This window comes from Dendrobates tinctorius, unplaced genomic scaffold (genome assembly GCF_039654945.1).
Source record: "Dendrobates tinctorius isolate UK_male_01 unplaced genomic scaffold, ASM3965494v1 ptg000030l, whole genome shotgun sequence".
NCBI classification, from domain to species: Eukaryota; Metazoa; Chordata; class Amphibia; order Anura; family Dendrobatidae; genus Dendrobates; species Dendrobates tinctorius.
The window spans coordinates 23,045,746-23,117,834 of NW_027361698.1; positions in this window are offsets into that span (position 1 = coordinate 23,045,746).

Consider the following 72,089-nt stretch of genomic DNA (forward strand, 5'->3'; position numbering starts at 1 on the left):
GGGCAATTTTCTAATTGTTAATTTTCCCTATAGTGATTCTGCAGGGAAATTAACCACACTGTTAGATATCAATAGACACTGATGTCTGGGGTTTCTCAGAATGGGAGTACTTTGTGATAAAATACAGTTGTGGCCAAAAGTACTGACACCCCTGCAATTCTGTCAGGTAATACTAAGTTTCTTCCTCAAAATGATTGCAAACACAAATTCTTTGGTATTATTATCTTCAATTAATTTGTCTGAAATGAAAAAACACAAAAGAGAATGAAGCAAAAGCAATACATTGATCATTTCACACAAAACTCCAAAAATGGGCCAGACAAAAGTATTGGCACCCTCAGCCTAATACTTGGTTGCACAACCTTTAGCCAAAATAACTGCAACCAACCGCTTCCGGTAACCATCAATGAGTTTCTTACAATGCTCTGCTGGAATTTTAGACGATTCTTCTTTGGCAAACTGCTCCAGGTCCCTAATATTTGAAGGGTGCCTTCTCCAAACTGCCATTTTTAGATCTCTCCACAGGTGTTCAATGGGATTCAGGTCTGGACTCATTGCTGGCCACCTTAGAAGTCTCCAGTGCTTTCTCTGAAACCATTATCTAGTGCTTTTTGAAGTGTGTTTTGGGTCATTGTCCTGCTGGAAGACCCATGACCTCTGAGGGAGACCCAGCTTTCTCACACTGGGCCCTACATTATGCTGCAAAATTTGTTGGAAGTCTTCCGACTTCATAATGCCATGCACACGGTCAAGCTGTCCAGTGCCTGAGGCAGCAAAGCAACCCCAAAACATCAGGGAACCTCCGCCATGTTTGACTGTAGTAACCGTGTTCTTTTCTTTGAATGCCTCTTTTTTCTCCTGTAAACTCTATGTTGATGCCTTTGCCCAAAAAGCTCTACTTTTGTCTCATCTGACCAGAGAACATTCTTCCAAAACATTTTAGGCTTTTTCAGGTAAGTTTTGGCAAACTCCAGCCTGGCTTTTTTATGTGTCTGGGTAAGAAGTGCGGTCTTCCTGGGTCTCCTACCATACAGTCCCTTTTCATTCAGATGCCGACGGATAGTACGGGTTAACACTGTTGTACCCTCGGACTGCAGGGCAGCTTGAACTTGTTTGGATGTTAGTCGAGGTTCTTTATCCAACATCTGCACAATCTTGCGTTGAAATCTCTTGTCAATTTTTCTTTTTCGTCCACATCTAGGGAGGTTAGCCACAGTGCCATGGGCTTTAAACTTCTTGATGATACTGCGCACAGTAGAAACAGGAACATTCAGGTCTTTGGAGATGGACTTGTAGCCTTGAGATTGCTCATGCTTCCTCACAATTTGGTTTCTCAAATCCTCAGACAGTTCTTTGGTCTTCTTTCTTTTCTTCATGCTCAATGTGGTACACACAAGGACACAGGACAGAGGTTGAGTCAACTTTAATCAATGTCAACTGGCTGCAAGTGTGATTTAGTTATTGCCAACACCTGTTAGGTGCCACAGGTAAGTTACAGGTGCTGTTAATTACACAAATTAGAGAAGCATCACATGATTTTTTGAACAGTGCCAATACTTTTGTCCACCCTCTTTTTTACGTTTGGTGTGGAATTATATCCAATTTGGCTTTAGGACAATTCTTTTTGTGTTTTTTCATTTAAGACAAATTAAATGAAGGTAATAATACTAAAGAATTTGTGTTTGCAATCATTTTCAGGAAGAAGCAGAGTATTATCTGACAGAATTGCAGGGGTGTCAATACTTTTGGCCACAACTGTAAGGATTGGGTCTCCATTGATCCAGTGGCACGTAAAAGTATGAGCACCCCTGGTCTCTAAAAGCCCCAAATTAAAGATGACACATTTCCTTTGTATTTTAGTAAAAAAAAAATGTAATTTTTTTATTTTAAAGATTAAAAAAATAAAATGGGTTGATACAAAAGTTTGGGCACCATGCATGGTTACTACCTAGTAGCACCCCTTTTGAAAGTATCACAGCTTATAAACACTTTTAGTAGCCAGACAAGAGTCTTACACTTCTAGTTGAGAGATTTTCATCAATTCTTTCATGGAAAAATCCTTCAGTTCTGTGACATTCCTGGGTCGTCTTTCATACACTGCTATTTTGAGGTTTAGCCACAGATTTTCAACAATGTCCACATCAGGGAAATGTGAGGTCTATTGTAAAAGCTTCAGCATGTGCCTTTTGACATTGTCTATGGTGGTTTTTGACTTGTGTTTAGGATCATTATGCATTTGTAAAAGCCATCCTCCTTTCAACTTCAGCTTTTTTACAGATGGTGTTATGTTTGCATCAAGAGTTTGTTGACATTTCATTGAATCCTCTCTTCCCCCTACACATGAAATGTCAAAAAGTGTTTTCTAATATCTAATCTATATCTTCTCTCTTTCAGTTTTGTTCCATTGCTGCTCGTGTTTCCATGAGCAAATGAGAATAATGATGATTCCTCTACATTGTGACATCCCTTCAGATATTTGTAGACAGCTTTTAAGTCTCCTCTTAGCCTTCTTTTTTACAATCTAAACATTCCCAGATCCTTTAATCATTCCTTGTAGGATATACTTTACAGTCCACTTACCAGCCTGGTAGCTCTTCTCTGAACTTGCTCCAGTTTTTCAATGTCTTTTTTAAAATGTGGTTCCCAGAACTGGACACAGTATTCTAGATGTAGCCTGACCAAGGAGGAGTAGAGGGGGATAATTACTTCATGTGATCTAGACTCTATGCTTCTTTTAATGCATCCTAGAACTGAGTTTGCCTTTTTTGCTGCTGCATCACACTGTTGACTCATGTGCAGCCTTTGATCTATTAGTATACCCAACTCTTTTTTCACTCATGCTGTTGCTTAGTTCTATTCCTCCCATTCTATAGATGTAATTTTAATTTTTCTTGCCCCAATGTAGAATTTTGCATTTATCCCTGTTAAATACAATTCTATTAGTTGCTGCCCATTGTTCAAGCTTATCTAGATCCTTCTAAATCCTAACTATGTTTTCTCTAGTGTTAGCTATCCATCCTAGCTTTGCATTGTCTGCAAATTTGATTAGTTTACCTTCAGTTTCCTTATCTAGATAATTTATAAAAATGTCGAACAACACTGGGGCCAGGACAGAGCCTTGTGGTACCCCACTTGAAACACTTTTCCAATTGGATGTGCAACCATTTATTAACAATCTTTGAGTACAATCACTGAGCCAGTTATGAATCCACCTAACCGTAGCCTTGTCAGTCCCATACTTTGTCATTTTTTCAATAAGGATAGTATGAAATACTTTATCAAATGCTTTGCTGAAGTTGAGATATACATCTATCACATTTCCCTGATCCACTCAGTCAGTGATTCCATCATAGAAGGAAACTACATTATGGAATGACTTGTTTGCTTTAAACTCATGCTAGCTCTGGTTAATTACTTTATTTTTATTCAAGTACTTACATGCATGCTGTTTAATAATTTGTTCAAATATTTTTCCTGGTATAGAAGTAAGGCTCACTGGCCTGTAATTTCCTGGCTCCATCTTCTTTCCTTTTTTGAATATAGTGACAACATTTGCTCTTCTCCAATCTTCTGAGACTTCTCCTGTTTTCCAGGATTTTTCAAAGATTCTGGCTAGTGGTTCTGCAATTTACTCTGCTAACTCTTTCAGTACCCTAGGGTGTAATTCATCAGGAGATTTAAATTCATTTAAACTAGCTAACTGTTCCCTCATCATCTCTTTGTTTATGGATAGAGTGGATTCTTTTATTTCTTCAATGACACTGTGAAGATCAGTTGATGTTACATTTGCTTTAGCTCTTCTAACACTTGTCCTGCATTACCTGAAGACTGCATTATATTCTTCTTTAGATATGCCCCCTCTTTCAATTTGGTATACGTTTCTTTTTTCCTTTTTAGCAAATGATTAAGCTTTGTGTTCATTGAACCTGGTCTGTGTTGACCAAGGAGGCCCAAACTTTTCCATGCCACTGTTTGTTTCTTCAGGAATGGCTTGTCCCTCCACTGATCATAAGTGATGTCAAAACAATATCAATTGTAATCAGATTTTTTTTCTTAAGTTTCTACTGCAAAACATTAAGCAGGGTCAAAAAAAGCATTATTTTCTGATCCTGGTTCTAAAAGCTCAACAATTGATGTGTCTGGCTATATGAATAATCCCCTAACAAATTAATGGATCAGTTCTACAGTATCATCAGTTTTCCTCTGGTGTGACAATGCCACATTGGAAGGAGAGAAAAGCCAGATGGTCGGATGTGCGGAAGTGAGAACTAATAAGCAGATATTGTTCCAAGCAAAGAACGCCTTTAATTATTATGTCTATGAGAGACCTGAATCCCGTCCATCTAAGTAGCAGCTGATTGGCTGTTTTTCATGAAATAAATAAAATTGTGAGCATAAAGTAATAAATAAGTCACAGAAAGGTGCATCAAAACATTGATTTCTAAATATGGTTTGACTTAGTAGTAAACTTTAAGATCAAACTGAATGGAAGTAGATAGAGAAAAAAAATAGGCTCCGAAGGCATTTAACACTTACAACTGACATATGTGTGAATATCAGCCATTATGCTTGCATTAATCAATATTTTTGATGTTTGTTTTACATTAATGAACAGCCATCAAGCTCAGAATACCATAAATGAAATTGTTGAAAAAGTCAGAGTTGTGATCTGTCAGACGTACTCTGTTTTTTTCATAATTGAAATAAGTGTTCTGTCATGGCTAGTTTGTGCAGCTGCTTATCTTACTGAGTCCTAGGGCTTAGCAGTTCTGTAGCATGAACACTATTAATAAGCAGAGAACTTGAAAAGAATACTTGTCCATACCATGAGTTCTCAAATTTGTTGAAAATCAAAGTATGATTGTTTCAATCAAAGTGCATGTCTAATTGGCAGCCACATTGTAAACCATTTGTTGTCAAAAAATCTGTAACAAATCACAAGGGAGAAGGAATGAGGGACTCCCAGATGCTGAACCAGTCAAGAAGCCGGCTTGCGTCTTATTCACAAGGAGTAATTAAAAGTGTTCATAGACATACCAACAAGTTAATTTACATTGTAGTGGCAGAAATCAAAGGACTGTCTTGAAAAAGAAGACGAGAACAGACATATGTTGTCCACACAACTTGCTCATGGCAATGAAGAGACAAAACATGGTCAGGGACACTAAGTTCAAGGGTAGCTGCTTGCTGAGTTACAGCTGGAATATGGAAATCATTTGAAAAAGACAATAAAGGTGGTATCAAATATGAGAAGCAATGCCAAATGTTACAGTTTGTACTAAATATATGACTCTCACAAGTAGAGTTGAGCGATACCAGCCGATACTTGAAAATATCGGATCGGAATGGATCGGCCGATCTTAAAAAAAAGTATCGGTATCGCCGATTCCGATACCGGGAACCAATGCAAGTCAATGGGGCCAAAATATCGGAATTAAAAAAAACCCTTTCTTTCCTTGTAGGTTAATTCTACATGAAGAAAAACAACTAAGAATAATGTAGAATGTATTGTGGGAGGTGGAGGAGACATTAAAGCCATAGAGGTTTAGCCCAATCAAATGGAATAGCAGGAATTAAACTTTTTTTTTTAAAGATGTTAGGAGTTACAAAGATATTGACTATGTTAGCCTCATTTATATTTTGCCAGACATGTATGTCTTCTTCTTCTACTTCCTTTTTTTACATTCTTCTTCTTCTTCTTCTACTTCCTTTTTTTACATTCTTCTTCTTCTTCTTCTACTTCCTTTTTTTACATTCTTCTTCTTATTCCTTTTTTTACATTCTTCTTCTTCTTCTTCTACTTCCTTTTTTTACATTCTTCTTCTTCTTCTTCTTCTTCTTCTTCTTCTTCTTCTTCTTCTTCTTCTTCTTCTTCTTCTTCCTTTTCTTACATTCTTCATATTCTTCTTATTCAACAATTATTATTCTACATATTCAGCTTCTTCATCTTCTTCCTATTCTTCTTCATCATATTCTTGTTTGTGTCAGGCATTCCTGTAGTTGTTATCTAGAAAAGTTAGAAGTTTACACCTTCCGTTCTGCCTGTCACAAAAGATTTACAACAGGATTTGTCCGCGTTCAGTTTGGCCTGCAGAAGCAGGCCTTTTCCAGGGGCACCACGAGGAGGAACGGACTCACCCCCATACACTGCTTAGTCTTCTTCTGCTTATAAATAAGATAATATCATTTGCTCAGAGTATTAGTCTTATGCTTAATGTTCTTCTGCTTTGTTTTTTTTTATGCTTCTTTGTCTTCTCTCTCTTGTTGTTCTGCATCTTGGTGGTTGTCTTCCTGTTCTTTGTCCTCTTGAACCAGCTGACGGTACTGGCACCCGGAGGGGCAGCAGAAGGAACAAGAGCCAATGGCACTACCGAGGACCAGCTGACGGTGCTGGAACCTGGTTACTAAGCAGGAGGTACCTGTGCTACAAAGCACTACCAAGGACCAGCAGACGTTGCCGGAACTCGGATACCGAGATGGAGGCACCTAGGCCAAAGGCTCTGACGAGAACCAGCTGACGGTGCTGGAACCCGGAGGGGTAGCATAAGCTGCAAGAGCAAATGGAAATAGCGAGGACCAGCTGACAGTGCTGGCACCCGGAGGGGCAGCAGAAGGAATAAGAGCCAATGGCACAACCGAGGACCAGCTGACGGTGCTGGAACCCGGTTACTAAGCAGGAGGTACCTGTGCTACAAAGCACTACCAAGGACCAGCAGACGTTGCCGGAACTCGGATACCGAGATGGAGGCACCTAGGCCAAAGGCTCTGACGAGAACCAGCTGACGGTGCTGGAACCCGGAGGGGTAGCATAAGCTGCAAGAGCAAATGGAAATAGCGAGGACCAGCTGACAGTGCTGGCACCCGGAGGGGCAGCAGAAGGAATAAGAGCCAATGGCACAACCGAGGACCAGCTGACGGTGCTGGAACCCGGTTACTAAGCAGGAGGTACCTGTGCTACAAAGCACTACCAAGGACCAGCAGACGTTGCTGGAACTCGGATACCGAGATGGAGGCACCTAGGCCAAAGGCTCTGATGAGAACCAGCTGACGGTGCTGGAACCCGGAGGGGTATCAGAAGTTACCCCTGAAAAGCAAAGTTGGCATGCCGCAAGCTGGCCGCAGTTACCGAATCACACAGTCCTACAGGGGGTGCTTGTCCTACTGGCACTATGGAACAAACCTTTCTTACCAGAACCCGCAGTCCACATAGGAAGCACCTAAACTGCTGGCACCCTAGCCTCGGCTAACCCAACCGCAACACGACATGGCAACTTGGGGTGGCAAACTGACATTGACACTTCCCGGAAACAGCAGGCAGGGCTGGAACCAAGCTGGGCAGGAGGGAGTACCCGTGCCAAAGTCAGTTATGAGCAGCAACTGGCGATGTTGGAGCCCAGGACAAGCACTTAGCAGGCTGAGGCCTGATGTGCTGTCAATTGGGAGGCAGCAGGACAGATTGCCATCAAAACAGCAGGGGAACAGCTGACGTTACTGAACCCCACAAACACAGGAGCTAGTGTTTTACTCTGTGAAGACGGCACTTCCGAGCAACAACTGGCTGTGTTGAAGCCCAGGGACAAGCACGGAGCAGGCTTAGGCTGCATTGAAGAAATTTTAAGATCGGTTGTAGACTACTAATTTGAACCAAGCTCCACTTAGGCCTGTGGATTCACTGATTTTTGTATTTCCCCTGTCCTCCAACCCCGCCAGTTACAGCTCCGAAGTGGCGTCTGCACAATCCACACTTGTTCCTGTGTTACAGGTGTTCAGTCCGGTCAGTTAATCCCCTGATGTGTGTCCGGCAATGTCGCCTGCTCTGTCCACATTCCGATAATGGGAATGTGGACAGAGCAGGCGACATTGCCGGACACACATCAGGGGATTAACTGATCGGACTGAACACCTGTAACACAGGAACAAGTGTGGATTGTGCAGACGCCACTTCGGAGCTGTAACTGGCAGGGTTGGAGGACAGGGGAAATACGAGAGACAGTGGAGCCACAGGCCTAATTGGAGCACGGTTAAAAATCAGTAGTGGTACGACTGTGTAGGCAGCAGGAGACTTTGCCATTCACACAGCAGGGGATCAGCTGACATTACTGAACCCCACTGAGACACGGGAGCAAGTATCTCTTTCCGTGTGGACGGCACTTCCGAACTACAACTGGCTGTGTTGAAGCCCAGGAAATAGGAGGGTGTAGGCAGAGGCCTACTGAATTTTGAATGAGGTGACAGCAGGAGAGACTGCCATCCACACAGCAGGGGATCAGCTGACGTTACTGAACCCCACTGAGACACGGGAGCAAGTATCTCTTTCCGTGTGGACGGCACTTCCGAACTACAACTGGCTGTGTTGAAGCCCAGGAAATAGGAGGGTGTAGGCAGAGGCCTACTGAATTTTGAATGAGGTGACAGCAGGAGAGACTGCCATCCACACAGCAGGGGATCAGCTGACGTTACTGAACCCCACTGAGACACGGGAGCAAGTGTCTCTTTCCGTGTGGACGGCACTTCCGAACTACAACTGGCTGTGTTGAAGCCCAGGAAATAGGAGGGTGTAGGCAGAGGCCTACTGTATTTTGAATGAGTTTACAGCAGGAGAGACTGCCATCCACACAGCAGGGGATCAGCTGACGTTACTGAACCCCACTGAGACACGGGAGCAAGTGTCTCTTTCCGTGTGGACGGCACTTCCGAACTACAACTGGCTGTGTTGAAGCCCAGGAAATAGGAGGGTGTAGGCAGAGGCCTACTGAATTTTGAATGAGGTGACAGCAGGAGAGACTGCCATCCACACAGCAGGGGATCAGCTGACGTTACTGAACCCCACTGAGACACGGGAGCAAGTGTCTCTTTCCGTGTGGACGGCACTTCCGAACTACAACTGGCTGTGTTGAAGCCCAGGAAATAGGAGGGTGTAGGCAGAGGCCTACTGTATTTTGAATGAGTTTACAGCAGGAGAGACTGCCATCCACACAGCAGGGGATCAGCTGACGTTACTGAACCCCACTGAGACACGGGAGCAAGTGTCTCTTTCCGTGTGGACGGCACTTCCGAACTACAACTGGCTGTGTTGAAGCCCAGGAAATAGGAGGGTGTAGGCAGAGGCCTACTGTATTTTGAATGAGTTTACAGCAGGAGAGACTGCCATCCACACAGCAGGGGATCAGCTGACGTTACTGAACCCCACTGAGACACGGGAGCAAGTGTCTCTTTCCGTGTGGACGGCACTTCCGAACTACAACTGGCTGTGTTGAAGCCCAGGAAATAGGAGGGTGTAGGCAGAGGCCTACTGTATTTTGAATGAGTTTACAGCAGGAGAGACTGCCATCCACACAGCAGGGGATCAGCTGACGTTACTGAACCCCACTGAGACACGGGAGCAAGTATCTCTTTCCGTGTGGATGGCACTTCCGAACTACAACTGGCTGTGTTGAAGCCCAGGAAATAGGAGGGTGTAGGCAGAGGCCTACTGAATTTTGAATGAGGTGACAGCAGGAGAGACTGCCATCCACACAGCAGGGGATCAGCTGACGTTACTGAACCCCACTGAGACACGGGAGCAAGTATCTCTTTCCGTGTGGACGGCACTTCCGAACTACAACTGGCTGTGTTGAAGCCCAGGAAATAGGAGGGTGTAGGCAGAGGCCTACTGAATTTTGAATGAGGTGACAGCAGGAGAGACTGCCATCCACACAGCAGGGGATCAGCTGACGTTACTGAACCCCACTGAGACACGGGAGCAAGTATCTCTTTCCGTGTGGACGGCACTTCCGAACTACAACTGGCTGTGTTGAAGCCCAGGAAATAGGAGGGTGTAGGCAGAGGCCTACTGAATTTTGAATGAGGTGACAGCAGGAGAGACTGCCATCCACACAGCAGGGGATCAGCTGACGTTACTGAACCCCACTGAGACACGGGAGCAAGTGTCTCTTTCCGTGTGGACGGCACTTCCGAACTACAACTGGCTGTGTTGAAGCCCAGGAAATAGGAGGGTGTAGGCAGAGGCCTACTGTATTTTGAATGAGTTTACAGCAGGAGAGACTGCCATCCACACAGCAGGGGATCAGCTGACGTTACTGAACCCCACTGAGACACGGGAGCAAGTATCTCTTTCCGTGTGGACGGCACTTCCGAACTACAACTGGCTGTGTTGAAGCCCAGGAAATAGGAGGGTGTAGGCAGAGGCCTACTGAATTTTGAATGAGGTGACAGCAGGAGAGACTGCCATCCACACAGCAGGGGATCAGCTGACGTTACTGAACCCCACTGAGACACGGGAGCAAGTATCTCTTTCCGTGTGGACGGCATTTCCGAACTACAACTGGCTGTGTTGAAGCCCAGGAAATAGGAGGGTGTAGGCAGAGGCCTACTGTCTTTGTAATGCGGAGACAGCAGGAGAGACTGCCATCTCCACAGCAGGGGAACAGCTGGCAGTGCTGAACCCCACTAACACTTGAACGAATGTGTTTGGCTCTGTGGAGACGACACTTCTGAACACCAACTGACGCTGTTGGAGCCCAGGATTAGGCGAGGAGCAGGCTGGGGCCTACTGGATTTTGGCAGGTGAATGCAGCAGGAGACTTGCCATCTCCACAGCAGGGGAACAGCTGGCAGTGCTGAACCCCACTAACACTTGAACGAATGTGTTTGGTTCTGTGGAGACGACACTTCTGAACACCAACTGACGCTGTTGGAGCCCAGGATTAGGCGAGGAGCAGGCTGGGGCCTACTGGATTTTGGCAGGTGAAGGCAGCAGGAGACTTGCCATCTCCACAGCAGGGGAACAGCTGGCAGTGCTGAACCCCACTAACACTTGAACGAATGTGTTTGGCTCTGTGGAGACGACACTTCTGAACACCAACTGACGCTGTTGGAGCCCAGCATTAGGCGAGGAGCAGGCTGGGGCCTACTGGATTTTGGCAGGTGAAGGCAGCAGGAGACTTGCCATCTCCACAGCAGGGGAACAGCTGGCAGTGCTGAACCCCACTAACACTTGAACGAATGTGTTTGGCTCTGTGGAGACGACACTTCTGAACACCAACTGACGCTGTTGGAGCCCAGGATTAGGCGAGGAGCAGGCTGGGGCCTACTGGATTTTGGCAGGTGAATGCAGCAGGAGACTTGCCATCTCCACAGCAGGGGAACAGCTGGCAGTGCTGAACCCCACTAACACTTGAACGAATGTGTTTGGTTCTGTGGAGACGACACTTCTGAACACCAACTGACGCTGTTGGAGCCCAGGATTAGGCGAGGAGCAGGCTGGGGCCTACTGGATTTTGGCAGGTGAAGGCAGCAGGAGACTTGCCATCTCCACAGCAGGGGAACAGCTGGCAGTGCTGAACCCCACTAACACTTGAACGAATGTGTTTGGCTCTGTGGAGACGACACTTCTGAACACCAACTGACGCTGTTGGAGCCCAGGATTAGGCGAGGAGCAGGCTGGGGCCTACTGGATTTTGGCAGGTGAAGGCAGCAGGAGACTTGCCATCTCCACAGCAGGGGAACAGCTGGCAGTGCTGAACCCCACTAACACTTGAACGAATGTGTTTGGCTCTGTGGAGACGACACTTCTGAACACCAACTGACGCTGTTGGAGCCCAGGATTAGGCGAGGAGCAGGCTGGGGCCTACTGGATTTTGGCAGGTGAAGGCAGCAGGAGACTTGCCATCTCCACAGCAGAGGAACAGCTGGCAGTGCTGAACCCCACTAACACTTGAACGAATGTGTTTGGTTCTGTGGAGACGACACTTCTGAACACCAACTGACGCTGTTGGAGCCCAGGATTAGGCGAGGAGCAGGCTGGGGCCTACTGGATTTTGGCAGGTGAAGGCAGCAGGAGACTTGCCATCTCCACAGCAGGGGAACAGCTGGCAGTGCTGAACCCCACTAACACTTGAACGAATGTGTTTGGCTCTGTGGAGACGACACTTCTGAACACCAACTGACGCTGTTGGAGCCCAGGATTAGGCGAGGAGCAGGCTGGGGCCTACTGGATTTTGGCAGGTGAAGGCAGCAGGAGACTTGCCATCTCCACAGCAGGGGAACAGCTGGCAGTGCTGAACCCCACTAACACTTGAACTAATGTGTTTGGCTCTGTGGAGACGACACTTCTGAACACCAACTGACGCTGTTGGAGCCCAGGATTAGGCGAGGAGCAGGCTGGGGCCTACTGGATTTTGGCAGGTGAAGGCAGCAGGAGACTTGCCATCTCCACAGCAGGGGAACAGCTGGCAGTGCTGAACCCCACTAACACTTGAACGAATGTGTTTGGTTCTGTGGAGACGACACTTCTGAACACCAACTGACGCTGTTGGAGCCCAGGATTAGGCGAGGAGCAGGCTGGGGCCTACTGGATTTTGGCAGGTGAAGGCAGCAGGAGACTTGCCATCTCAACAGCAGGGGAACAGCTGGCAGTGCTGAACCCCACTAACACTTGAACGAATGTGTTTGGCTCTGTGGAGACGACACTTCTGAACACCAACTGACGCTGTTGGAGCCCAGGATTAGGCGAGGAGCAGGCTGGGGCCTACTGGATTTTGGCAGGTGAAGGCAGCAGGAGACTTGCCATCTCCACAGCAGGGGAACAGCTGGCAGTGCTGAACCCCACTAACACTTGAACGAATGTGTTTGGCTCTGTGGAGACGACACTTCTGAACACCAACTGACGCTGTTGGTGCCCAGGATTACGCATGCCGCATGCAGAGGCCAATGGGCAGCGGTTTTTATGGAGGTTGTGGACTACTACTGATTCTAACCATGCTCCACTTAGGCCTCTGGCTCCACTGTCTCTACTATTTACCCTGGCCTCCAACCCCGCCAGCTACATCTCTGAAGTGGCGTCAGCACAATCTACACTTGTTCCTGTGTTACTGGTGCTCAGTCCCATCAGTTGATCCCCTGATGTTTGTCCGGCAAGTTCGCCAGCTCTGTCCTCATTCCCACTACTGGTTATGGGAATGTGGACAGAGCAGGAGACCTTGCCGGACACACATCAGGGGATAAACTGATGGGACTGAGCCACAGGAACACAGGAACAAGTGTAGATTGTGCTGACGCCACTTCAGAGATGTAGATGGCGGGGTTGGAGGTCAGGGGAAATAGTAGAGACAGTGGAGCCAGAGACCTAAGTTGGGCACGGTTAAAAATCAGTAGTGGTTTGAATGTTGATGGAGCTGGTGACTCTGCCGTCCACACAGCAGGGGATCAGCTGGCATTACTGAACCCCAGTAACACAGGAGCTAGTGTGTTTCTCTGTGCAGACGACACATCTGAGCGACAACTGGCTGTGTTGAAGCACAGGGATTATAGTTCAGGTGGTAGAAAAATGAACACACCAGCAGACCTGGATACAGTTGCCAACCACTAATTTAGTCTGTAAGAGGAATGGCAAAGTCTTTGGAGATCCAGGCCTTGTTCATTTTCAGAAAAGTCAGCCGGTCAACATTATCGGAAGATAGTCGCGTGCGACGGTCTGTTAGTACACCACCTGCGGCACTAAAGACACGTTCCGATAATACACTGGCAGCAGGGCAAGCCAGCACCTCCAATGCATACTGGCTAAGCTCTGGCCATGTATCCAGCTTAGAGACCCAAAACTTGAAGGGGGAAGAGCCATCTGGGAGTACAGCGACAGGGCAAGACATGTAGTCTGACACCATCTGACGGAAGCGTTGCCTCCTGCTGACTCGAGGCGTCGCTGATGGTGTAGACAATTGTGGTGGACACACAAAACTTTGCCACATTTGGGCCATAGTGGTCTTGCCTTGTGCTGCGGCACTGCCTCTGCTCCCTCTTTGTGCAGAGTTTCCTCCACTGCCTCGACGCACAGAGCTGCTTTGTAAAGCACTTGCAACAATGCTGTCGGGTGGAATGGAAAACATTATGGACTGCACCAGTGACTCTTCGTACTCCCGCATTTTACGCTCCCGGTTCAACGTTGGTATGAGCCTTTGTACGCTGTCCCGGTAGCGAGGATCTAGGAGGGTGTACACCCAATAATCAGCCGAGACGAGAATGTGGGCGATGCGGCGGTCGTTTCTCAGGCACTGCAGCATGAAATCAACCATGTGCTGCAGACTCCCAACTGCCAAAGAACCGCTGTCCCCTGTTTGAGGCGTGACCTCGACCTGCTCTGCATCACCCCACCCTCGCTGTACATACTGAGTAGAGGTTTGTGTACCTCCCTCCTCTGGAGAGATGTCTTCCTCCTCCATCGACTCCTCCTCATCCTCCTCACAAAGTGTCCCCTGCCTAGGCCTTTGTGAGGAAACACGTAGCGCAGACTGTCCAGAAGCAGATGGCATTTGGGACTCCTCATCCTCCACCTCTTCTGAAACCTCATCCCTTAGTGCTTGCAGTGTTTGTTGAAGCAGGCAGATAAGGGGGACAGTCATGCTGACTAGTGCATCATCTGCACTCGCCATCCGCGTGGATTCATCGAAGGCACGCAAAACGAGGCAGATGTCCTTCATAGAGGCCCACTCAATGGTGCTGAAGTGTGAACGGCGCACAGTGCGACTTGTTTGCGCCTGATGCAGCTGGTACTCCATGACTGCTGCCTGCTGCTCACACAACCGCTCCAACATATGTAACGTTGAATTCCACCGGGTGGGTAGGTCACATATGATGCGATGTTCTGGAAGGCCAAATCGTCGCTGCAGAGCAGCGAGGCGCGATCTTGCCGTGCTGGAACGTCGCAAGTGAGCGCACTCTATGCGGACCTTGTGCAACAGTGCATCAAGATCCGGATAGTCCCTCAGAAAGCTCTGCACGACCAAGTTAAGAACATGTGCCAGACATGGGATGTGTGTGAGGTTGCCTAGGCCAAGAGCTGCCACCAGATTTCGGCCATTGTCACACACTACCAAGCCCGGCTGGAGATTCGCTGGCCCAAACCACACATCGCTCTCCAGCTTGATAGCATTCCAGAGCTCCTGCGCTGTGTGGCTTCGATTCCCCAAAGAAATTAATTTGAGTACAGCCTGTTGACGTTTGGCCACGGCTGTGCTCATATCGGTCGTAACAGGCTCCTGCTCTGCTGTTTCTGAGGAACTTGAGTAGGAGGAGGAGTCTATGTGTACAGACTGGAGTCCTGCAATCCGTGGCGTTGGAAGAACACGTACAGCGCCACTCTCCAGATCCGTACCCGGCTCCACAACATTGACCCAGTGGGCAGTGAGGGAAAGGTATCGTCCCTGTCCATGGTTACTGGTCCACGCATCGGTGGTCAGGTGGACCTTGCTACTAACGGCGTTTAGTAGCGCATGTTTTATTTTGCCCTCAACATGTTTCTGCAGGGCAGGGACGGCTCGCCTGCTGAAATAAAAGCGGCTGGGCACGTTGTATTGGGGGACTGCCAATGCCATTAAGTCCCGGAAGGTGTCAGTGTCCACCAGCCTGAATGACAGCATTTCAACTGCCAGAAGTTTGGCAATGCCAGCATTCAGAGACTGTGCTCGGGGATGGTTTGCCGAGTAAGGGCGCCTTTTATCCCATGCCTGTGCTACCGATGGCTGTGATGGATGGGAACGTGCTGTTATGGGTGGAATCTGACAGGGTCTCCGGACAACAGTGGCAGAGGTTCTTCCTTGGTGATCCTGTGAGGAAGCCGAACCAGCAGTGTGTGAGCTGGAGGAAGAGGGCCCAACATGAACTGAAGAGGTGGTAGGTGGTGCTGTACGTTGGCCTACGTCTTGAGGGTGTCTATGCAACTCCAACTCGTGCTTGGTGCGCACATGTTTCCACATATTTGTGGTATTGAGGTTGCTGACATTTCTCCCTCTTTTGACTCTCTGATGACACAGCTTGCATTTGACAAAGCAAATGTCATCTGCAACTGTGTCAAAAAAGGACCACGCACTGCAACTCTTGTGAGCGCCCGGTTTGCCTTTGGAAGGAGGAATGCTCCTAACGGGTGCCGAAGTGGAGGGTACAGGCAACCAAGTCTTCCCCCTCCCTCTGCCTCCTGTTTTGGCCGGTAGGGGAATCTCTTCCTCCGAGCTGCTCCCACCACCTTCCTGTTGCTCACGCCATGATGGGTCAAGGACCTCATCATCTTCCCTCCCCTCTTCAAACAGCTGCTTCTCCGGGGTTGTCTCGCCAGCACCGTACGCACCAGAAAGTGGCAACTGAGTCTCGTCATCATCTGATGCGTACTGAGGTGTGCTGACCATAGGCACTGGCCCACTCGCCTCTTCAGATTCAGAGGGACAAAGAAGTTGCGCATCACTGCATACTCCCTCTTCTTCACATTCAGGAATGCTGCTTGGCTGGCCCCCTCTTTCCAAGCCAACAGATTCCGAGAACAGAAGTAGAGATTGTGATGGCTCCTGTCCATGTCTCTCTGACTGCCTGGGCACTTTGGCAGGTGGTGAAGAGACAGATGGTTGCTCTTCGGTGCTCTGACCCTGAGAGGATGCGGAAGTAATTGAAGTCGATGCGTTAGCTGCCATCCATCCGACAACGGCTTCAATTTGTTCCTCCCGCAGCAGTGGGGTACGTTGAGGTCCTACAAAGCTGCGCATAAAGGACTGTTGCCTGCTAAAACTGGGGGATGCTGATCCACTGGTGCCCGCAGCAGGCCCAGAATCCCCACGTCCTCTACCTGTAGAATCCCCACGTCCTCTCCCTGCAGAATCCCCACGTCCTCTCCCTGCTGAAACTCCACGCCCACGCCCACGCCCCCGCACCTTACTCCCTGCCTTCTTCATCTTGCAAGACTGCTTAAGATAGGCAAAAAAGGACAAAGGGGGGCCTTAGTGTGCTTATTCCTGAACAGCTGGTTACAGGTACAAGAAACACTAATTTTATGAAGTGTGTGTGTGTGGACTAGACTTTAATAGGAGCTGATGTGGCCTACACAAGTTCAAAATGTAGTGTTTGGTGAACTTTTTATGTGGTTTCTTTGTTTGAAACAAACTCAAAGTATGAGAACAAAGAATTGAAACTGATAGTATCACCAACTTTTTGGAGCTATTACAATGCAGGCAGGTAACCTACAATGCAAAAGATGAGGCTCCAAAAAAATTGGGTAATACTAATCTGGCTGCGCCGGCAGGGCACAAGCCAGAAAAAAAGGCTCCTCTATCTACTCCTATATAGTGTTTGCAACCAACCAATGTTGATGGATACGGATGGATGCACACTAATAGGAGAAGAAAAAATGAGCTGCACTCAGAGACAAATATGTGTGAGGCAGTGACGCACGTTGAGCGTCCTACAACCAGACGTAGCTGCAGGACACTCTACTCAGCGTGAGCTGCACTCACACACAGTCAGAGACCTCTCAGACAGCCGTCAACAGTGCAGCTAAGTGGGCACTGGCACTGACAGGCTGCAGAAAGGCTCCGCTGTGTACTCCTATATAGTGTTTGCAACCACCGTAGATGGAGACGGATGGATGCACACTAATAGAAGAAAAAATGAGCTGCACTCAAATAAAAATATGTGTGAGGCAGTGACGCACGCTGAGCGTCCTACAGCCAGACGTAGCTGCAGGACACACTACTCAGCGTGAGCTGCACTCACACACAGTCAGAGACCTCTCAGACAGCCGTGAACAGTGCAGCAAAGTGGACACTAGCACTGAAAGGCTGCAGAAAGGCTCCGCTGTCTACTACTAGTGTTTGCAACCAACGTATATGGATACGGATGGAAGCACACTAGATTGAAATTATTTAAAAAATGCAGCTCAAAAAATAAAAGATGTATGAGGCAGCAGTGATCACACTGGGTGGCCTACAGCCTGACGTGGCTGCAGGACCCACTCCACAGCGTGAGCTGCACTCACACAGCCCTTGCAGACAGCTGTGAAAACAGCGCTGCTAGGGAAAAGCAAGCTACAGTGGTGGTTTATGTAGCCTGGATAAAGCACAATATTGTTTTTAGAATCGCTATTTCTAACTGTCCCTCACAGTCTTCTACAGCAGCCTGTCCCTAACTGAATTCACAGCAGAGTGACCAGAAATGGCGGCTGCGGTGGCTTTTATAGTGCATCATGACATCATTTCGGCAGCCAATCACAGCCATGCCAATAGTTAACATGCCTACATGCCTAACAGGATGTGCCCACACTTCGGAGGATTCCCATTGGCTTAATCAAAGCAAGCAGGCTCATAGCATGATGGGAACTTCCTATTCCGATTCCGATCCCGGAATCCGATATGAAAAAAGTATCGGAATTAAGTATCGGAATTCCGATACCGCTGATATCGGCCGATACCCGATACTTGCGGTATCGGAATGCTCAACACTACTCACAAGTAAGAAATAAAATCAATAAATTATTTATATTTTGTCATAGCAAACAATAGGCAGCCTTATGGTGCAGGCAGCTAAGTAGGAAAGGAATCAGTGCACTATTGTATAGCAAGTTAAATATATGGCATTTCAAGAATATGGGTGCAAAATATAAATGCTAGAGGTGATTGAATGTTTTTAAATTCAAATTCACAAGGTTTAACAGATTTGTCCAAAGAATTGGAAGTACACTGATGAGCAAAAGGGCAACAATGTTTTGAACTATTGACTTTCAGGCTTCATATCTCATCATCCACTACTGCTTCGAACGTGAGATTACCATCATTTTATAGACTATCATCTTAGCTATCCCATACATAAATTTGACTTTCAACTATTTTGCATATAATTAGTTATGCAGATTCTTGCCATTTCACTGCATTCTTACTGTTTTTTTCTAAAAATCTAAATTTTAATATTCATTAATTTGTTAGGATTTTAAATCTACTTTTAGCATTCAACACTGCCTGAATCGTTCTCAGCATGCTCTCGATCAGATTCAAGCATGTCTCATCCAAAATCTGATACCAGGTCTTTTTTATACGTTCCCAAAGTTGGTGCGTAGTGGTCAACTCACTTTTGTTTTTATACAGCTTTTTCTTCAACTCTACCCACAACTGTTTGATTGGATTGAGGTCTGGGGGCTGTGAGAGGTAATCTAGCACCTCTACTTCATTGTCATTGAACCATTTCTTCGCCAATCTCGACATATGCATTGGTCATTTTCCTGTTGGAATGCAATATTGTCCTTTTCATACCCATAGTACTCAAGTGTACGAAGTAACTCATCTTGTAGAATACTCACAAACAGCTCAGCATTGAGACCACCATCAATATTGTTCAAGTATCCAATGCCCTTGGCTATGAAACGTTGCCACATCTTCAGTCTTCCTCCACCAAACATGACAGTTCCTTCAATATCTCAATCCTTTAGCCCCTTTTTCCCTTATTTCTTCCAGACACATTTGCACATATCAGGGGTCTAGTCTATTGACTTTCGTCTCTTTGCACGAAATCACCCGTTTCCAATCTTCTGATATCCTCTTTTCATACTTTGCTGCAAACTCGAGCCAACGGTTCTTATGACAAGTAGAGTTGAGCGAAACGGGTCGAAAAATTTCAAAAGTCCCCGACTTTTGGCAAAGTCGGGTTTCATGAAACGAAACCCGACCCTAGGATGAGGTCGGCCACGAGGTCGGCGACTTACGTGCCAAAGTCGCGTTTCAAAAGTTTGTTTTGCGCTCTTTTTCAGCCAATCAGGATCCAGGGACACTGTGGGCAACGTGATGACATAGGCAGGGGTCACCACCAACTTTCAGAAGGGCATGCAAGTGATTGGCTTGCTTTGGTGGGCATCACAGGGGGTATAAAAGGGCGTGCACGCCGACCTCCATCTTACTTCTGCCGATCTTAGCATAGGGAGAGGTTGCTGCTGATTCTGTAGGGAGAACGTTAGGCAGGGAAGAAGACAAAAAAACTGCTTCTGCTGCTAGCGATTTGGCCTGCACAACACACCAGTCACTGTGTGTGCAGTGCAAGGGGAGGCTATATAGTGGTGTATCAGTGGTGTTGGTTGTTGGGCTGCCTTCTAAGGCTTCCTGACAGGCTGGCATTCCTGTTTACCCACTGCTCCACAAACTGCTTTTTTAAAAGCAATCCAATCTCCCTTATCCTCTAGTCACTTTGGTCACAGCTGTGCCATCGAGCCTGTCACATAGCGCTCAGATATTCATTGGGCCTCAAACTGCTTTTTTAAAAGCAATCCCAATTTTTTTTTTTGTCCTGCTGAGAAGAAAAAAAAACTGCTTCTGCTGCTGATAGCAATTTGGCCTGCACAACACACCAGTCACTGTGTGTGCAGTGCAAGGGGAGGCTATATTGTGGTGTATCAGTGGTGTTGGTTGTTGGGCTGCCTTTTAAGGCTTCCTGACAGGCTGGCATTGATGTTTACCCACTGCTCCGCAAACTGCTTTTTTAAAAGCAATCCAATCTCCCTTATCCTCTAGTCACTTTGGTCACAGCTGTGCCATCGAGCCTGTCACATAGCGCTCAGATATTCATTGGGCCTCACACAATCCAAAAGTGTCCAGTGTCCAAAAGTGTGTGCAGAGATTCAAAATCTCCCTTATCCTCTAGTCACTTTTGTCACAGCTGTGCCATCGAGCATGTCACATAGCGCTCAGATATTCATTGGGCCTCACACAATCCAAAAGTGTCCAGTGTCCAAAAGTGTGTGCAGAGATTCAAAATCTCCCTTATCCTCTAGTCACTTAGGTCACAGCTGTGCCATCGAGCCTGTCACATAGCGCTCAGATATCAGTGGGCCTCACACAATCCAAAAGGGTCCAGTGTCCAAAAGTGTGTGCAGAGATTCAAAATCTCCCTTATCCTCTAGTCACTTTTGTCACAGCTGTGCCATCGAGCCTGTCACATAGCGCTCAGATATTCATTGGGCCTCACACAATCCAAAAGTGTCCAGTGTCCAAAAGTGTGTGCAGAGATTCAAAATCTCCCTTATCCTCTAGTCACTTTTGTCACAGCTGTGCCATCGAGCCTGTCACATAGCGCTCAGATATTCATTGGGCCTCACACAATCCAAAAGTGTCCAGTGTCCAAAAGCGTGTGCAGAGATTCAAAATCTCCCTTATCCTCTAGTCACTTAGGTCACAGCTGTGCCATCGAGCCTGTCACATAGCGCTCAGATATCAGTGGGCCTCACACAATCCAAAAGTGTCCAGTGTCCAAAAGTGTGTGCAGAGATTCAAAATCTCACTTATCCTCTAGTCACTTAGGTCACAGCTGTGCCATCGAGCCTGTCACATAGCGCTCAGATATCAGTGGGCCTCACACAATCCAAAAGTGTCCAGTGTCCAAAAGTGTGTGCAGAGATTCAAAATCTCCCTTATCCTCTAGTCACTTAGGTCACAGCTGTGCCATCGAGCCTGTCACATAGCGCTCAGATATCAGTGGGCCTCACACAATCCAAAAGTGTCCAGTGTCCAAAAGTGTGTGCAGAGATTCAAAATCTCCCTTATCCTCTAGCTACTTAGGTCACAGCTGTGCCATCGAGCCTGTCACATAGCGCTCAGATATCAGTGGGCCTCACACAATCCAAAAGTGTCCAGTGTCCAAAAGTGTGTGCAGAGATTCAAAATCTCCCTTATCCTCTAGTCACTTAGGTCACAGCTGTGCCATCGAGCCTGTCACATAGCGCTCAGATATCAGTGGGCCTCACACAATCCAAAAGTGTCCAGTGTCCAAAAGTATGTGCATAGATTCAAAATCTCCCTTATCCTCTAGTCACTTAGATCACAGCTGTGCCATCGAGCCTGTCACATAGCGCTCAGATATCAGTGGGCCTCACACAATCCAAAAGTGTCCAGTGTCCAAAAGTGTGTGCAGAGATTCAAAATCTCCCTTATCCTCTAGTCACTTAGGTCACAGCTGTGCCATCGAGCCTGTCACATAGCGCTCAGATATCAGTGGGCCTCACACAATCCAAAAGTGTCCAGTGTCCAAAAGTGTGTGCAGAGATTCAAAATCTCACTTATCCTCTAGTCACTTAGGTCACAGCTGTGCCATCGAGCCTGTCACATAGCGCTCAGATATCAGTGGGCCTCACACAATCCAAAAGTGTCCAGTGTCCAAAAGGGTGTGCAGAAATTCAAAATCTCCCCTGTCCTATAGACACCTTGTACCTTGTTTTACATACTATATAGTTTGTTGGATTTTGTCTACATTTCTACCAAAAATGAGGAAGGCTGGTGGAAGAGGCCGTGGAATTGGGCGGGGGTTGGCAGCTGGTAATGATGGTGTTGGTGGTGGATCTGATGGTAGTGGCAAGAGCAAAATAGGACCGAATGCAGGAGGTGTTGAGCCTGCGTCATTGTCTGGCTACATAAGGCCTCGAACGCTTAGTTTTCTAGGAGTTGGCAAACCGCTTTTAAAGCCAGAGCATCAGGAAAAAGTTTTGTCTTACATTGCTGACTCAGCCTCCAGCTCTATCGCCTCCTCTTCTTCAGTTGTAAAAAGTAAAAGCACTGAGTCGTCATTGGAGGCTCATGTTCATGAACCACACCTTTCCTTGTGTCCTTCACCCCAACCAAGATTGAAGGATGACGCAGGCCATACTACTGATTACTCCATGGAGCTGTTTTCACATACCATGCCTGGATTATCAAGTGAAATGGTGAATTACACAGGCCAAGATGAATCTGACATGGAGTGCATTGATGCACAGCCGCTGATGGATGATTCTGCTGGTACATTCACTCAGAGCACTACATTGTCCTGGCAGTGTACAGAGCCAGATTCTGACCCTGATGAGACTCAGGTGCCCCTTCCCGCACACTATACCACCATACACGGTGACACAGAGGAAGGTGCACATGACATAGAAGAGGAGGTGATGGATGACCCAGTTGTTGACCTAGATTGGCATCCATTGGGGGAAGAGGGTGCTGCTTCCAATAGCTCAGATGAGGAGCATCCACAGCAGACATCGACATCGCAACAGCTGTTATCTGGCAGGCCCGGAGCACTCCAAAGACAGGTTCCAAACATCAAAAGAGTTGCTGGACAGCTTGTCCAGAGGGTCAAAAGATCACAGCGTGCTAGGCCGCAAAATGTCTGCCAAAGTAGGAAGAGTGCAGTGTGGCACTTTTTTGAACAAAATCCTCATGATCAGGCCAAGGTTATCTGTAAGAAGTGCGCAAAGACCTTTAGCCGAGGGAAAAATCTGAAAAATTTGAATACCAGTTGCATGCTTAGACATTTAACCAGCATGCACTTGCAAGCGTGGACACAACACCAAACCTCAAGTGCCACATGTGCAACTGATCACAACGAAGGTAGTCAGCAACGCTACATTGTTTCCCCCACTGTAAGCCCACCGGTTAGCACAGCAGCAAATGTTGAGGTGTCGTTGCAAGGCCACAGCAGTCAGGGAATCCCACTGTTATATCAACGAAAGACTGATTCTAGGCCATCAGAAAGAACACCAACTCCATCACCATCATCAAACCTCTCTCAGTCTGCCCTGTCCACCGCTACTTCCAACATACAGTATGCAGCTCTCAAGTCCAGCTCACCCTCCCAGACACTATGAGTAGGTCAAGAAAGTACTCAGTCTCTCATCAGCGTACACTGGGTTTGAACGCCCACATTGCCAAACTAATCTCGTTTGAGATGATGCCCTTTCGGTTGGTGGAAAGCACAGCTTTCCACGAACTCATGGCCTATGCAGTACCATGCTATGACCTACCCAGTCGCCACTTCTTCTCTCGCAAAGCCATCCCAGCCCTCCACCATCATGTGAAAGACCGCATTGTCCATGCACTCAAGCAGTCAGTGAGCGGAAAGGTGCACCTCACAACTGATGCATGGTCCAGTCGGCATGGCCAGGGCCGTTACGTGTCCATCACTGCGCACTGGGTTAATGTGGTGGATGCAGGGTCCACAGGGGACAGCGGTGGTGGGACAGTGCTGCCTAGCCCGCGGTATAGGAAACAGTTGGCTGTAGGCGTTCCACCCTCCTCCTCCTCCTCCAGAAGCGAAAGCTCGTCCACAGAGCGCAGTCGTACGAGCACTCCATCTGCAGCTGCCACTGTTGCACACGATGTGTCGCCCTATCGAGCAGCTAGTGGAAAGCGTCAGTAGGCTGTGTTGCAGATGATGTGTTTGGGCGACAGACATACCGCCGAGGTGCTGGTCGAGTACTTGAAGCGACAAACTGAGTCATGGCTGGGCAGTGTACATATTGAGGCAGGCAAGGTAGTTAGTGATAACGGCCGTAATTTTGTGGCAGCCATAGCCCTTTCAAAACTCAGCCACATACCTTGCTTGGCTCACACCTTGAACCTGGTGGTGCAGTGCTTCCTCAAAAATTATCCGGAGTTAACAGCCCTGCTCCAGAAGGTGCGAAGACTGTGCGCGCACATCCGCCGGTCGCCTGTACACTCCGTTCGTATGCAGAAGCTGCAGCGATTGCTCCACCTTCCCAACCACCGCCTCATTATCGACTTTGCAACAAGGTGGAACTACACCCTGCACATGGTGGAGCGGCTGTGCGAGCAGAGGCAGGTCATAATGCATTTGTGGGAGGATACACGGCCAGGCACTTTGAGAGCAGACATGGAGTTGACAGGTGTGCAGTGGTCGAAGCTGAAAGACCTCTGTAAAGTCCTTCAGTGTTTTGAGGAATGCACACGGCTGGTAAGCGCAGACGACGCCATCCTAAGCATGAGCATCCCACATATGCGTCTGCTCATGCAAACTTTGACGCACCTTAAGGAGCAGGCGTCTGCAGCCAATGTTGATGAGGAGGAAGAGGAGGAGGGAATCCTTGATGACATTCAGCCATTGTCTGCTCAGGGACCTCTCCTGGACGAGGTGGAGGAAGAAGAGGAGGAGGAGGATGATGATGGGGATGATTACTTAGGGGAGGATGATGCATCTCGTGGGGCAAGTGAAAATGTTGGCGTGGCAAGGTCTGGTACAGGGTTTGTGCGTGACTGGAGGGATGTGGATTTGCCAGAAAGTGCTCCTCCAACCAGCACTCGCAGTGCATCATTGACACCGGGAACATTGGCCCACATGTCAGATTATGCCTTGCGGATCCTAAAAAGGGACCCCCGCATTGCCAAAATGATGAACGATGATGACTACTGGTTGGCCAGCATCCTGGATCCACGCTATAAAGGCAAATTACAAAACATCATGCCACAGGAGAACCTTGACCTAATATTGGCTAATAAACAAGCAACTCTGGTAAATCGGTTGCTTGAGGCATTCCCAGCACACAGCAGCGGTGATGGTTCTCACACGAGCCGTACGGGCCGGGGGCAGCTTGGCAGAGGTGTTCGTGGTGCACACAGCAGAAGTGGCGTTGGAGACAGGGGTTTCATGACAATGTTGTGGACTGATTTTTCAAATACTGCTCACACAACTGGTAATACTGCATCGATGGAAAGTGACAGGAGACAGCAGTTGTCAACTATGGTTACAAACTACTTTTCCTCCCATATCGATGTTCTCCCACACAGGTCATTCCCCTTTGACTATTGGGCCGCTAAACTGGACACCTGGCCTGAATTGGCCCAATATGCCTTACAGGAGCTCGCTTGCCCAGCTGCAAGTGTGCTATCGGAAAGAGTCTTCAGTGCAGCTGGATCAATCCTGACAGAAAAAAGGACCCGTCTGTCAACCCAAAATGTGGATGATCTAACCTTCATTAAAATGAACCATGCATGGGTTTCCAAGGATTTTGTCCCACCTTCCCCTGATGACACATAGGGTGACAGAAAAATGGCTTGCTTTGGTCCACCTCTTCCTGGGACTTCACCTATTTCGCCTTTTGCATCAGCTGAATGTCCAACATCAACATATGCCACTTTCTAAAACTCCCTAACTGTGCTGCCTCCCCCCCCATGGCCGGGGTCACCACCTAGCGCACGACACCATGCGAGTGCCGTTGCCCTGGACAGGTGGGTAGGCCGACTCTTGGGCGCGGGCACTGGCACAGGGTCCCTCATAGTGCAATCAAGTGTCTCTGACGGTGGTGTGCACACCCGCCATCAGACACACCGCTGTACTATGAGGGGCCCAGTGCCACTACCGACGCCCACGAGTGGGCCCCCCTTGCTTGGGCAGGGCCCCAGCATTTGCAATCTGTACCTCTCCCTGCTCCTCCGCTGTGTAATCTGGGCCGTCAAATCCATACTGTGCCTGACACCGTCTGAGCCTGCCTCCTGATGTATAGACATATATTTTGAATGTGTACGCTATCCATACATGTTATCTGGGGATACGGTACCCTTTCTAACCTTTGTGCAATCACATGCAATCCATACTGGGCCTAACACCGTCTGAGCCTGCCTCCTGAGACATATATTTTGAATGTGTACGCTATCCATACATGTTATCTGGGGATACGGTACCCTTTCTAACCTTTGTGCAATCACATGCAATCCATACTGGGCCTAACACCGTCTGAGCCTGCCTCCTGATGTATAGACCTATATTTTGAATGTGTACGCTATCCATACATGTTATCCGGGGAAACGGTACCCTTTCTAACCTTTGTGCAATCACGTGCAATCCATACTGGGCCTAACACCGTCTGAGCCTGCCTCCTGATGTATAGACATATATTTTGAATGTGTACACTATCCATACATGTTATCCGGGGAAACGGTACCCTTTCTAACCTTTGTGCAATCACGTGCAATCCATACTGGGCCTAACACCGTCTGAGCCTGCCTCCTGAGACATATATTTTGAATGTGTACGCTATCCATACATGTTATTTGGGGATACGGTACCCTTTCTAACCTTTGTGCAATCACGTGCAATCCATACTGGGCCTAACACCGTCTGAGCCTGCCTCCTGAGACATATATTTTGAATGTGTACGCTATCCATACATGTTATCTGGGGATACGGTACCCTTTCTAACCTTTGTGCAATCACGTGCAATCCATACTGGGCCTAACACCGTCTGAGCCTGCCTCCTGAGACATATATTTTGAATGTGTACGCTATCCATACATGTTATCTGGGGATACGGTACCCTTTCTAACCTTTGTGCAATCACGTGCAATCCATACTGGGCCTAACACCGTCTGAGCCTGCTTCCTGAGACATATATTTTGAATGTGTACGCTATCCATACATGTTATCTGGAGATACGGTACCCTTTCTAACCTTTGTGCAATCACGTGCAATCCATACTGGGCCTAACACCGTCTGAGCCTGCCTCCTGAGACATATATTTTGAATGTGTACGCTATCCATACATGTTATCTGGGGATACGGTACCCTTTCTAACCTTTGTGCAATCACATGCAATCCATACTGGGCCTAACACCGTCTGAGCCTGCCTCCTGAGACATATATTTTGAATGTGTACGCTATCCATACATGTTATTTGGGGATACGGTACCCTTTCTAACCTTTGTGCAATCACATGCAATCCATACTGGGTCTAACACCGTCTGAGCCTGCCTCCTGATGTATAGACATATATTTTGAATGTGTATGCTATCCATACATGTTATCTGGGGATACGGTACCCTTTCTAACCTTTGTGCAATCACGTGCAATCCATACTGGGCCTAACACCGTCTGAGCCTGCCTCCTGATGTATAGACATATATTTTGAATGTGTACGCTATCCATACATGTTATCTGGGGATACGGTACCCTTTCTAACCTTTGTGCAATCACATGCAATCCATACTGGGCCTAACACCGTCTGAGCCTGCCTCCTGAGACAAATATTTTGAATGTGTACGCTATCCATACATGTTATCTGGGGATACGGTACCCTTTCTAACCTTTGTGCAATCACATGCAATCCATACTGGGCCTAACACCGTCTGAGCCTGCCTCCTGATGTATAGACATATATTTTGAATGTGTACGCTATCCATACATGTTATCCGGGGAAACGGTACCCTTTCTAACCTTTGTGCAATCACGTGCAATCCATACTGGGCCTAATACCGTCTGAGCCTGCCTCCTGATGTATAGACATATATTTTGAATGTGTACGCTATCCATACATGTTATCCGGGGAAACGGTACCCTTTCTAACCTTTGTGCAATCACGTGCAATCCATACTGGGCCTAACACCGTCTGAGCCTGCCTCCTGAGACATATATTTTGAATGTGTACGCTATCCATACATGTTATCTGGGGATACGGTACCCTTTCTAACCTTTGTGCAATCACGTGCAATCCATACTGGGCCTAACACCGTCTGAGCCTGCCTCCTGAGACATATATTTTGAATGTGTACGCTATCCATACATGTTATCTGGGGATACGGTACCCTTTCTAACCTTTGTGCAATCACATGCAATCCATACTGGGCCTAACACCGTCTGAGCCTGCCTCCTGAGACATATATTTTGAATGTGTACGCTATCCATACATGTTATCTGGGGATACGGTACCCTTTCTAGCCTTTGTGCAATCACATGCAATCCATACTGGGCCTAACACCGTCTGAGCCTGCCTCCTGATGTATAGACATATATTTTGAATGTGTACGCTATCCATACATGTTATCCGGGGAAATGGTACCCTTTCTAACCTTTGTGCAATCACGTGCAATCCATACTGGGCCTAACACCGTCTGAGCCTGCCTCCTGATGTATAGACATATATTTTGTATGTGTACGCTATCCATACATGTTATCCGGGGAAACGGTACCCTTTCTAACCTTTGTGCAATCACGTGCAATCCATACTGGGCCTAACACCGTCTGAGCCTGCCTCCTGAGACATATATTTTGATTGTGTACGCTATCCATACATGTTATCCGGGGAAACGGTACCCTTTCTAACCTTTGTGCAATCACGTGCAATCCATACTGGGCCTAACACCGTCTGAGCCTGCCTCCTGAGACATATATTTTGAATGTGTACGCTATCCATACATGTTATCCGGGGAAACGGTACCCTTTCTAACCTTTGTGCAATCACGTGCAATCCATACTGGGCCTAACACCGTCTGAGCCTGCCTCCTGAGACATATATTTTGAATGTGTACGCTATCCATACATGTTATCCGGGGAAACGGTACCCTTTCTAACCTTTGTGCAATCACGTGCAATCCATACTGGGCCTAACACCGTCTGAGCCTGCCTCCTGAGACATATATTTTGAATGTGTACGCTATCCATACATGTTATCTGGGGATACGGTACCCTTTCTCACCTTTGTGCAATCACGTGTAATCCATACTGGGCGTGAGAACGGCTGGCGAGCTGTTAAGCAAGCTACAGCACCTGTGGTTTGCACACGTAAGTTTTTCATTTTTTCAGGAATGATGGTTAGGCCTAATTCCGGAACTGCAGTTGACCTGCACTCACTGGGAAATCATTGTTCGCGGGTAATAATTGTAATCAGTGATCCCCATCACTAACGTTGTTCAGCGGGTTATCTTAACCTGTAAGCGACAAACGCTGGCCTTTTCAGTGTAGCGCACATGCAGCCACGGACATGTAAGGGCATGACACACCAGTTATTGGCCAATCTCATGTGCCAGAGCCTCACGTGTCCCTCTAGTAAGCCGGACTCGGACCGCGGGGCATGACGGAGTCTTGTTCGTTAACGGAATTAAGCTTGCAATGTGTGCATCTGTTCTGTAGCTGGCATGTTTGAGGTTTCCCAGGTGGAGTCGAATTTAACCGTAGGCTCCACTCCTGGTGGTGCCCTTCTGGACATTCCTTTAAGGTTCAGCTTTGCAACCATACTGCCCGCGTAAAACAAACACTTTGCCTTCATGAACGCTGTTTGGAGGGTCATGACTCGTGGGAATAACTCCGCCCAATCAGTTAACCTGCTAGAGAGATCGTTCGTTGCTCCCAAGCATGACATCACACTCCCTAGGAGGAAGGTAATGCCACTGTGGCGATCGTACTCCTGGGGGCGACACAAGTGCACTGATGCTCAGCCACTGCTCGATGAATCTGCTGGTACATTGACCCAGACCACTACATTCCCCTCGCACGCTACATGGCCTGAATCTGACCCTGATGAAACTCAGGTTACCCTTCCCATACACAGTTCCATCTTACACGGTGAGAAAGAGGAAGCTGCAGATGAAAGTGCAGGTTCGGCCCACCCGCCGTCAGACACACCACCGTACTATCAGGGGCCCTGTACCAGTGCTGTCACCAACGAGTGGGCCCCCCTGCTTGCTCAGGATCACAGCACTTGCAAGGTTTAAATACTGTGCAGTGAGATGGAAGATGGGGATGACGAGGAGTCCAGACTAGTACATGGATTCCATAGCGAGGAGACTTATTTCATTGTTTTCAATGTTGGGACAGCAATTTTTGGGGAGCACTATACTCTGGAGAATGATAGATGGGGCCCACCATACACTGGAACATTCCAAAGGTGGACATCAGACACTGGAGCAGCATTTACAGGGCCCATTATACACTAGAGCATTAGAAATGGGGCCCATTATGTTTGGAGCATTATTTGGGCCCATAAGACAGTGGAGTTTCATCCATGGGGACCAACATATACTGTAGCATTATGTGGAGCTCATCATATACTGTTTCAAACATTATATGGGACCAATGATTCTGTATGGAGAAATAGATGGGCCTCGTCATGAGATGTAAAAAGTGAAGTATTTTTCATTGTACTATACCGCTATTTCTCTGCCGTATCGGAGCATGATGAGTTGTGGTATGTGTTAAAGGGGCGCTCTTTCGCCCAGGGCACATGAAAACCTGGAGCCAGCCCTACCCCCCCACAACTTTAGCCAAATAACCCCCATTTTTCAGTGCGTAACTTGTATTATGAAGTTAATTAAGGTTGACAAGCTTAAGTAAGAAGAATTGATGCTTTTGGCATTCAAATGGGCACTGTAGGTGTGTTTCCTGTCCTCCTCTCACTGCCGACTTTTATTCCCCATTGACTTACATTGGGTTTCGTGTTTCGGGACGACCCCGACTTTTCCCTATAATCGGACGATCTTGCTCGACCCGACTTTTGGAAAAGTCGGGTTTCACGAAACGAAACGCGACCCTAAAAAACCAAAAGTCGCTCAACTCTAATGACAAGATTAAAGTTAAGGTTTCTTCACCTATTTTTTACTAAACCAAGAAAATGGTGAACACAAGGCCAAAATAATATATAAAAAATACAATTTTATTAAAGCATCTAATATAATCCAATCGACAGGTACATATGGGAACGATGTAGAAGAACGCACACATAGTGGTGGTACATAAGCACATGCAAAGTGACGTACACATCCAGATTAATATATAACAGCATTAGATATACTAATCACACAATTGTGATTTAACCCACATGGGGAAAAAACCGCTATAATGTATAATAATATCACAGGGAAAATGATGGACATAACAGTGCACAACAGGGATAAATACCACAATCATTTCCCTTAGCAATGTCCATAAAGATCAGGGGATGAAGGAGGATCGAAACGCGCGTCGGGGCTGACGTGCTCATCTGGGATACTTCATAGTTCCTGCTGCCGCTGAGACCTGCTGGTAATTTAACCCCCTATTGGAATGGTAACTCTGGGGTAGTGATTAATACATGGAGGTCACTTACTGCTAGCAGGGTGGGATCTTTATGGACATTGCTAAGGGAAATGATTGTGGTATTTATCCCTGTTGTGCACTGTTATGTCCATCATTTTCCCTGTGATATTATTATACATTATAGCGTTTTTTTCCCCATGTGGGTTAAATCACAATTGTGTGATTAGTATATCTAATGCTGTTATATATTAATCTGGATGTGTACGTCACTTTGCATGTGCTTATGTACCACCACTATGTGTGCGTTCTTCTACATCGTTCCCATATGTACCTGTCGATTGGATTTTATTAGATGCTTTAATAAAATTGTATTTTTTATATATTATTTTGGCCTTATGTTCACCATTTTCTTGGTTTAGTTTATGTGTTTTTGGTGATAGGTAGTTGAATCCGTAATTAATCCATGGTAGATGTACAAGTAAAAAAACCATGTATATGTGTTTGACCTGTTGGTGTCATTCACCTATTTTTTGCATATCACCATTCCAGACTATAATATGCATTGCACGGTGCTTGCATGGACATTTGTGATCTCACTATTATGAAGCATATGAGCAACCTCCACTGCCGTGTTTGTCGTGCAAGAACTAATAGACCTTGTGATAAGCCAACTTGTTGACTCCAATATTTTGGCTGGAAATCCACCTCTTTGCTTTTGAGTGGATGGACGGACTTTATATTATATTCTTCCCATTGTTATGGCACTCACATGATGTGGTTTGTCAATTTTCTTGGCCGAGAGACCACTATCAATGAGCTGGATGATGCTCTTTCTCTTTTTTTGGGAAATATTCTTCATGGCTGCTCCCCCAGCTGTCTGCTTTGCCTTAGCTGGTTAATAAAAATAGGGGGAAACCAAATCATTTTTAATAATTAGCTAAGGCAAAACAGACAGCTGGGGGCTGATATTAATAGGCTGAGAATGTCCATGGTCCCTTCCCAGCATAATAAGACCAGCTCACAGTTGTCTGCTTTCCCTTGGCTAGTCATTAAAAATAAGGGGACCCCATGCAGTATTTTTTTCCATTTGTCAATACTATCAGTAGTGTTAGTATTGTTGGCATTGTCAGTAGTGTCAGTATTGGTATTACTGGTATTGTTGGTACTGTCAGTATTGGCATTAGTGGTATTGTTAGGACTGTCAGTATTGTTGGTATTAGTAGTATTGTCAGTACTGTCAGTATTGGCATTAGTGGTATTGTCAGTACTGTCAGTATTGGTATTAGTATTATTGTCAGGACTGTCAGTATTGTTGGCATTAGTGGTATTGTCAGTCTTGTCAGTATTGTTAGTATAGTTGGCATTGTCAATACTCTTGGTATTGTGAGTAGTGTCAGTATTGTTATTGTGGTACTGTCAGTACTGTCAGTGTTGCTTGTATTAGTGGTATTGTCAGTACTGTCAGTGTTGTTGGTATCAGTGGTATTGTCATTACTGTTAGTATTGTCAATACTCTCGATATTGTTGGCATTAGTGATATTACTGTCTGGAGCATTTGTCCAAAGTTTTCGGGCTTTCTCTAACCATCTCTATTGTTCAGCTGTGAGTTCGGACATCTTTTTACCATTCTAAAATCACCTTAAAAAGGCTGGTGTATTCAGTGCCTGAACTTTTGTACAGCCTTTGATAGTCCCTCCTGAATGGTTGTGCAATACCATGAGATAGGATAGCTGCAAGGCATTATGGGAAAGCCCATACAGTCAGGCCTTAGGTCATGTCATTCTTCTTTGACTGATGCAATCTTCTGCAATGTGTGAAAAGGTGGTGGATATTTTTTTGACAAAATATTTGATTTGGAAATTGTTCAAATTTGCAGGGACTTACAAATCACATAAAATTCAACCAGAATTTATTTCATATTGAATCGAACTCTACTACAGAATATATACACATCTATATACATGCACATAAAAAAGATAATAAAATCCATTGCTGATCACTTCTTGTATTGTAGAGAAAGGTCTGTCTATTGTGGTACTTGCAGGTACGCAGGATGCACTGACGAGCTGGAGACAGAGCAAGGGTTAAACTCAACTTTTATATATATGGATAAAGAGTAAAGCTGACAATAGTTTTCGACGCAGGGAAACCAAACACAGATACACAAGTACACTATACTAAATGGTACGGCGAGAAGTGGTGGCTATATGGCCACGGTATGGCCGGCTACAGGTCCTTGGACTAAATATGAACAAACGGAGTGTCACTTATCGATCTCTGATGTCCTGCAGAGTTGGATGTCTGGTCAGCACCTCAGACGCCGGGTCCAACCAAAGAAGAGTTGCCGAAGGTGCTGGGTGGGCGATACAGGCCCAGTGGCGGATTATAATGAGGTCAATTTGGGCAGTTGCCCCGGGCCCAGTGGGGTTAAGGGGCCCACAGCCCAGGCCAGTAAATTGCCCCATTATAATCCGCCACCGCACGCCACACGACTGCACCGACCGACCTCTTAGGCTGACAGTTCCGCCCCGCCCCTTTCTTCCTCTTGCACAGAAAAGACCGTACGTCATGACATCACGTGACGTACGAGTCCGACGTGCAGAGGACGTTGAAAAGACCGCGAGGTGAGGCACAGTCAGATGCACAGCCCGCCTCAGTCTTACCTCACTCGGCCATAGAGGATCTGAAGACTGAGGAGAGCTGGCTGCTGCAGTGCTGACAACCTGCTCCTGGCTGTGCTGCTTGCTTGATTCTGCCGGGATCCTCTGAGTCCTGCTCCAGGAGGATCCAGGGCAGAAAAACACTTCCTTGGCAATTGCAGACAGGCTGACTGACTTGTGACTCATTGCCGCCCGTGACCCGCCGACCTTCATCTCCTGTTATCTCCTGGGCCATCGCCTCAGCCTGCAATAAAGGGAGTCTGAGGAGAGAGGTACTGTCCATCCCCCAATGGCTGACACGCAGCACAGGGAACGTGAGTGAGTGATCAGTCCTCCTGACTAGTCCTGCCCTGCTGCAGCAGCTGCCTGTGGCAGTGCTCTGTGTGTGCACTGTCTGCTGCCAGCCAGACCTCCTGGTGGCTGCTGAATGACAGAGAGGACTCAGTTTCAGTCTCTCAGACTCATTGAGTGTAAAAAAAAAAAGAATCCTAAGTAATTAAATGATTTGTGTACTCAGGTTGGCTTCAGACTTGCTGATGCCTCCGCAGCATTCTGCGGAGGGCATCCGCAATCCCACCGCAGCTCCATCTGTATCATGGAACGCACGGTGGCTGCAGACAGCTGCGCGTTCCTATTGCCGGCAATGAGTGATTTGTGCGCATGCGGATGCTTGTGCACAAATCACACACTCTCGTCCTCGCTGAGAATGTGACATGTCGTGTTCTCGAGAGTATGTGATTTGTGCGCAAGCATCCGCATGCGCACAAATCACTCATTGCCGGCAATGGGAACGTGTGGCTGTCTGCAGCCATCTGCAGACACCGTGCGTCCCATGATACAGATGGGCCTGCGGTTGGCTTGCGGACATCTTGCAGATGCCCTCCACAGAACGCTGCAAGTGTGAACCCAGCTTAAAGGCCCCGTTACACGCCGCGATGTTGCTGGAGAACGCGCACATCGCTGCAACATCGCTGAGGAGAAGTCGCTGAAGACTCTCCTGCGATGTTGCGCGCAGAGCTGCGTTCAGTGATCCAGCGATCCTGCGGGCGATTCCGGTAGCTATCTTTATCATGGCACTTCCTCTGCAGAGTTGCCTCTTAGATCGCTATTGCGGTGTCACACGCAGCGATGCGCCAGGTTGCTGGAGTTGATATCGCCAGGATCCCCAACATGCACACAAACCTGTCAACTCTGACCACCAACTTATCAGGGTTGAAATCGTCCTGTTACACGCAGCGATGCACTGGCAATGTCGCTCAAGCCGTGACGCAGGAGCAATGTCGCCAGCGATATCGCTGTGTGTGACGGATCCTTTACGGCCCTTTCACATCTGAATTTTTTTCGAATTGCGGCAGATTCACCACATCTGCTGCCTAACGGCCGCACTTCCGGCGCACTTGTGCCGAGCCCCATGCATTGTCTATAGGGCTTGCGGTCGGGTGTGGCAAGTTTAATTCTGCCGGATGCGGCAGATCCAGCACTTGCAACAGTGAAGGAAAACTGCTGCTGACCACGTTGTTTTTCACGAACGCAAGTGCCGGATCTGCCGCATCTGGCAGAACCGCACTTGCCGCACCCGACCGCAAGCCCCATAGACAATGCATGGGGCTTGCCACATGTGTGCGGCAAGTGCAGCCGTTAGGCAGCAGATGTGGTAAATCTGCTGGATCTGCCGCAATTTGAAAGAATCAATGATGTTAAAGAGGCTTAACTAAGGCTGCTTTCACATCAGCGTTTAGCTGATGTTTGCGGCCGATCCGGCAGGTGACACCACATGTGCAGGATCGTCCGCCTAACTGGGCAGATCCGGCATTTGCGGACGCGAAAAAAAACCGCTGTAAGCTGTGTTTTTTTTTCACGGCCGTAAGTGCCAGATCTGCCGCACCCGACAGAACTGCACTTGCTGCACCAGACCGCAAGCCCCATAGACAACGCATGGGGCTTGCCGCATCTGGGCTGCAAGTCGGCCGTTAGGCGGATGAACTGGCGCCACCTGCTGGAATGGCCACACATAAGCTAAACCGCTGATGTGAAAGGCCCCTTAATCAGTGGAGTGGTGAGGGAGGGTGAGGAGACAATACGGGACAGAGGACTGTCTGTCGTGAAACTACATGGGGCAAATGTACCCCATGTAAACTGTGCCCCCCCTCTTGGATAACACAAAAGCATGTGAAATTGCTGTACATGCTGTATCATGTGCCACTCTTAAGTGGCCATCTTCCTTGGATCATGTATGCATGGAGTCCATACATACATACATACATTAGTCAAGCAAAATATCCACGTAGTGGGGCACATTCAGCATATAGAGGTATTTCACATGTCTATACAAGGATGGAGGGGTAGTGGGTGTGCACGTTGTGTATTTGGTGAGTTTGTAACTTATTATTTGTAAGGTCTTGTGCAGATGTTCAGTATTTGGTCAGTTTGTCCCTCAGTATTTGTAAGGCCTCGTGCACACGCTGAGTATTTGGTGAGATGTTACCTCAGTATCTGTAAGGCCTCGTGCACACGCTGAGTATTTGGTGAGTTGTTACCTCAGTATCTGTAAGGTCTCGTGCACACGCTGAGTATTTGGTGAGCTTTTATCTCAGTATCTGTAAGGCCTCGTGCACACGCTGAGTATTTGGTGAGTTGATACCTCAGTATTTGTAAGGCCTCGTGCACACGCTGAGTATTTGGTGAGTTGTTACCTCAGTATCTGTAAGGCCTCGTGCACACGCTGAGTATTTGGTGAGTTGTTACCTCAGTATCTGTAAGGCCTCGTGCACACGCTGAGTATTTGGTGAGTTGTTACCTCAGTATTTGTAAGGCCTCGTGCACACGCTGATGCTGCATTATAAGACGCAGGCTATTATGCCCTGAATGCTCCTGTACACAGAATAAATAACTTGTAAAAATCTAGCGCCCTGTATTCTAACCTGTTACCAGTCCAAAATTCTTGCTTGCACATTGGTCCACCCAGTGTCATGTCACCCACTCAGCTAAGGTCCACGCCCCCAGGACCTACTGTATAACCAGTCCCAGATACAAAAGGTGTATACTGCTGAGCTAATGTTCCCCTTGTATTCCAGACTCTGCAATTCCCTCCTTCACCTGTGACTAGAGAGGCACTGCACATTCAACTTGGGGTGCAGTACCCCCCTGTGGCGCCTCACCATAGGGGTGCCACACTTTTGTTAACTGTGCTAATGAGCGCGGCCGCAAAACGCATGCCCACAAAATCGCGGGAAATGCACACTGTGTGAGCGTCGCGTATTGTTTTGTGATGTCTATTTTTTTGAGTCTCTCGTTCTTCCACTAACGTTATCTTTTTGGGGTCTTTTATCTACAGGAACTTTTCTCATGACTTGAATAATGAAGGGAAAGGGGTCAGGAGGCAAGACAAAGAACGAAGCTGCTGGATAAAGACAAAGCTAAAGAGGAACAGAGACCCAGCAACTTTCTAGTAAGTGTATGCTCATACCACGTACACACACCAAAGCCATTAGGTGTATACAGATATTAGAAACTTAGGCCAGTTTCAAATCATGATTTCTGAGCTTCCAAGTGTATCCGTTTCAAATCGGATACACTCGGATCTGAGTTCGGCTCCCATGTAACCCTATGGAGATCAGATAGGATGTGTGCCTTTTGGCATCCAATTTTTGCACCATCCGATCCTGTCCGATTTAGTCACGGACACAAAATCGTAGCCTGCTGCGATTTGGTGTCCGTGCCTCAAATTGGACAGCATCGGATCCGTGCCGATCCGACCACCGATAAAATGTGAGCCTATGGACATCAGATCAGAGTTTACCTCAGATCTGATGTCGGCTCCATGAGCCCTGTCTGTCCGTGTCCTCCCTGTTCTCCTTCCTCCATCTCCTCTATTCTGCTCCCCCCCCTGCTATTCTATTCTGTCACCCCGCTACTCTTCCCTGTTCTATTCCCTATCCTGTCCCGTGTTCTCTCCCCTCTTTTTATTTAAAAAAAAAAATAAAAATCTCCTCCTGGAGGATACATCACCTTCCCGCCGGCTCCGGGGATGCAACTGTCACCATCAGGGGAGAAGAACCTCTGGTGATGTCACAGGGGCGATCAGCTGACCTGTCATGTGATCGGCTCTGTGTCATCACCAGAGGTCCTTTAGCCTCGATGGAGACTGTGGCATCCCTGGAGTCGGCGGAAGGTGATGTATCCTCCAGGAGGAGATTTTTTTTTTTAACACACGGAGGGAGAAAACAGATGACAGGATAGGGAATAGAACAGGGAAGAGGATAAAGGAGAGGAGGGAAGAAGATGGAGGAGGCAGGAGCAGGGAGAGACAGGGACCACAGGATCCACACGGAACCTGCATAGACTTGGATACAGGTGGCTATTTGCCATCTGAATGCAGGGATCCGTGTGGATCCACAAAATCGTGATGTGAAACTGGCCTTATAGTTCTTGCTTTATTTCTTTTAGGTATTCAATACTCAAGTACATACCATTGTGCGCTTCCTCTGGAAAGTACCAGCCAAAACTGTAAGTTCTTCCCAAAAAACACACACAGGCTGACACAGCATCAATGTTTAGTTTACTAAATGATTCCTTCTCTTACACTGTGTCATCCTATGCCCCTAGATGCATTCTTTACACAAATCGGGTGCTCAGAAAAGAAAAGAGCTACGACAGAGAACTCAACAAATGCACGAAGAGATTTCCAAATTTCCTAAGTTAGAGACTTTCTTTAAAAGGAAATCTACAGAATCTGACGAGCCAAGTCAAATTGATGTAAATAACAACAGCTGTGATAAATATACATCTCCGACTCCATGTCACTCATCTGATGACACAAATTCTTTAATTACATTGCCCCAAAAACCTGATGGAGAGACAGAAAATGTAATGGATGAAATTGAGCATGCTCAGGAAGGGGTGGAGGATGTTTCAGAGTGTGCATCAGATATTGGGCTGTGGGGTGAACACATTTCAAAAGAAATGCAAGAATATTGTATTGCTAAAGGAGCTACTTTTTTCCAAAATTCTGAGGCAGACTTGCACAACTCTGCTGTGCTTACCACTGGTAACCATCATAGGTACTGTAATAAAAAATGCTTCACACATGTAAACCCCAAAACTAATGAAATTTCATCACGAAATTGGCTATGCTATTCACCATCTCAAGGCAAATTGTTCTGTTTTCCATGTAAACTGTTTTCTAGCAGGCGTTGTGCATTTACATATGGTTTTAATGATTGGAAACATGGTGAGGACAGGCTAGTTAGGCATGAATGTAGTGAGATCCACAAACAAGCTGTCCTGTCAGTAGTGAGCAGACAACAGACAACATCTCGGTTAGACAGTCGGGTGCTTTTGCAAATGGAAAGCGAAAAAATATACTGGCGAAAAGTCTTAAAGAGATCCCTTTCAGTTATAATGTTCCTTGCTGAAAGAGGGCTTCCTTTTAGGGGGAAAAATGAAACAATTGGTTCTTCTCACAATGGGAACAATCTTGGGTTCATGGAAGTAATGGCGAATGTGGATGAATTCCTAGATGAACATATAAAGCTACATGCAAATAAAGGCAGGGGGCATACATCTTACTTGTCTTCGACTGTGTGTGAGGAACTGATACAGATTTTAGGAACCAATGTCCTCTCACTTATTGTGCAGGAATTGAAGAAAGCTAAATTTTTTTCACTGTCTGTGGATTCTACACCAGATGTTTCTCACTGTGACCAACTAACATTTATTGTCCGTTATGTTTTGCCTTCTGGACCTGTTGAAAGATTTTTAGAATTTATTCCTGTTATTGGTCACACTGGCCAACAAATAGCAGAGTTGATTGTTGGTATTCTATCTAAAAATGATATCAATATTAAAGATTGCCGTGGCCAGTCCTATGATAATGCTGCCAATATGAGTGGAAAATACAATGGGGTCCAAACACATGTCAGGAATGTATGTCCTTATGCCACATTCATTCCTTGTGCGGCCCATTCCCTTAACCTGGTAGGGAAAAATTGTGCTGAAAGTATTCCAGAAATTTTCAGATTTTTCAATGTTTTGGAACACCTTTATGTCTTTTTTTCGTCATCTACTGGGAGATGGAGAGTGCTGGTAGACAAATTAAAACCCCTTGGGCTACCAGTTGTAAAACAGCTTTCTGCCACAAGGTGGTCCGCAAGATATGAGGCAGTTTTGGCTTTGTACAAAGGTTACGAGCCAATATGTAATCTTTTACACAGCATGATTACAGATCCAGACTTCAGTTCATGTAAAAATGAGGCAGAGGCTTTGGGTGAGAAGTTAAGTGAACTTGATTCAACCTTTATTCTCGTGGTATGGCATGCAATTTTTGATCGGTTTCATAAAACCAATTTGTCCCTTCAAGAGGCAGGTTTAAATTTAAATACTGTTGCGGCTTTACTTCAGTCTTTGTTAGACTTTGTCAAGAGTCTGAGAGAAGAGTTTGATAAATCTGAAAATGAGGCTGTCAACATTTGTGGCCATAATATGTATAATTCTTCGGTACATCGATTTCGGAAGAGAAATCGTCAGTATGATGATGGTAACTCCGAAGCAATTGTGTTATCCCCAAGGGATAAATTCAAAACTGAAGTTTTTTTTGGTCTCATAGACAATCTAATGAGTGGCCTGTGCCAACGTCTTGGAGCATATTCAGATGTTTGCTCCAAATTTGGCTTTTTGTCTAATTTGTCAAAACTTTCTCCATTGGAGATTAAAGAGGCTGGAAGCAATCTTGTTTGTTCATATCCTGAAGACCTAATGCCTGGTGCAACCGAAACAGAGCTAGTTCAGTTTTCAACATTTTTATCCACCTCCTTTATAAGAGAGAAGACAGGAAAAAACGAATTGTCTGAACTGAATTTGTTCCTACTTCTACACGAACATAATTTAACTCAGACATTTTGTAACACTGAAATTATACTCAGGATATATTTGAGTATGATGGTGTCAAACTGTACTGGCGAAAGGTCTTTTTCCAAACTCAAAAGAATAAAAAATGAGCTAAGGAGCCAAATGGGCCAAGAGCGGTTAAACCACCTTTCTCTTTTAAGCATTGAATGCAAACTTTTGAAAACCCTTGACCTATCCAAAATAATTGATGAATACAGAGCAAAGAAATGCAGGAAAAAATTGTGTTAATTTAGGCTAAAAAAAGGCTTATTGAGGGTTTTACATTCCGATGACACATAAATTAAAAGCGTTATGTTACCCAAAGCAGGAAGAGATGATTATAATGCATATAGAAATAAGGAGGGAGGGGGAATGTTTACTGTGGGAAAAGCATCCTGATAATATACACTCACTGGCCACTTTATTAGGTACACCTGTCCAACTGTGTGTTAAGACTTAATTTCTAATCAGCCAATCACATGGCGGCAACTCAGTGCATTTAGGCATGTAGACATGGTCAAGACAATCTCCTGCAGTTCAAACCGAGCATCAGTATGGGGAAGAAAGGTGATTTGAGTGCCTTTGAACGTGGCATGATTGTTGGTGCCAGAAGGGCTGGTCTGAGTATTTCAGAAACTGCTGATCTACTGGGATTTTCACGCACAACCATCTCTAGGGTTTACAGAGAATGGTCCGGAAAAGAAAAAAAATCCAGTGAGCGGCAGTTCTGTGGCCGGAAATGCCTTGTTGATGCCAGAGGTCAGAGGAGAATGGGCATACTGGTTCGAGCTGATAGAAAGGCAACAGTGACTCAAATTGCCACCCGTTACAACCAAGGTAGGCAGAAGAGCATCTCTGAACGCACAGTGCGTCGAACTTTGAGGCAGATGGGCTACAGCAGCAGAAGACCACACTGGGTACCACTCCTCTCAGCTAAGAACAGGAAACTGAGGCTACAATTTGCACAAGCTCATCGAAATTGGACAGTAGAAGATTGAAAAAACCTTGCCTGGTCTGATGAGTCTCGATTTCTGCTGCGACATTCGGATGGTAGGGTCAGAATTTGGCGTAAACAACATGAAAGCATGGATCCATCCAGCCTTGTATCAATGGTTCAGGCTGGTGGTGGTGGTGTCATGGTGTGGGGAATTTTTTCTTGGCACTCTTTGGGCCCCTTGGTACCAATTGAGCATCGTTGCAACGCCACAGCCTACCTGAGTATTGTTGCTGACCATGTCCATCCCTTTATGACCACAATGTACCCAACATCTGATGGCTACTTTCAGCAGGATAATGCGCCATGTCATAAAGCTCGAATCATCTCAGATTGGTTTCTTGAACATGACAATGAGTTCACTGTACTCAAATGGCCTCCTCAGTCACCAGATCTCAATCCAATAGAGCATCTTTGGGATGTGGTGGAACGGGAGATTCGCATCAGGGATGTGCAGCCGACAAATCTGCGCCAACTGTGTGATGCCATCATGTCAATATGGTCCAAAATCTCTGAGGAATGCTTCCAGCACCTTGTTGAATCTCTGCCACGAAGAATTGAGGCAGTTCTGAAGGCAAAAGGGGGTCCAACCCGTTACTAGCATGGTGTACCTAATAAAGTGGCCAGTGAGTGTATTTGAATACTGACTTTCATCAGACTTTGTGAATTACTTTTACTTGTATCAAAGACTTTATCTAGTGTTTGGTATATGGTATTTTGTGTACTGTATTACACCATGTTCCAAATTATTATGCAAATGTTCTTTTTCTCTTATTTTCCTAAATGGTCGTTGCAAATGACAGTCAGTGTAATAACAGTCACTTAATATATACCATCAATGCATTTCATTGACAGAAAAAAAACCCCTATGACACTGAAAAAGAACACTTGCATAATAATTTGGAACATGGCGTAGTACTGATGTACCTGAAACTAATGGTGCTGTGCTTGATTTTAGATATTTTCAGAGGATACTTGAATATATAGTTTCTGGTAAATGTGTGTGTATAAGTAATATTTATATAAGTTATGCATTTGACACTATTGTCATTGATATGACTGTATTGTAATAGGAATGTGACAATTTCAATGTATTTTCCACTGTTTAAGTTGCACTTTTGATGAGAAACCTGTGAAAATTGTCAATCTTGTTTACAGATTAAAATTGGACTGTTCAATACTATGGTTTAAATTTTTTATTTTTTTTCTCTTCCTAAATGAAGGGTAAATTAACTAGATCAATGGATGTTTGACAGGTTATAGCTTCACTCAGCAACAATTTTTCTGGAATAATCTATTTCAGGTATATCGTGACCCCCGTCACGTGACGAGGGGGGCCCACAGAGTCTGAACTGCCCCGGGCCCTGGCTACCCTTAATCCACCCCTGTACAGGCCCCGTGCTGGTCTCCCACTGCCGGGGTTGTCTCGTTGGGAAGCAAGGCAGAGGCGGCCATGGGTCTCAGCGTATAGGCCGCAGCCACGGTAAGGAATGGAGCAGTGGCAGCCGCTGGTCTCACTGTACAGGCCGCAGCCTCTGTATGGAGAGGGGCAGTGGCGGCCGTGGGTCTCGCTGTACAGGCCGCAGTCGCGGTATGGAGCGGGGCAGTGGCGGCTGCGGGTCTCGCTGGGTATCTTCCTCCCGCTGCTTCGCACTGTCCGCTTCCCTAGTCAGGTGAGCCCCCGTCACTCCTGTCCCGGAAGTGCTGACTCACTCTCACTCCTGGATGCCACTTAGTCTCCTTCCTCCTGTCTCTCGTCTCCCTGGTTTCTCTCCCTGCCGAGTGCGTCCTGCTGGTCTTGACTGCTTGTTTTACAGTTGCTCCGCCCCCTTTCTTTGACCCACCCCCACATTTCCTGGTCGACTGTCGGCCCTGGCCTGCAATTGTTTCCCCCGGGAAGGTACCCCCTGGGAACCCAGGTGACAGCCCTCCTAGTTCTGGCCTGGACACATGGCAGGCCCATTTTCCGGGGCTCTCTTCCCTACACTCCTCCACCCTTTTCGCTCACCAGTCCATGGGCTTTGGGGGTTTGTGCACCTGTCCTGGTGTTGGAGACATTTTTGCCATACAAGCTAGTCTTGTTTGTAACGTTCGGGGGGTTTACCAGCTGTAGACCACTCGTAGCATCGCAGTTCGGATGGTGTGGTGGAGTCATCTGGGGTGGTGGAAGGCGGTTGAGTAGCTGGGGTCACGGGGGTATTGGCCCCTGGTGAATCGGCTTTCGCTGTCTGGAAGTCTTCCTCGCCCTCATCATCTCAGACTGTTGGTACTGGATCCGGGGCCTCAGGAGGGACCTTGGGTTGCTCGGGGTCTGTGGATATATAGGGCCGCAGCATGTTGCGATGGACTGTTCGGACAAGTCAGTTTCCATCTTTTAAGATTGTATTTCATACACAGGCCCATCTGGGCTTATTCGACATAGTACCCGGTAAGGATCCTCCTCCCACCGGTGCTCCAATTTGTTCTGGTGGTGTCGCTCCCATATGAGGACGTGATTCTCCAGTTGTAATTCTGTTGGTTGTGATGGAGCCTTTCCTGGGTGTTCCAGGTCTTGGAGCCTTGTTTGTACTAGCCTGTGTAGAGTCAGCAGATGATACTGGTGATCCTGGACCCACGAGGAGATCCCTGCCCACGGTCGTTCCTCGTCTGGATCCAACTCTACTTTGGTGATCCCCTTTCCTTCCCGGCCAAAGAGTAACGCGTATGGAGTGTAGCCAGTGACTCAATGGACCCGGTTGTTGTATACCCAGACCAGCTCAGGGATGTACTGGGGCCAACGGGTCTTTCGGTTGTCTTCCAGGGTACGCAGCAGTTGGATTAGGGTCCGATTAAATCGTTCGCATGACCCGTTTCCTTGTGGGTAGTATGGTGTGGTCCAAGATCAGTCAATGCCGTACAAATGATGTAAATCCTCCATTACTTTTCCTAGGTAGCAGCTGCCCTGGTCCGATTGAATACGTTGGGGGCAGCCAACGTCATGAATAAAGTTCTTAGAAATGGCATAGGCAGCAGATTCCGCCGTTTGGTCTGTGGTGGGGGTCACCACAGCGAATTTGGTAAAATGGTCCACCATAACCAGGCAGTGCTTCTACCCCTGGTGGGCTGGGCTGATGGTCAGGTAGTCTACCATTAACAGCTCAAGGGGTGCCGTTGTTATTATTGTCTGTATAGGAGCTCTTTGCTCCAGTGGTTTAGTAAGTTCACACTGATGATATGTTCTGCAAATCTCTTCCACTTTGGTTTGTAACAGGGGGTGGTAGGCTATCTGCTGCAGCCACTAGAAAGTCTTTTGCACCTTGAAGTTAGCCCCTTTTTCATGGGCTTCTAGGGCACTATCACCTGCCAGGTGGCTGTTGGCTCTGCCCATAATTCCACTTTTCGATACAACAGTCCATTTTTGATTGCCAATCTCTCCCACTGCCGTAGCATTATTAACGTGCCTCGAGAGAGTGTCCTTCTTTGGGCGTCACTAGGTAACCATTTCGCAGCCACCCATTGACGTAGGGGAGCAATTTCCCCATCTTCTTGTTGTAGGCGTATCCATTCGTCTGTGGATTGTTCCAGGATACTCCTTGTTGGTCCCTCATGGGACTGCTCTGTTGCAACCGCCACTGTCTCGGCGGGGCCTGAGGAAAATGGTGGTTCTTTCCCTTCTAACTCCTTGTCCCGGCTCTGCCCCGGGGTCATGTGTCGGATTCGGAACAGGGCGTCGGCGTGGACGTTCTTTGCCCCCCTTTTGTAAATGAGCTTATACTTAAACTTGGCCATTCTGGCTACCCATCGTTGTTCCAGGGCTCCCAACTTGGCATTTTCGAGGTGGGCTAGTGGGTTGTTGTTCGTTCGTACCAACACCTCGGAACTCGCTAGGTACTCCGTGAATTGCTCCTTTATGGTCCACACCAACGCGAGGAGCTCGAGCTTAAAGGAGCTGTTGTCCAGATTTCGTTCGGAGTCGTGAAGAGACCGACTGGCATAGGCGATCACCTTTTCCCTGCCGTCCTGTATCTGGGACAACACAGCCCCGCAAACTCCCGTCGGTGTGCAGAATAAACGGTTTCTAGAAAACCACATAAGCCAACACTGGGGCCTCTAAGAGTGCTGCTTTGAGGTATTGGAATGCTTCTTCCTGCAGTTCGCGCCATTGAATCTTCCAGCTGTTGGCACCAGCCGGGATTCCTTTTAACAGGTCCTGCAGGGACCGAGCTCAGTGGGCGAAATTTTTCACGAAGCGACGGTAATATCCAGCCAACCCCAGAAAGGCCAGCACATCCTTCAGGGGTAGGCCAGTCCTATATCACAGCGACCATCTCCAGAGACGGTCTCACGCTTTCGGCAGAGACGACATGTCCCAAGTACTCAATCTGTGTGAGGAACAGATGGGGCATTTCTGGGGCTTCACCTTCAACCCGTATTTTTGTAACCGGCCGAGTACCTGGCCCAGACAATACAGGTGGTCCTCAAACGTGGCGGGTAGATGATAATGTTGTCCAGGTAGATTAGAGTGGCTTCAAAGTTTTGGTCACCCAAACGTCGCTCCATTAACCATTGGAAGGTTCCGGGGGCATTGGCCAGTCCGAAAGGCATCCAATTGAACTCGAACAGCCCCATGGGCAAGATTAAGTCTGTTTTTGTTCGATCATGTTCTGACATAGGTACCTGCCAGTATCTGCTGGCCAGGTCCAGGGTAGAGAAATATTTCGCCTTCCCCAAGTCAGACAGAGATTCCTCTATTCGGGGAAGCGGATATGAGTCCTTGATGGTGCAAGCATTCAGCTTTAGACAATCCACGCAGAAATGCAGCGTGCCATCCTTTTTCCGTACCAGCACAATGGGGGCGGCCCAGGGGCTCTGACTTTTTTCCGGATGACCCCCTTCCACAGCATTTGGCCCAATAGTGTCTTTACCTCCAGGTACAATTGCGGGGGAATCTGCCGATAGTGCTCTCTGATGGGGGCCATCCCTTCAGTGTGGATTCCGTTAGTAATGGCCATGGTGCAGCCGAAATCATCTTTGTAGCGAGCGAATACCTCTTTGTAATGGCCCAGGAGGGCCTCCACTTGCTGTTTTTGGGATTTCCCTAGCCCGGAGAGTTCTGCTCATATCTGCTCCAGGATCGCTTGCCCCTCCTGCTCAGGCAGGGACCTCAAGGTCTGGGTGGAATTCACAGTCACGGCCCAGGGGTTCCTGGAACTTACCCCCAGCTGCAGCATCGGGGGCAGGAGCACCTCCTCCAGGGGTTTTACCAGCTTGGCAATCTCTCTGCAGGGTTTCACGATGAAGTGTTGGTCCTCCAGATTGACACAGCGTAGAAGGGCTGTCTCCTTCCTCACGGTAGCCAGAGTGCAAGCCACCAGGAGCCCGGGGGGCAAGCGCTAAGAGAACGATGGTTCCACCTGCACTTCCACCCCATCTAGGGGTGCACAGGCTTGGCCGGGTAGTGCGATTACCATCTGGCCTAGCGGCAGCACGAGCTGGGAGGCCACAGGCGCAATCACCTTTCTCAACACCTCCCACTCCTGGCAGGCCTCTTGGACTCTCACCCCCCACACTAGATGTTGAAAGATTTGTCCTTGGGGGGTGCGGGTGCTCCACTGTTTCAGAGTCTCTTGGGCCGATTCACTGAGGAGGAGGCTGCCGAGTTCCCAAGGTGACAGTGTGTCTGTCGCCCGCGTCTCCCCAGGTCAGGACCACGCCTCGCCAGCTCAGCTCTTTGCTGCACATTGAGATCTGCATCCAAGCTACCCCAAAAACTGGAATCGGTAGTTGGTTGGCGGCCAGCAGCTTGATTACAGACCCCCATTGAGGCCTTGCGTCTTCGGGGAAGTGCTGCCAGGAGTAGTTCTCTGGCATGGTTGTTTGTTATGAATGGGTCACCGAGGAGGATGGCAGGAACAGGCTAAGCCACCAGAAGACCAGAGAGGTTGTTAACACAACTAGCAGCAGCCGTGGAGCGTTCCTACAATGCCATAGATGCTTCGTCACATCCGGAGAGCTAACTAAGCCTAAAGACAGAAAGATGAAATCTTAACTGCCCCGGAGCAGATCCCCAAAGGAATAGACAGCCCCCAAACATATATTGTCGGTGAGACAAGATGAGACACAAACACAGGCAGAGAACAGACTGAGCAAATGGTGGGGCCCAAGCTGTCTAGTGACAGGACAGAAAAGATACTGTCTGCAATCACGCACAAAACCCTAAAAAAGTCCAACACTTCTGATATACAAAAAACTTGAGGCCACGCCACACAACCTCACCCCCGCTAGATCAGCACTCTGGTATAAACTGGAAGCAAAGCAAAAAGATACTAACATAATAGGGGACTGAACAAGCTGTAACATATGAAGCAGGGCCCAGCGCTGCCACCAGCAGTGAGTGCGCTAAACCTTACCAACAAAGCAGAAAGCAAAAAAAAGGCAAAACCAGATTAGATGCAAAGAATTAGCAAAAGAATCACTTAACTGAACCAAGCAGATCAGGCAGGAGACAAAAGAACTCCAAATGCACAAGGAGGAAATCACCAGCAAACTCCAAGAGCAGCCAGCTCAATTATATGCTCCCAGCCAGTAATCCCAGGTTCCCAATTATTGTCAGCAGGTGGGGAACTTCCATCAACCTGGCCAGCTTCACTACTCTCAGTAACCACCAGAGGCTTCCCGAAGAAGCGAAGCGAAACGTGCGTCGGGGCAGAGGGACTCCATTGTCTGTGCAGCGGGCAGCACTCTTGGTGTCAGGTAAATTGTTTCCCCCTATTTTACATTTGTTTTGGGCATGTTAATTACAGCCTGGATTTATTGGGGATTTGCTCCTGTCATTATGTAGGCACTTTTGGTTACTAGGGGAGATTGGTTGGACCAAAAACTGATAAATGAATATTGTGTAAAAATAATTATGGTTTAAACCTTGTCCTTGTATACAGATTTCATGATATTTTATTGGTATATGCTTTTGATATGGGTTTACTGTCTGCATATTAGTTTTGGCACATCCTAGATTGTCAGGTCCCTCTCTTTAAATGCATCCTTTTTTGTGTATATTGTAATTAATTGTTTAAATAAAATTATATATTTTATATTACATTATGAGATGCTTCTTGGTGTTTCCATGTTGACATCATGGGTGACATAGTTGATGTAACATAACAGGGGACTGAACAAGCTGTAACATATGAAGCAGGGCCCAGCGCTGCGCCCAGCAGGGAGCGCTAAACCTTACCAACAAAGCACTTAACTGAACCATGCAGATCAGGCAGGGGACAAAAGAACTCCAAATGCACAAGGAGGAAATCACCAGCAACCTCCAAGAGCAGCGCTCAATTATATGCTCCCAGCCAATAATCCCAGGTTCCCAATTATTGTCATCAGGTGGGAAACTTCCATCAACTTGGCCAGCTCCACTACTCTCAGTAACCACCAGAGGGAGCAGAGGGAGCTTTGGCTCAGAACTCCGAGAAAGGGAATTCATAACAGTCGTTACTTGTGACCCCGTATCCACCAGGCAGCGCACTGCGCTGCCCTCAAACTCTGCCCAAATTAACAGACACTTTGCTACTAAATCTTCGGGACTTCCACCACCCCACATTGTGGGTTCTGGCTCCGAGCGGCATCCCCCAACTCAGAGCCCTTTAGTTTAATGGCCAGTGGGGCAGGTGCTCCGGGCCTTCCCTATAGGGACTGTCACCCCCTGCTCTCGCTCTCGTGTGTGCTCCTCACTCCCTAACTCATAGAAGGTCAGACACGGGTTCACTTGTACCCGCTCCCACAGGGCCTGCTTTGCCAGGGGGTCCTGCAGCCCAGTCACCAACAGGTCGCATAATGTTATGTCTATGGGCCCCAAGCCTACCCCATCCTTTCGTTCAATGACTGTATACAGTTCCTGCAAGACGTTCATGTATTGTGTTACCGTCTCCCCCACCCTTTGCATGTGAATAAACAACCGGGTCTTCAGTTAGGGTCCACATGGGTTTCTTCCAGGATCTGTAATACCTTGACGAATGTGTTTCGCTGTCCGGTGGGTCGTAACATCACTGAGTCCCGGGCTTCCCCGTCCAGCGCCATTAGAGCCACCTCAGCCTACAGGTCAGGGGTCATTTGGGTGCATCCTCAACAACCCCTGCATTCGCTCAGCCCAGCTCCAAAGCATTGTTTTACTACCTGTAAACCTTGGCAGGTTATTCAACATAGCCCCTAAAGATATGCTGGACCGGGGCCACCCTCACCCCCTTGGTCTGCGGCTTCCACGCTCGGAGACTGTATCCTGCCGACTACGCCAAAATGTGTTACTTTTTGGAAATGTGAATACGCCTGGTTGGGTGTCCATCTGCTGGATTGGGTGTAGTGGAAAACCTATCAGTCTCTATTATGCTATTTCTGCTGTGGTGAAATTGATGGCACTTCTGTGGTGTAAGGTCCTCATTTGTTTATATGTGAATACTCCCGGTTGGGTGTCCATCTGCTGTATTGGGTATAGTGAAAGACCTATCAGTCCCTATTATACGCTATCTACTATGGAGAAATTGATGCCACTCTGGTGGTGTCTGCCAATACTTTTTGGAAATGTGAACACTCCTGATTGGGTGTCCATCTGCTATATTGGGTGTAGTGGAACCTTTTGTGTCCCTATTATACTAGTTCTACGGTGGTGAAATTGATGCTACTTTGGTGGTGTCTGGCCTAGTGATGAGCAAGTATACTTTAGTTTCTGTCTCCATAGCGGCATGGTTTGCGGCTGCTAGTCGGCCTGAATACATGTGGATATTGCCTGTTTGTTAGGAAATCCCCACATGTATTCAGGCTGTCTAGCAGCCACAAATCATGCAGCTATGGTGAAAGAAACTAAATCTCCGAGCACATCCAAATACTCAGAGATCACTCAAGCATGCTGGAGAAATCTCGATTATCGAGTATACTCTCTCATCACTAGCATCTGCCAATACTTTTTGGAAATGTGAACACTCCTGGTTGGTTGTCCATCTGCTGGATTGGGTGTAGTGGAAAGTCTATCAGTCCCTATTATACTATTTTTACAGTGGTGAAATTCATGCCACTGCTGTGATGTAAGGTCCTCATTTGTTTAAACGTGAACACTTCTGGTTGGGTGTCCATCTGCTATATTGGGTGTAGTGAAAGACCTGTCGGTCCCTATTATACGCTATCTACTATGGTGAAATTGATGCCACTCTGGTGGTGTCTGCCAATACTTTTTGGAAATGTGAACACTCCTGATTGGGTGTCCATCTGCTGTATTGGGTGTAGTGGAACCTTTTGTGTCCCTATTATACTAGTTCTACTGTGGTGAAATTGATGCCACTTTGGTGGTGTCTGGCCTAGTGATGAGCGAGTATACTTTAGTTTCTGTCGCCATAGCTGCATGATTTGCGGCTGCTAGCCGGCCTGAATACATGTGGATATTGCCTGTTTGTTAGGAAATCCCCACATGTATTCAGGCTGTCTAGCAGCCACAAATTATGCAGCTACAGTGAAAGAAACTAAATCTCCGAGCACATCCAAATACTCAGAGATCACGCAAGCATGCTGGGGAAATCTCGAGTAACGAGTATACTCTCTCATCACTAGCATCTGCCAATACTTTTTGGAAATGTGAACACTCCTGGTTGGTTGTCCATCTGCTGGATTGGGTGTAGTGGAAAACCTATCAGTCCCTATTATACTATTTTTACAGTGGTGAAATTCATGCCACTGCTGTGGTGTAAGGCCCTCATTTGTTTAAACATGAACACTTCTGGTTTGGTGTCCATCTGCTATATTGGGTGTAGTGAAAGACCTGTGGGTCCCTATTATACTATTTCTACTGTGGTGAAATTGATGCCACTTTTGTGGTGTCTGCCAATAATTTTTGATAATGTGAACACTCCTGGTTGGGTCTCCTTCATATGTGTTGCCTGTTGCAGTAGGCCACGGACACCATCAGGCCTCCACTGTCTTGGACTCAACTAACCGTGTTACTATTCTTAAAATTGTCGGGCAATGGTATTCTACAAAACTGATATTTGTGCACCTGAGTGTGGCTCAGCATGAAAGTAGGTTGAGGTGTTGCATGTGGTATCATGGTTCCCAGCAAAGAGGGCCTACACCGATCCCTTACCCACCTTGTCTTACTGTGACTTTCAATTGAAAGCTGTAAATGCTGTCCCAGACCCTGATACCTCATGCCTGGCTGATTGCGGCAGTGCCATGCTAAAATCTGTACTGTGGGTGAATTGAGGCCACTTTACTGGTGTCTGTCCCTCATTTTATGTGTTTTGGCCGCATTTGAGGCCGTTATAAAGAGTACTGCATGCTTTTGTTTATGCCTCCCATTGAGCAGAATGGCGTTCGGTTATGTTCGGGGACTATTCGACGATTTAATCTGTAATTATTGATTATTGCAAATTTGGCAAGCGTAATTTGAACCGAACATTGAAATATTCACTCATCTTTTCTGATAACATGCACAGAAGTTGACACAAATGGATTTGAATGGCTACTAAAAGTAACATCCTCACCTGTGACCTGTTTGCTTGTAATCAGTGTTTGTGCATAAAACCCGAGTGAGCGTATGGGATCCAGAATCTTTCATCCGGCCACTGACATTTCTGGATTGTGAGTCATGGGGAAACCAAAAGAATTGTCATTAGATCTATGGGAAAAGGTAGTTGAACTGTATAAAATAGGAAAGGGATACAAAAAGATATCCCAGAAATTGATAATGCCAGTCAGCAGCATTCAAACTGTGATTAACAAATGGAAAATCAGGGGCTCTGTAAAAGCAAAACCACGGTCAGGTGGACCAGCAAAAACTTTGTCCACAACTGCCAGCAAAATGATTTGGCATGCAATGAAAAACCCACAAATACCATCAGCTGAAATACTTGATTCTCTGAAAACTAGCGGTGTGGCTGTTTCAAGATGCACAGTAAGGAAGCACTTGAAGAAAAATTGGCTGAATGGTCGATTCGGCAGAAGAAAGCCATTGCTGTGCAAATGCAACAAAGTATCTTGCCTAAATTGCACAAAACAGCACAGAGGCAAGCCTCAAATATTCTGGGATGAGGTAATTTGGAGTGATGAGACCAAAATTGAACTTTTTGGCCACATTCATAAATGTTATGTTTGGAGAGAGGTCAACAAAGCCTATGATGAATGGAACACCATTCCTACCATAAAGCACGGAGGTGGATTGCTGATGTTTTGGGGATGTGTGAGCTACAAAGGCACAGAAAACTTGATCAAAATTGAAAAAAAGATGAATGCAGCATGTTATCAGCAAATACTGGAGGTAAATTTGCAATCATCAGCCTGAAAGCTGCACATGGGACATATTTGGATGTTCCAACATGACAACGATCCAAAGCACAACGTCAAGTCGACCTGTCATTGGCTACAGCAGAACAAAGTGTAGGTTCTGGAGTGGCCATCTCAGTCTCCTGACCTCAATATCATTGATGCACTCTGGGGAGATCTCAAGCTCACAGTTCATGCTAGACAGCCCAGGAATTTACAGGAACTGGAGACTATTTGCCAAGAACAGTGGGTATCTTTTGCCATCTGAGAAAATAAAGAACTTCATCCACAACCACCACAAAAGAGCAAATCATGCAGCTGCATCGACAGAAACTAAATCTTCGAGCACGCCAAAATACTCGGAGGACACCCGAGTATACTCGCTCATCACTAATTGACACCTGTTTTCTCTAGAAGAGAAGACAATTTCTGCCTCTGAATTTAGAAGCTTTTCTAACAAATGCTTAGTGTTTTTCAAACTATGTGGTTGCCTTCAATAAGGTGGCCTAGATTCTTTTAATAGAAGTGATCATATCCTTTAGAGTCTTTTCTGTTGCTGCAGTAATCTCTAGTTAAGCAACATTCGTTTTTAATTTATTTTATGTTATATTAGATTCAATTGAAAAAATTTCAGAACGAGCTTTCACTACAGATAGTGAAATGCAGCCATCATGTTTGGCCTGTTTGGTGAGGCTCTAGTGGAAACAGTTTGAGGAGCCCTGGTTTAGAGCGATACCCTCTGTACAATAATATCTATAGAGTAAGGCTTATTTAAAAATATGTATTATTTCAACTCAAATAGTTGAATCATTACAAAATCAACATCAAGGTTTGGTTATGCATTGCTAAGAACTGATCTACAGTATATGAACAAACATAAGGTAGGGCAGTAAAGAGTTGGTGATGATGACTTATAAGCTCACATGGTCATTTGTTTCATCATTGCTCTCATTGTGCATTTACTATGCTGTTCTTTTTCCATAACAGCACATCCATCTCTAAATACATATTGCATGACACAGAACCTTTGTTTCTTCAGGTTCTCCAAGTTCAAAAAGGTATTGTTTGCCAAAGCAGTCATACACAAATAATGATGCAGACAGTTGGTTGCCTTGTCATCCCCAAACATGCATGTACAATATGGAAATACAATCTTTATAAAGGTTTACAAAAAGTGGAGGTTTATGGTACTTTTAGACTAAAAATATTATTTATGGAAAATTCAATGAGATTAAGGTTTATTTTGAAAACTTGAGGCTTCAGCTGATGCAGTCTGCTGCATGACATATGAGGGAAAGTACAATTCCATGATCACACAATAGAGAGGGTCGTCTGTGAAATGGAAAGCTTAAAGGTGCCCAAACAGATTTTATAAACATTGAACACTCGTCTAGCCAAAAGTTATCTTTTCCAACCTCATCAAACACCTGTATTTTTGATTCAGGCAAGGCATGTATGCATTCTAATTTGGGAAAGTTGAGTAAGCTGCTACCAGACACTACTTAGGCCGTGTGTCCACAGCGCTTTCGACACTGCCTATGTTCGCTGCATCCAAAGTGCTGACTTCTATTGAATGCAGGTAAATCCACATGTGTTCACTGAACCGTGTGGATTCACCGCATTCAATACATTCTATTATAGCAATTTGTGTACGGAGACTAGCGTCTCCGCAAGAGAAATTGTCATTCTGCGGTTTTCAAAGACACTCCGCATGTAAGTGTACACAAGTGATCAGCAGGTGACTATGCGCGCATAGTGGACATGGGATTTCTAGAAATTCCAACCACTATGCTGCCACAGCTGTCTGCTGTGGGTTTGGCGCTGCATAAATACACCCGTCAAACTCACAGCAACTCCTGATCGTGGGCACATACCCTTAGCAGTGGCTTGTCTCCCAGGTGAACAGAAAAATTTTTAAGTTGAAATAAAACATACCCTATCCTTTTTTCTATAACATTGTCTGTCACATGAGAGACAGGGTGTAAGGGAGACATAATGTCACAGAGTGACTGACCCAATGTGACACGACCCAACGATTGGTCAGTCACCAAATGGCACAACACACAAGAGAACACCAGGTAAACTATAACAACGGTGGGCCCTGCTGATAGGGAACAGGGAAATGGACACCTCCTGCACTCTCCTGAGGATGTGCCCTGATCTCACTATCATCCCTATACAGGTTCTTTCACCCCATCGCCAAGCAGGATACCTAATCCCTCACTTGCCTTGCCCTTATCCCTAAGTAGGGAACTGACACATTAGAGCACTGGTCCCACCGCTGCACTAATACAACAAAAGGAATGGAATGACAGACACCAAAAGGGACAATGCAACAAAAAATGCAACACTTAGCTTTCTTCTGCAAAGCACTGCACAGCAGGATAAAAACACCAGATCAGCAAACTCAGCAAAGCACCTCTGCACCCAGCAAGCTCCTTCCTCCAGTTTGGTCACTGTAGAAAACTCTAACACTGACAGTTAGCTGATGCATCAGGTGACCTCTTGAAGGATGGTGGGAGTGGTCACCACCCACATCAGCGAACCCAGTAGCAATGCAATTACAACAGCAGGCCAGCGGGGGAGAAACTGACATTAACTCCCCTCCCGATGGCCTGAAAGGAAAAAAAGTTTGGATATGAGAAGCCAGATCTGCCACAGATCCAAAAATGGATCCTGACACATAGTTGAACCACGAGATGGTTAGTTATGCCAAAATTGTTGAGTTTAGTTAACTTTACTCTACGGTGTATGGGGACCTTTAAACAGTATTCTAATCTTGACCATTTATGGTATATCTACAGAATGTATGAAAAATGTCTTATAGAGGTTTGTTACATCCCTGGGACCTACAATACCATGAGAATAACTGTTTCCAGACCCAAGTATTGGGACTGTTGATAGTGTCACTGAAAAGGTCGCCTTAGATGTGTGGTTACCTCAATTCTCATCAAAGTTCTGAAAAAAGCCAAGTTCACTTGTTTGGCTATATATTAGTATGCAATAATCAGACATTTATGGCATTTTCTGTGGTGCTATCATAAATACCACTTAAGGCTTCATTCAGATATCATTGTTTTTCATGTGTGAAAAAAATGGTACAAGAATCATCAGTTTTTAGGATCCATGTGTCATTAGTGTTTGGTCAGTGGGTCATCTGTGTTTTTCATGTTTGATATATTAATACACATGACTCCATGATTTTTGCACAGTTACACAGTCTATTAAAAAACACAGACATGTAAAGAGCAGTATAGATTATACTGGATATTTGTTAATATCAAAGAAAAACAGATGGAACAAGTATGTGAAACCCGGATGACTGAATGAGGTCTAAAAGCTAGCTTCTACCAGTATAGCCTAAGTGCAAATATGATTGTTTGTATTCAGAATCCAGTAGGTAGCCGCAGGATACTGTGTATAAATAGAAAATGCACTCTGACACAAACACATTAAATTGTAGAACTTATTATTATTCCAAGATCTGTTGATTAAAATGTACTTTGTCTGTGGGAAAACCCCTTTAAGGTATACTTTTCTCTGATATGCAGCAGAGTTTCCGTGTCAAACATACATGACTGAAATCATTCAGCCCATGTCTCATATACACTGCACGTGGCTCGGGTAATATGTATCAGCTGTCAGATTCACTTTAATACATTTAATAAATAGCATCAGATATTAGAACATCAGATTATAGTTTCTTTTAGATCATTAATAATAATATACAAGTCCAATAGTTCCTTAGTGATTTCATAGCTGCAAGACTTGACTTACTGAAAATAAAACATCTTTTAGCAGCAATTGTTTATAGAACTGGCAATGTAATAGAATCTGATTTAAGAAGCATTGTTTGTCCATTTGAGAATGTCTATTTATAATATATCGCCAGAATAATACATGGTATGTCCTGCTGTAGCCTAAAATCCATGGGATATTTAAATAAATCTGTAGTCTCAATGTTTGATAGCAACACATCACTGGCGTTATCAGAGACAAAGATACAAAAAAGTTTGACTTAAACAATCTGTTTGAAATATTGAATAAGCATGTTATTATCAGTTAAACTATTCCTATAGTTTTTCAATCTGATGTGAATTGCAACAGGACATATTCCATGAAAAATAAAACATAAAGAAAACAAAATAAAGTAAAAATACCAGGCTACTGTAGTCAGTAACACGTTAGAGTATAGCTTAAAGAAGCACTCGCATTAAGTTTTTTATTCATTAAATGTGTATATACAGTGGGGAAAAAAAGTATTTAGTCAGTCAGCAATAGTGCAAGTTCCACCACTTAAAAAGATGAGAGGCGTCTGTAATTTACATCATAGGTAGACCTCAACTATGGGAGACAAACTGAGAAAAAAAAATCCAGAAAATCACATTGTCTTTTTTTTTTTTCATTTTATTTGCATATTATGGTGGAAAATAAGTATTTGGTCAGAAACAAGCAATCAAGATTTCTGGCTCTCACAGACCTGTAACTTCTTCTTTAAGAGTCTCCTCTTTCCTCCACTCATTACCTGTAGTAATGGCACCTGTTTAAACTTGTTATCAGTATAAAAAGACACCTGTGCACACCCTCAAACAGTCTGACTCCAAACTCCACTATGGTGAAGACCAAAGAGCTGTCAAAGGACACCAGAAACAAAATTGTAGCCCTGCACCAGGCTGGGAAGACTGAATCTGCAATAGCCAACCAGCTTGGAGTGAAGAAATCAACTGTGGGAGCAATAATTAGAAAATGGAAGACATACAAGACCACTGATAATCTCCCTCGATCTGGTGCTCCACGCAAAATCCCACCCCGTGGGGTCAGAATGATCACAAGAACGGTGAGCAAAAATCCCAGAACCACGCGGGGGGACCTAGTGAATGAACTGCAGAGAGCTGGGACCAATGTAACAAGGCCTACCATAAGTAACACACTACGCCACCATGGACTCAGATCCTGCAGTGCCAGACGTGTCCCACTGCTTAAGCCTGTACATGTCCGGGCCCGTCTGAAGTTTGCTAGAGAGCATTTGGATGATCCAGAGGAGTTTTGCGAGAATGTCCTATGGTCTGATGAAACCAAACTGGAACTGTTTGGTAGAAACACAACTTGTCGTGTTTGGAGGAAAAAGAATACTGAGTTGCATCCATCAAACACCATACCTACTGTAAAGCATGGTGGTGGAAACATCATGCTTTGGGGCTGTTTCTCTGCAAAGGGGCCAGGACGACTGATCCAGGTACATGAAAGAATGAATGGGGCCATGTATCGTGAGATTTTGAGTGCAAACCTCCTTCCATCAGCAAGGGCATTGAAGATGAAACGTGGCTGGGTCTTTCAACATGACAATGATCCAAAGCACACCGCCAGGGCAACGAAGGAGTGGCTTCGTAAGAAGCATTTCAAGGTCCTGGAGTGGCCTAGCCAGTCTCCAGATCTCAACCCTATAGAAAACCTTTGGAGGGAGTTGAAAGTCCGTGTTGCCAAGCGAAAAGCCAAAAACATCACTGCTCTAGAGGAGATCTGCATGGAGGAATGGGCCAACATACCAACAACAGTGTGTGGCAACCTTGTGAAGACTTACAGAAAACGTTTGACCTCTGTCATTGCCAACAAAGGATATATCACAAAGTATTGAGATGAAATTTTGTTTCTGACCAAATACTTATTTTCCACCATAATATGCAAATAAAATGAAAAAAAAACAGACAATGTGATTTTCTGGATTTTTTTTTCTCAGTTTGTCTCCCATAGTTGAGGTCTACCTATGATGTAAATTACAGACGCCTCTCATCTTTTTAAGTGGTGGAACTTGCACTATTGCTGACTGACTAAATACTTTTTTTCCCCACTGTATAAATATACACGTACACACGTGCATCTCACAAAATTAGAATATCATCAAAATGTTAATTTATTTCAGTTCTTCAATACAATAATTGAAACTCATATATTATATAGAGTCATTACAGGGTGATCTATTTCAAGTAAGAGCCGAAACATCGCCGTGATGGGCTATTAAACAGAAGCACTTCTATTTTTTCACTTGAATGGTGTGCTGTCTCCATTTCTTGAATATATATATATATATATATATATATATATATATATATATATATACACAGTTGAAACCAGAAGTTTACATGCACTATATTTTTCAATATCTAACATGAAATCAGAATAAACCTTTCCCGTTTTAGGTCAATTAGGATTACCATAATTATTAATATTTGACAAATGCCAGAATAATGAGAGAGGGAGAATATTTTAAGGCCTTTTTATTACTTACTGCAAAGTCAAAAGTTTTCATACATTTCATCAGTATTTGGAACCATTGCCCTTGAACTGAATGAAACATTTGGAATATCCTTCCACAAGCTTCTCACAATAGTTGGTTGGAATTTTGGTCCATTCCTCCTTACAAAACTGGTGTCGCTTATCCAGGTTTGTAGGTCGCCTTGCTCGCACCTGCCTTTTCAGCTTTGCCCATAAATTTTCAATAGGATTGGGATCAGGGCTCTGTGATGGCCACTCCAAAACATTGACTTTGTTATTCTTAAGCACCTTTGTTACCATTTTGGCAGTATGCCTCGTGTTATTGTCCACTTGGAAGACCCAAATTTTTTTTTGTTAGGAGGTTATAAGGGTTTAAAAGTTAAACAGTGATTTCTCACTTTTACAACAAGATTTTTTTAGGGACCACATCACATTTGAAGTCATTTTGAGGTGTCTACATGGGAAGGAGCGCCATTTGACTTTTTCAACGCAAAATTAGCTGGAATTAAGATTGGACGCCATGTTGTGTTTGGAGAGCCCCTGATGTGTGAACAGTGGAAACCCCCTACAAGTGACACCATTTTGGAAAGAGCCGGCAGAGCATGGAGAATGATTAGAGCTGTGTTCAGCACACGGCATCGGGGAACAGTGCTTACTTTAACACTTCTTCCCTGGCGCCCGTCCTTGTGGTACTGATGCGGCACATGCATGCCACATGTGTGCCGCAAGTATTACACAAACGGACACTGACATCTCTAATACCGGAAATATCAGGACATGTGAAAGAGACGTTATAGCGGGGTTTTATGTTGGGCTGCTGTCACACAGTATTTGCATCACCTTATTTTGAGAGCAATAATTTTTCCATATTATGGCCCACAGACTCATGAGAGGTCTTGTTTTTTTGTGGGACGAGATGACGTTTTTATTAGTATCATTTTCTGGCACATGACTTTTTTGATCGCTTTCTATTCTGATTTGTGGGAGGCAGAATGAACAAAAACCAGCAATTCATGAATTTTTTTTGGGGGGGCATTTTTGCCATTTCATGTGTGGTAAAATTGATAAGGCAGTTTTATTCTTTGGGATACTAGGATACTAGGATTGCAGCAAGATCTCATTTATGTCATCTTTTTTATGTTTTGGTGCTTTTGTACAATAAAAACTATTTTACATAAAAAAAATAATTATTTTTGCATTGCTTTATTCTGAGAGCTATAACTTTTTTCTTTTTCTGGTGATGGAATAGTATCGGGGCTTGTTTTTGTGAGACAAGATGAAATTTTCAATGGTACCATGTTTATTTATATCCATCTTTTTGATCATGTGCTATTCCACTTTTTGTTCGGAGGTATGATGATAAAGAATTGTTTTTTGCCTTTTTTTATGGTCTTCACTAAAGGGGTTAACTAGTAACATAGTAACATAGTAACATAGTTATTAAGGTTGAAGGGAGACTTTAAGTCCATCTAGTTCAACCCATATCCTATCCTAACCTGCCTTAACATGTTGATCCAGAGGAAGGCAAAAAAAAACCCATGTGGCAAACAGTAAGCTTCACATTGGGGAAAAAAATTCCTTCCCAACTCCACATACGGCAATCAGACTAGCTCCCTGGATCAACGCAATATTAAGGAAACTAGTGTATATACCCTGTAATATTATACTTTTCAAGAAAGGCATCCAATCCCTTCTTAAATTTTAGTAGGGAATCACTCATTACAACATCATATGGCAGAGAGTTCCATAGTCTCACTGCTCTTACAGTAAAGAATCCACGTCTGTGAGTATGCTTAAACCTTCTTTCCTCCAGATGTAGATTATGCCCCCTTGTCCCCGTCACAGGTTTAAGAGTAAAAAGATCATTAGAAAGGTCTTTGCACTGTCCCCGCATATATTTATACATTGTAATAAGATCACCCCTAAGCCTTTGATTCTCCAAACTAAATAACCCCAAGTGTAATAACCTGTCTTGGTATTGCAGACCCCCTAGTTCCCTAATAACCTTGGTCGCTCTTCTCTGCACCCGCTCCAATATGACAGTTTTATAGGTCTGGTCGTTATGGATGCCACGATACCAACTATGTGTGCTTTTATTGTTTAGATTTTTTTCATTCAAATATTTATTTAGTGATAGAATATATATTGATTATTTTTATTTTTTTTTTAAATATTTTTACAATTATTTTAATTTTTTTTAACTTTATTCTATCTTTTACACATTGTTCCACTATGGGACAATCATTTTTTGCAGGCTGATTGCTTCTATAGCATGCTGATGAAGAAGTATCTGCATGCAATAGAAGCTGTCACTGCTGCACTTCCTGATCATGCATTGCGCATGACCGTGAAGTTTCTCAGCTCTGGTAACCCGAATGTTGTTGTGACAACATCAAGTTACCATGGCAGCGATCGGGAAACCGCGTCATGCCGTGGTGTCTCCGATCCAAAGGCAAAGGGACTGTCAGTCCTCTGCCTGCTCCCGGAATGCTGCGATCGTGTTCGATCGCAGCATTTCGGGGGTTAAAGTGCCGGGAGTGGTCTGTGACCACTCCTGGCACCTAGTGCCGGCTGTCAGCTGTAAGAATCAGCTGACACCCGGCCGCGATCGTCCGTGCACCCCACGGGGGTGCAGCTGATCGTGATGACGTACTATTTCATCCATGGTCACATGGACAGAATAGTATGTCTAACGTCAGAAAGGGGTTAATGCAATGTTGCATAATGTAATTCTGGTGTTTTGACTTTTTCTCGCTACACCGTTTAGCGATCAGGCTAATACTTTTTTTTATATTGATAGATTCTGAATGCGGCAACACCAAATATGTGCATGTTTTATTTTTTTTTACTGTTTTATTTTGAATGGGGCAAAAGGGGGTGATTTAAACTTTTATATTTTTTAATTTTTTTTAAAATATTTTTTAAAACTTTTTTTTACTTTTGGCATGCTTCAATAGTCTCCATGGGAGACTAGAAGATGCCATAACCCGATCGGCTCTGGCAATGATCAGATCACTTGTATGTATTAGAATTACTCTCTTGTTATGAGCGCCGACCACCAGGCAGCGCTCATAGCAATCCGGCAATGACAACCATAAAGGTCTCCAAGAGACCTCTGGTTGTTATGCCAACCCATCGGTGACACACGATCACGTGACGGGAATCACTGATGTGTGGATTTCACAATTCCACCCATGGCTAATTCAGGCACATTTCTGCTGTTCAAAACAGCTGACATGTGCCGGGAAAGATGTGGGCTCACCGCCGGAGCCCACAACAAAGGAGGAGACAAGACATGCACTGTATTAATACGGTGTATGCCGTAAAGGGGTTAACTTCCTGGTAATGTCTTGAGATGTTGCTTCAGTAATGCCACATAATCTTTTCTCATGATGCCATCTCTTTTGTGAAGTGCACAAGTCTCTCCTGCAGAAAAAACAACCTCATAACATGATGCTGCCACGCCTGTTTCAAAGTTGGGATGGTGTTCTTAAGCTGGAGTCACACAAAGCGACTTTCCAGCGATTCCGACAACGATATCAACCTGTCAGGATCGCTGGTGAGCTGTCAAACAGACAGCTTCACCAGCGATTAGCACAGTGATGCCGAGCGCACGGCATTGCTGTGTTCGTTAGCGCTGATGCCATATTCATGTCAAAAATAGAATTAAAATAAAAAATATTGTTATTCTCACCTTCCGACATCCTGCGCAGCCTTCCCGCCTCTCTCCACGCTCCGGTCCCAGGAATCCTTTGCGAGAATGACCGCGAGAATGTCACGGTCTCACGGGAGCACGACGTCTCGCGGTCATTCGTGCAAAGGATCACTGGGACCGGGAGCATGGAGAGAGGCGGGATGGCTGCGCGTGACGTCGGAAGGTGAGAATAACAATATTTTTTATTATTTTTATTATTTTTTACAGCTGATCGCTGGTCTCCCGCCTGTCACACGCAGCGATGCGTGCTGGCCAGCGGGAGACCAGCGATGAAAAATATGTCCAGAGGTTTCTTGCAGCGATCAGCGATACCGGCAGGGGGTCGGTCACTGATCGCTGTCACACACAGCGATCTCACTGGTGAAATCGCTGTTGTGTCACAAAAGTTGTGACTCAGCAGCAATCTCGCTAGCGAGATTACTATGTGTGACTCCAGCTTTAGGCTTACAAGCTCTCCCTTTTTCCTACAAATGTAACAATGGTCATTATGCCCAAAAAATTCAATTTTAGTTTCATCAGACCACAGGACATATCTCCAAAAAATAAGGTCTTTGTTCCTGTGTGCATTTGCAAACATTAATCTGGCTTTTTTTAAGTTTCTGTTGGAGTAATGGCTTCTTCCTGGCAGAGTGCCCTTTCAGCTCATGTTGATACAATACTCATTTCACTGTGGATATTGACACAATCTTCCCAACTTCCGCCATCATCTTCACAAGGTCTTTTGCTTTTGTCCTTGAGTTGATAAGCACATGTTGGACAAAAGCACATTCGTCTCTGGACACAGAACCCGTCTCCTTCCTGAGCAGTATGACGGCTGGAGATTCACATCATGTTTGTACTAGCTTATAATTGTTTGTACAGAAGAGCGAGGCACCTTCAGGTATCTTGAAATTGTACTCAAGGATGAGCCAGACTAGTGCAAGTCTACTATTCTCTGTCGGATATCTTTGCTGATTTCTTGCAACGTTTCTATGATGCTACACAAAGAAGCAGTGTGTTTCAGGTGTGCATTAAAATACATCCACAGATGTGTCTCTATTTAACTCAGAATGAGCTATAAATAAGAGTTACAAGTTCTACTGTGTAAAAAAACCAGCACATTCGTCGATTGCAATAGCTACCACAGCTATACTGTCGTCCTCTGTCATCAGACCCATATAGGATCAATCCAGAAGAAATAGCTTGATTTTTCTGTAAGCTATTAACAAAATTGACCCAGTTCCAGAATGTAATCTATTCACATGGACAGATTCTAAGTTTTCCAAGCAGCCCTATCACTTTACTATTTTCCACCCATAAACCCTGACTTTCAAGGAGAGACATTGTGCCTACTAGCGAAGGCATTATCCCAGGCCTAAAATTATGATGGTGCTAAAATAATTTCTAAACATGATCTCAACTTATTATAATCTTATGCTATAACCAGCCTTAACAAGAATGTTTGTTGAGTTTTTTATTATCAACAGCAATGTCATAGCATTATAATTAGAGGGTGGGGGAATTAATGGCCGATGACAACTCTATTGTGATGTTCAAGAATTAAGTAAGACAGAATAGATACACTATATACTGTACACAAACAGGGTCCTGGGTGCTTCTTCCCTGTTACTACTTATTCCCAGAGTAGAGGGTTGCACTATATCATTTTCTGGACACTGTTTTAGTCTATTGACTTTTTTCCCACCATTAACTTCCTTTCATATTAGTTGCCATACAAAAAATACAAACTGCCATACTGACATCATAGGAAAGAAATTTGTGCCCCCAAATACGCCCCAGGGAAATTTTAATAAATAATAAAAACTCAGTGATTAAAAAACAATAAATAAAATTAAAGTTATGACCTATAAATTATCATTGGAAATTTCACTTCAAATTTACATTTACAATGGTAGGACGGTGGGTGTTTTGCAACCAATATGGATGATGTGTCTCAAATCCTAAAGAAAATTAAAAAAGACACTTATGTATCATTTACTGTGGAGCATAGTGTCCAATCAATCAAATATGTAAATCTGTCAAATTGCACAGTTAAGCCTTGATTTTATCCACTGTAATCTTTAAAGCTCATCATAGATTAAAGTTCATAGGTTTTTGGAGTGATTTTAACCCATGTATAAAACTGCTAAATGAGGATCTTTTAATTTTATTTGTGTAGTTTCATTCTTGTAAGTAATCACTATTCGTGCACACAAGTGATCATAATTTTTTTTTTGGTTCAGGCTGCACAAAAAATCAGAAGTCCAATCACTTGTTTTGTGTTGTGTGGCAGTGACTGGTGTTATTTGCGAGGGTAACTATGTGTCCTCCAGGATGCGCTCAGAAGCGTATTGAGACCGCTAGAGTGAATTGCAGCCACAGGCTTAGCTGTGATTGCAATGCAGAATTAAAAGTAAGTGTAGTCTTGGACAATCTATTTATCTAGGACACATTTAGGAAAACCTGTCATGGGCTTTTATTTTTTTAAATGGACTACAGGAAGTTATTGGTGCGGTCCATTTCCTCCCCTGGCCGGGTTCTCCATGTGACCTACGGCCACAGGTTGATTGTTAAAAACCCCTGCAGCAGAGAGGGTGGTGTTTCAGTTGGCAGTTTGCAACTTGCGGATCAGTCGGTTCTGCAGAAGCTCATCCTGTATGAACTAACACAGAGCTAGCAGAGCAAACTCCTGGTATGTTGCAGCGTTATACAGTGGGCCGTTGCCCTTGGCAACCGGACTCTCATGGACTGTTTGTTTCACAGCTGCGATCCGGAAGATACCGTATGCTGTACACTGTGTGACTGTGGACATTAAACACGTTTGCTTTGAACTTTTCAAGTAGTCACTGTCTGTCACTCTGAACCAACCCCGCTGCACTACAGTGTATAGTATAGACTACAGTGTGTTCACATTTGTAGGCAATTTTCCTTCGTTAACTGTAACTATTATTATTATTATTTTTATTATTATTCATTTATAAAGCACCATTGGTTCCATGGTGCTGTACATGAGAAGGGGTTACATACAAATTACAGATATCACTTACAGTAAACAAACTAACAATCACAGACTGATATAGAGGGGTGAGAGGACCCTGCCCTTTCGGGCTTACATGCTACAGGATGGTGGGGAAGGAGACAGTAGGTTGGGGGGTTGCAGCAGCTCTAGTGATGGTGAGGCAGTAGCTCTAGTAGTGGTGAAGAGGCAGCGGAAATCATTGAAGGCTGTAGGCTTTCCTGAAGAGGTGGGTTTTCAGGTTCCATTTGAAGGATCCGAGTGTGGTTGAAAGCCGGACGTGTTGGGGCAAAGAATTTCAGGGGATGGGGGCTATTCGGGAGAAGTCTTGGAGGCGGTTGTGTGAGGAGCAAATAAGTGTGGAAGAGAGGAGGTCTTGGGAGGACCGGAGATTACGTGAGGGAAGGTATTGGGAGATTAGTTCAGAGATGTATGGAGGAGACAGGTTGTAGATGGCCTTGTAGGTCAGTATTAGTAATTTGAACTGGTTACACTGAGGGAATGGGAGCCAGTGAAGAGATTTGCAGAGGGGAGAAGTGGAGGAGTAGCGAGGAGAGAGATGAATTAGTTGAGGATGGATTGGAGAGGTGCAAGGGTGTTAGCAGGGAGGCCACAGAAAAGGATATTGCAATAGTCGAGGCAGGAGATGATGAGGGCATGCACAAGTAGTTTAGTAGATTGAGGGTTGAGGAAGGGAAGGATTCTGGAAATATTTTTGAGCTGGAGGTGACAGGAAGTGGAGAGAGCTTGGATGTGCGGTTTGAAGGACAGGACAGAGTCAAGGGTTACTCCAAGGCAGCGAACCTCTGGTACGGGGGAAAGTGTGATGTCGTCAATTGTTATGGAAAGGTCAGGTAAGGAAGATCTGTGAGATGGGGAAAGATGATTAGTTCAGATTTGTCCACATTGAGTTTGAGGAAGCGAGAGGAGAAGATGGAGGATATGGCTGATAGACACTCTGGGATTCTGGACAGCAGAGAGGTGACGTCTGGGCCAGAGAGGTAGATCTGAGTATCATCGGCATAAAGGTGGTACTGGAATCCGTGGGACTTTATAAGTTTCCCCAGGCCAAGTGTGTAGATTGAGAAGAGTAGGGGTCCTAGAACAGAGCCTTTGGGGGACTCCAACAGAGAGAGGGTGGGGTGAGGAGGTAGTGTGGGAGTGGGATATGCTGAATGTGCGGTTGGAAAGGTATGAGGAGATCCAGGATAGGGCAAGGTCTTTGATGCCAAAGGAGGAGAGGATCTGTAGTAGGAGGTAGTGGTCAACTGTGTCCAAAGCAGAGGACAGGTCTAGAAGGAGGAGTATAGAGTATTGTCCGTTAGCTTTGGCTGTAAGTAGATCGTTGGTAATTTTGGTCAAGGCTGTCTCAATAGAATGATGGGGGCGGAAGCCAGATTGTAGATTGCCAAAGAGCAAGTTAGATGAGAGGTGGGAGGAAAGTACAGTGTGGACATGCTGCTCCAGGAGTTTAGAAGCGAATGGGAGCAGCGATATTGGGCGATAGCTGGACGTGGCTGTTGGATCGAGGGTTGGCTTTTTAAGGATAGGTGTGATTGTGGCATGTTTGAAAGCAGAAGGGAAGGTACCAGAAGTTAGTGATAGGTTGAAGAGGTGGGTTTGGGATGGGATAAGAGTGGTGGTGATGTTGGGGAGGAGGTGGAATGGGATACGGTCAAGTGCACAAGTGGTGAGGTGTGATTTGGAGAGAAGATGAGCAAGCTCCCCTTCAGTGATGTTAGATAAGGAGGTTATGGGGTTTGGGCATTGGTCAGGCATGCAAAGCGGTTGTGGTGGTTGAGCAATAAAGACTTGCCATGTTTGGCCTATCTTGTTTTTGAAGTGTGCGGCAAAGTCCCCGGCAGAGATTAGGGAACTGAGTAAGGAATTGATGCAAATAGTTTTCGTGAAAATCACTTATTGTTTTTTTGTGTAGATATCGTATATATGTCATCTATGTTCCTTCATGGCTGCAGCCAAATCTTGCTTGGTGTGATCATATGTTCATACTTCCTTACATTCTTCCATTTCTTTTTTTTCTAACAAACATTGTAAAATTTCTTTGGACTTTGTGCTCTTAAAATATAATTTACAAACCAACATTATTTGGGCATAGTATAGTGCATTTTTGGAAACAGTACTTCACTATGTTTTTGGGAACTCTATAGCAGACATTCTGGCTGTTCAGGACCAAGACAGAAGAAGGGCTGAAAACACTGGCCCTCCCTGCCTGGAGTGATGAACTTTCTGGCTCATGCAGTGTATGGTGGGTATCAGCATACTTATTCTAGATAATGGTGAATATAATGGTGAATACAATGGTGGAGGAGGGAGCCGCAAGCTCCTCCTTCCGCCATTCAGTATGTGTGACTGAAACAGCAGAAGCAAAATCTTCACTACATCATGTCTGCTGTGCAGAGTGTGAGTGAACACATCAAATACCAAAGCAGAGTATCAGGGCATCAGGAGCAAGGTGAGAATGTTTTTTTCAGTCAAAATTGCTGTTATTGGGAACAGTTAATCAAATTGAAGATGAAATAATCTCTCAAGTTAAATATGACACATTTTCTTTATATTTTAGGCAAAAGATAAAGATTTTATTAATTTTATTTTTTTAAAATTACAAAAAGTAATATGAACCGATGCAAAAGTTAGTAGATTTGTGTGCTCAAAAAGCTTTTACTAAGTTTTCTGACCTTAATTAGCTTGTTAGGAAAAGACCAGGTGATGCACATTTCCCAGCTTTATAAATCCAGTCAACTCTAAACTTGTGGCAAAAAACTGCGCCCATGGGTTCTTCTAAGCAGCTGCCTAGCACTCTGGAAATAAAAATGGTGGAGGCCCACAGAGAAGGAGAAGGCTATAAGAAGATAGCAAAGCATTTTCTAGCTTACAGAACCCCCTCTTGATTTAGCAGACTTGGAGTTGTGGTACATTGTTCTACTATTCAAAGATACCTGCACAAATATGGCCTTCATGGAAGAGTCATCAGAAGAAAACCACTCCTGTAAACTCACCAAAAAATTCAGCATCAGAAGTATGCAAAAGAACATCTAAACAATCCTGATGCATTTTGGAAACAAGTCCTGTGGAATGATGAGGTTAAAATAGAACTCTTTGGCCACAATGATCAAAGGTATATCTGGAGAATAAACTTCACAGGATTTCATGAAAAGAACATCTCGCCAGCCATTAAGCATGGTGGTGGATAAATAATGCTTCGGGGTTGTGTTGCAACCAATGGCAAGGGGAACATTTCATGGGTAGAGGTAAGAATGGATTGAATGAAATTTCACAATAGGCCACCTCAAAAGGTGCAAGCTGAAGGTTTCAAAATGGCCCTCACAGTCCCCTGATCAGAACATCATTGAAAATCTGTGGTTACACCTCAAAATAGCAGGGCATTCAAGATGCCTCCTAAGGGAGCACGTGTGCGGGTCAGGCACGTGTCTCCCTGCAGCATAAGTATCACTGCAGCAAAAGTATCATGAAGATCCAGTTATTACAACGGCTGAGAATTAACATCCAACTCCTCTCCTCTCTTCACACAGGTATGCTGCTGATCCACTTAACTTTCCAGTCTTGTGTGTCTATATGAATTGCATATAATCCTACCCTGGTACAATCTCTGCTACAATCCCTGTTTGCTGTGATCTAGCGCAACATTTCCTTTAATGGTATGCTGCTGATCCACTCAACTTTCCTGTCTTGTGTGTCTATATGAATTGCATATAATCCTACCCTGGTAAATCTCTGCTACAATCCCTGCTTGCTGTCATCTAGTGCAACATTTCATTTAATGGTATGCTGCTGATCCACTCAACTTTCCTGTCTTGTGTGTCTATATGAATTGCATATAATCCTACCCTGGTACAATCTCTGCTACAATCCCTGCTTGCTGTCATCTAGTGCAACATTTCATTTAATGGTATATAACAGTGCCTATATATATAACAGTGCCTAATGAATGTTCGCTAAATTCATTTGTTGCATTGAACTCACTACTTACTGCTTTATATCCATGTTGGGGCCAGTAGAGATGTTATCAGGTGCAAGGTGTTACTAGCATATGGATGTAGCCAGGCCCTGTGCCTTTGATTGTGTAACCTCCCCTGGTGTGCTAGGCGATTGGTAATTTATCCCAAATCAGTTCCCACAATCCCTCTCACCTGATCCTCTACTCACTCCTATATATTCAGATGCCTCCTAAGGGGGCACGTGTGCGAGTCAGGCATGTGTCTCCCTGCAGCATAAGTATCACTGCAGCAAAAGTATTGTGAAGATGCAGTTATTACAACGGCAGTTAGTCACGGCAGGAGTCAAGACCCTACGCTATGTACCTGTCTCTTTTGGGTATGTCTGCTGAGTAAGCACTTCTTATTACTTGAATCTAGCTTTTCTATTCACCATGTTTACATATGCCCTCACAGTGTTTGCTCCTTTAATCCTCACTCTCCTTCGCTATCCCCAAACCCCAGCACCCTCTAACCAAATAATCATCTCCCCTTCCCTCTTTCTTCCCCACCTGACCTTTTCTGCTGAACTGCTCCACAACCTCAAATCTATCCGAATGAAACCTAAAACAAGCTGCCCACTCTCCTCCCATCTGCTCTCCCTTTTTCTGCTTCTCCTCATTACTGGTGACATATCTCCCAACCCTGGTGCCCCACAGCTCATAACCCCCATTACTACCCCTTCCTACCGCTCTCTATCTAATAAAAACTACCGCAATCTTTCCAAATTAAAACCTGTGTCATTGAAAGCCAACCCGCCGCTCCATCTCTCTGGAGCACTTTGGAATGCCCGCTCCATCTGCAATAAGCTTCATGTGATTCATGACTTCTTTTTCTCTCACAATCTTGCCTTTCTCAGTCTCACAGAAACCTGACTGACACCCTCTGACACCGCCTCCCCTGCCATGCTGTGTTATGGCGGCCTCCACTTCACCCACACTCCTCGCCTAGGCAACAGACATGGTGGAGGAGTGGGCCTTCTCCTTTCTTCCAGCTGCACCTTCAACCCAATACCACCTCTTTCCTCCCTAATCCTCCCCTCTTTTGAAGTCCACTCTGTCTGCATCTACTCTCCCTCCAACCTCCAAGTGGCCGTCATATACCGACCTCCAGGCCCAACCACTGCCTTCATTGACCAATTTTCTACCTGGTTTCTTCATTTTCTTTCAACTGACATCCCCACTACATCATGGTTGATTTCAACATCCTCACTGATACCCTTCAGTCAGCAGCCTCCAAACTCCTGTCCCTTACTTCATCCTTTGGACTTACTCAGTGGTCCTCCTCAGCCACCCACACAGATAGACATACATTAGACCTGGTCTTCACCTGGCTCTGCTCTCTTTCTAATGTCACCACCTCTCCTCTCCCTCTATCTGACCACCATCTACTCACTTTCTCATCCCTGTCCTCCTCTCCTGGCACCCTTGTCCAGCAACATGCACACCTCCGCAGAAACCTTGCACACCTAGACACCCACGCGCTCTCTGACTCTATTCTACCACTGGCATCCATATCCTCACTCCAAGACACAGACAGTGGCAATGCTTTATACAATGCCACTCTCGCATCAGCTATTGACACGGTCACCCCTCTTGTTCATGGCAGAATGCGATGTACCAACAGACAACCCTGGCACAATAACACCACTAAAAAGCTCCGACAAGTGTCCAGGGCTGCAGAGCGTCATTGGAAGAAAACAAATTCGCAAGACGACTTCACTGCATTCAAACAGGCAACACTCGCTTTCAAATCTGCCCCCACCTCTGCTAAACAGGCCTACTTCACAACCCTCGTATGTTCCCTATCCTACAATCCCAAACAGTTATTCAAACTCCCTCCTCCGCCCACCACTGCCCCCTCCAACCTACCTCATCTCTGTTGAGGACTTCAAAAATAAGATCGACCAAACTAGGCAAGTCTTCATTGTTCAACC